General features: G+C 45.1%; 1 protein-coding gene and 1 pseudogene across 1 annotated transcript; one reads left to right on the forward strand and one right to left on the reverse strand.

The window, feature by feature from the left end:
* The first annotated feature begins 4,963 nt into the window (after positions 1-4,963).
* LOC139256573 (protein phosphatase 1F-like) lies at positions 4,964-29,388 on the forward strand. Its single transcript, XM_070874241.1, has 5 exons — positions 4,964-5,167; positions 15,065-15,253; positions 17,241-17,384; positions 18,957-19,050; positions 21,083-29,388. The coding sequence occupies exons 1-5, from the start codon at positions 5,033-5,035 to the stop codon at positions 21,499-21,501; spliced, it is 981 nt and encodes a 326-aa protein (XP_070730342.1). The 5' UTR covers positions 4,964-5,032; the 3' UTR covers positions 21,502-29,388.
* A 32,022-nt stretch (positions 29,389-61,410) lies between these two features.
* Positions 61,411-61,611, reverse strand: LOC139256574 (U2 spliceosomal RNA; annotated as a pseudogene).
* Positions 61,612-72,089: the final 10,478 nt, after the last annotated feature.

Genomic DNA, 72,089 nt, shown 5'->3' on the forward strand with positions numbered 1-72,089 from the left:
CTAGGGATTGTGTAATACAGTGGACATGGTGGTCTAACAGCAGAGCTGCAGTATTTCTCGCCCAACAATGATTCATTCTTTATAGTACCACTGTATCATACTGGACTTGAGAATATAAATGACATGGGCAAGAAAAAGTTGCTCATTCCTCTACTATCCCAATGCTGCTATTTCAATAATACTAATAGATCTCCCATGACTTGCTCATGATGTCAGTGGATATTGGAGGGAGTACTGGCTGGGGTATGGGGGTGGGTGAGTGGTGCAGGTACTCGCTAAAAGGATTTGGAAAGAAGTGTGAGAGATGTGCTTGGACAAAACTAAGTAAGGATTTTCTGATTGGTTCCTTGAAAATAAATAAATATTGTGCCCCTCAACCACTTAAAGTAGAGGAATAGATTTGATCCCCCTCACCGATTTATTTAATTCTATAATTGGATTGTGTTATTTTCCACGTGGTGAGATTTTCCACTTTTCACTGAAATTGAGTATTTGGTGTTCCACACGGGCACTCTGTGTTTCAGTAGTGGGTTTTTTTAATGCATGGGCAACTCGATCACACCCAGTTCAACATGGTAATTGGAGTGTGATTCAAACAACTTCTTTTATTCAGCTACACTGTTGGTTTGTCACAACCAGGCATCACTTCCAGCTGCAATATCAAATGGACATTTTATTAGTATCTTGATTTTAGATTCACTATGATATAGATCTATATTTAACTGAGTTATATTACATAAAAGTTACAGCTCCCTATTTTAACTAACAATTACATTTCTTGCAATATGAAGTATTATTTTGCATTTACAGTTCCTTCTGTTTCCTTAATAAGTTATAGATATGAGATCCAATGTTTTGGGCCAAAAACTAGAAATTATGGCCCCAAGTTTCCACATGATTTGCTCCTGATTTTTAGAAGCAACTGGTGTAGAACGGAGTATCTTAGAAATCGGAATTCTCGTCATTTAGTTTGCTCCAGTTCTAGTCAGTTAGAACAGTTTCACTTTGGAACAGAATTTTTTTTTCAAAAGGGAGCGCGTCTGGCCACTTACGCCTGATTTCAAAGTTTCGTGAGTGAAAACTTACTCCAAACTAACTTGGAATGGAGTAAGTGAAGATTTTTGTACGCTCTCAAAACCCTTTCTACACTTTAGAAAATCAGGCGTAGGTTACAAATCAGGCGTAGGGAATGTTGGGGGGGGGGAGGGGGGGTTTAAAGGGAAGTTTACAAACATTAAACACTTCAGTTTTACAAATAAAGAGCCATCATCAATAATAAATGATAAATACATCAATAAATCAACCAATAAATCAATCAAAAAAATTAATAAGAAATAATTTTTTTTAAATCAATAAATAAAACATTTTCTACTTACCGACTGCATCACCGGGAGCCCCCCCCCCAGTGTGTCTCCGTCAGTGTCTCTATCTCTCTGTCTGTGTGTGTCTCTCATTCTCTGTCTGTCAGTGTCTGTGTTTCTGGGGGGGGAGAAGGAGATTTGGCGGGGGGGGGGGGGGAAGGAGATGAGGTGGGGGGGGGGAGAAAGAGAAGGGGGAGGGAGGCTGAACGGGCCTGGCCCGAGACTTCGGGCAGGGCCCGTCCCCAGCACCAGATTTTACAGGTAGGTGGCGTTGGCTTGGGTCGGGGGGAGCGCGGGTCAGGGGGGGGCTGGTGGGAGGGAGGTCGGTTCGGGTCAGGGGGGAGGTCGGTCAGGTCGGGGGGAGGGAGGTCAGGTCGGATCCAGTCCGGGGGGTGGGGGGGGGGGAGGGAGAAGCGGGAGTTGGGTCGGTGTCCGGTGCGGGGGAGCGGGAGTCAGGTCGGTGTCGGGCGGGGGAGGAGCGGGAGTCAGGTTGGTGTCGGGTCTGGTCCGGTGGGGTGGGGGGAAGAGAACGGGAGTCGGGTCGGGTCCGGGGGGGTGGGGGGAAGAGAACTGGAGTCGGGTTGGGTCTGGGGGGGGGGTGGTGTGTCAGGTCGGTGTCGGGTCCGGTCCAGAAGCGGGAGTCGAGTCGGATCAGGAGGAAGCAGGAGCTGGGCGTGGGAGAGGAGCCTTATGCACGCAGCCCCAGTGAGGCCATTCGGCCAGGGCTAGGGGCTGCATGCTTCGGCCCCTCCCACACAGTTTTGGGCGCCTGGAGCTACTGAACATGCGCGCCCATTGTAGCGCACATGTGCAGAGGTCCCAGCACTGTTTTCAGTGCAGGGACCTGGCTCCTCCCCCTACAGCTCCTGCTGCGCTGCGCCGAGGGCCAGAGGACCAGCACTTTGTGGCGCGAAAAACGGGCGTCCAGGTCGGGACTGCGCCGTTCTAGGCGTGGCTCGAAACTTGGGCCCATAAGTTCCCTGCAAAGGTTCCTTGCATATAATATTAAATAGGGAAATGTTACTTTGACTTCATGGTAGCATTCACACCTCTAAGTCAGAAGGTTGTAGGTTCAAGGCCCATTCAGGACTTGTATACATAATCTAGCCTGACACTTCAGTGCCATCTCATTGACACAGATGCTGTCTTTCAGATCAGGCCTGTATAGGAACATTCGACCCCTCTAGCCCGTTCCACCATTCAGTTGGATCATGGCTGATCTGCTTCCTGTTCAGCTGCATATAAAAGATCAAGGCGGTGCAGACCGTCCATCATATGAGGAACTGAGATGTTAGCTGAAAGGATTTTCATAAGTATTTGGTTTCTAGTCTTGCTGAAGCTAGTTTAAGCAATTACTGACGACACACTTTTGATCTCTTGAAGGGGTCCTTGGTATATGATTTATTATTTAATTGGTACATATCCCGTATACACTGCATGTAAGGGGTTGTGCTTTATTATCTCACTGACTTGATTTAATAAAGTAGTATTAACCAGAGTTTGTATGTGCTTGAATCTGTATTCGAGGTAAAGGACGTATAATAATATTCTATAATAACTCCACACAAGGGCAATAGGGATATATGACAAGCATCATGCTGTATGAGCACCAGAGGCACTAAGATGGTAGCTGAAAGTATTTACATTAAGCATTTGGAGCAATTATATTGATTCCTTGTTTGCTGTTTAATTGCCCAGTTTTTTGAAATTTGTGGTTTGTGTTCTTACTTGTTCAATGCTCATTGGTACATTTGGTACCTGTTGTGATCACATGGTATCAACTTCATTGTCGGGATGAAATACTCACATACCCCCTATGGTGTCTCAGAGGTACTCATGGGATTATTGGCACAATTACATAACCTTAATGAGGTTAGTTAGCTGCCTGATTAAAAGACTAATTTTAAATGGGATATATAAAAGTAAAGGAAAAACGGACTCAATCCACTTTCTCCGACTTGGTCATCGCTGGGTAAATGTCATGCTTTAAATATAAGTTCAGAGGATGGGAGGATTCTCTTTCTCCCCCCACCGCCCCGCCCCGCCCCACTCCCCACCTCCCTCAAGTGGATCTAATCCCTGGCATAACATTGTAATCTACAGCCATTGCCTCCAATGAGGGAATAATATAGCCATGATCTTCAAACCTCTCCAAATGTAAACTTGCCTCTAAAACATATGCCAAGCTGTTGTGTATCTTTTAAAAAAAAAATCTGTCCGAGATGATATATCTTAAATAAAAGATAAGATCTTCATCAGCTGCTTCTCTCACTGCATGTTTTCCTTATTCACAAACTACGGCTGGAATTTGCGGTTGGAGTCGTACCTCTGGAGTACACCTGCAACCTGGAAAAAATACAAACCTACCTGCTGGCTTCCAGGCTTCGGGTCTGGGGCCCCACAGCCTGCGTTAATGGCCCACCGATCCCAGGGACGCAGGCGCTTCAGAAGTGTCTCTGGGATCACATAGGCCAGGTCCTCCCATCAGAAAGGAGAATTCCATTGCTGTCATTTCTGAACGGAATCCCCTAATGACAAGCAATGGAATCCCCAAATAAATAATTTACATAATTCTAATATAAAAAATATGTTCTCATTTTCACCTTTAATTAAAAGTCCCTTTAGTTAAGCATTTACAATAAAAATTTAATTCTTCGAAAAATAATTTTAAATATTTTCATCTGGGCTGAAATTTACATAAACTAATTTTAAATGTTTGTGGATGATTTTTAAAAAAACTTAAATGAACATTTATATTAATCCTTACGCTGGTGAATGCAGGACCTGCACCTGCTTTTACCAGGTGTAAGGGTTTTGTGGGCAGTAGTTGGGCAAATAGTCCAACTCCATCAGTGAAAGTGATTTTACTTTTGCTTCGGAGGATCTGTCGAGACAAACTTGACGGCTCGCAAGTTCTTGGTTTCTGCGCATGCGTAGCGCAAGCAGAAACATGGGACTCGCAGGGTCTTTTACAAGCATACGCCGTTATCGGTCCCGCAAAATTTGAACCTACATGTTTATCCTCACTGGAGGCTTTGAATCCTGCACATTTCAAACAGCAGTGCAATTAGAGAGTTGCCGAGGTTTAACGCGTGAGCATTTCTAAAGCAATTTCTAATAATTGTGTTTAGGAACCAATCAAAACATCAGACTTGACTTATAAACCTGAGGATCCAATTTATCCACTCGCATGCATGGCACCAAATGAAGAGTGAGCGATGGGAACTTCTATCTAAGTTACAGCAGTACTTGTCTTAAATTCTAATTCTTAGCATAGTCCATTGAGAAGTTTTTTGTTGCAGTGGATGGGAAGTTTTGGGGTTTGTAATCTGCTGACCTATGCTTTTTTTGTCTCAACTCTTGTTGATCACTGAGTAAGTTTGTGTAAGAGAAAAGTCAGTAAGATATGTAGAAAATGGTTGCTTTCAATCCGTTAAGTTTCTTAAACTCAACCTGTTAACACTTTTCTTCTCACCAACTCCCTGTACAAAGAGGGAGTTCCTCCAGTCCTTATAGCTAATTTGTCTTTACTGCATTTTATGCCTCTTTGGTTAATTGACTTATTTGTTAGATTTGATCTAATTTGATGATTGTTCCCCCTCTCAGTGTTGGAAGGAGAACCAGTGGCTCGATCAGTCTTCAACAAATTGCTGGGAGTTTGCTGTGAGTGGATGAAAGAACCACAGTTGCTACATGTACCAAAGCAGTACTTAAAAATTTCCAGTCACGCTATCCGTAACACACGGCGGAAGATGGAGGACAGACATGTAGCACTGCCTGAGTTTAACGCTTTCTTTGGCATTAAGGTAAGTCTGTCCTGTTAAACAAGACATTTTCTTTCTCCTCTGGGACCTGATATAAATATAGCCCATGCTGATTAGGTGAAAGTATCTAGATTCTGATAGCTGTAAGGGTTGAGTGACTATATGTATGGTTTCAGACTATTTCCTAGTGGACACAGGTTCACACCATAAAAGTGGAACATTCCCGATTTATAATTGGCAAATTTAAGTCAGTGGTGCTGCACGTTGATGTGCCAGCATCTTGCATGTAGGATGTAAGCTTGCTTCTGCAATTCCAATATGTGAGAATTCTCTTTTTACTTTGAGGGCACATGAGGCCATCCAGATGGGAGAGGAAACATTTAAGAGAAGTACCCCAATAGTTGGATCAAGCATAATTATCTCTCCGATCTTCAAGCAGGTTGCCTGCTTGGTCTTCCAGTTGGGGTACATGGGGCTAATGGACCAAAAAGGAGAGAGACTTTAAAAAAAAAAAAAAATGACAATCCGATTATTAGGGTTTAGAAATGCATGAAGTTTGTTAGTCAAGCCTCTGCTGATTTGATTAGTCTTGGACGTTACTGGTGCTTGATTTTGAAATGTGTACATATTGCTGCAGATGTTTTCCAATAACTGTCCTCTACCTTTAAACAATAGGGGGCCCAAATTGCCCCTCTAAGGTCTGTTACCATCGCAAATCGGAAGCCATGCCCCACCGACGGCAACGTTCCCCTCTGAAAATCTCCGGCCCGCCCGGTGGTGCCAAAACCTGTTTTTTAACGGTGGTCTTCTGCAATGGCGGTGCGGCTTCCCTTAAAGGGGAGGATGCACTGCTACGGCTGTTATGTTTTGTTTTGTCGGCCGACTGCCATGTCAGTCCGACAATTATGCCCCCTGGTTTGCTTGGCAGCCTGGCACCCCCTCTTGGGTGCCAGGCCGCTGGCCCGGCTGAAACCCTCCCTGGTGGTCCAGTCGGCCAAAGTTTCAAAGTCACGAAGGCTCTCTCCTTTAAGTGAAGGGCGCGCCGTGATGATGTCACTGCGGCGGTCACTCCACACTGCCCTCAACTTCTGCCCATCTAGTGTTGTCAGCGCCCCCATTAAGAGCGACTTTCGGATCCGAACTTTAAAAAAACAAAGAGCAGAATTTCGCTCAGTGACCAACTACAGCTGCGGTAAAAACCATTGAAACGGGGGGCGTGTGCCCCGTTTCGGGTGGAGGGGGGCAGTAGATATCCCGTGATGTATTTATTTTATTTTGTATAATTATGTAGCATAACAAAGTGCATTGAGGTCAGATGTGTCTCAAAGTTTACCCTAGTTGTTGCTGGGAGGGAGAGAATTAAGAAAAGCTGTTTGTTTGAGTATTATAATATGCATGTCATACATTTTTTATCACCGACTGCTTGCTCCAGAGCCCCTGGAAATGTATTGTCTCAATTGTCCAGTTTCTAAGGGTATATAACCTGGTCCAGACAATCCACAGAACTCTGCAAATGTTGGGAGATAGGATAACATTACCAAGTACTCCATTTCATAGAAAGACCTTGAAGACTAACTTGAAGGAAAGAACACCAGTTGCAGTCTAGTCACCAAATGAAGTGCAGGTCATGGAGATAAAAAGCTAGCAACTAATCAAAATCTAAATAACAAAATGTGCTGGAAATGTGCAGCCATTTGGTTGGTCTGAGAGAAAGGTAGGCTAACATTTCATCAGAACTAGCAGAGTCAAATTGGAGATGCCACGTTACAGGAATAACTGAAGCGAGGGGAGGAGAAAGCAGTTATGGGGTTAAGAGTTTAAATGTGCAAACTACTTTTAACAGAGTACATCTTTTACAACAGGGTAAGTGAATCCCATGCAAATACTGTTCTGGGTAAACCACAAAGAAACAAACTAACACATATATATAGTGCTTTTCACAAGCTCAAATTGTCCCAAAGCACTTCAGTCAATAAAGTACTTTTGAAGTGTAGGCATTGTTATCATGTAGGGAAATATGGCAGCCAAAATGTACACATCAAGGCCCCACAAACAGCATTGAAATAAATGACCAGATATCTGTTTTTGGTGATGCTGATTGAGGGACAAGTGTTGGCCAGGACACTGGGATAACTCTCCTGCACTTTGAAATAGTGCTGTGGGATCTTTTATGTCCACCTGGGGGCAGATGGGGCTTCGATTTAACGTTTCATCTGAAAGCACCAACAACAGTTCAGCAGTACTGTATTGGAGTGTCAGCCTGGATTATGTGCTCCAGTGTCTGGAGTGTGGCTTGAACCCATGACCTTCTGACTTGGAAACTGGAGTGCTACCTCTCAGCCAAGGCAGCCACACTCGTACAAATGTCACACATTTAGCCTAGTATCCACATCCAGGCAGTTCATACAATACTCATTCTCGTAGGCAGTCCTTTGAATCGAGGATGACTTGCTTCGACGTCAAAAAGTTCACAGATGTTTCAATGAAGGAGCTAAAATTCCAGGTCCGAACTAAATCTTGAAGGGCGGAAGATGCCTGTGCTTGAATTTTTTTTTTAAACGTGTGGTGACCGTTGCACACCAGCCACCACACGGGCTTGACAGAGCTAGGTCTTGGTCCAGTAGCAAAGATTAACCAAGACGACTGGAGACCTGGTCTGCTGCACGGACCTAGTGCGCGCATACACATTGCAGTGGGCTGGGCCCCGAACTCTCGCTTCTCCTGGGCCCTGAACTCTCGCTTCTCCTGGGCCCCGATCACGTTCCTCTACAATCTCTCGCCGCTCCTTCGCCCCGACCTCGCCGCTCCTGTGGTACCTGCCCACGTTCCAATCACCGACCTGGACCTTGGTGATGTCCCTTTTCACTGCCATTGCTCTCCTGCTCCAGCACGTGCTGTTCCCTGCGAGGAGCCGGGGAGGCTTCATAAACAACTGGTGCCCGCTACAAGCCCGCAAAAATAACAGGAATATCGGCGGTTGCAGCTTCGGGGCTTTCTCCCAGTCACAGGCCCAGGCTAACAGTGGCCATCTTGGTGCAGGTTCGGCTCTCCACCATCTTGATTCAATTCACGGCCTAATTTTATTTCTTTCTCTGAGCCCCTCAACTTTATCTGGCAGCGTAATGTTGCCGAGTGGTGATTGATTGCCCTGGGAACCAACAGGAAGAGAGCTCAGAGGCCGGAGGGCCCAGGGAGCAGCGTGTTCTGCAATCAATTGCAGTGCTTGAGGGGTGGATCCTGAGTCGGCCTGTCAGGCTATTATTCAGTTTCTGAGCAGGCCTGGGAGTGAAAGGAACAGCGTGGCAGCCTGGCCCAGCAATCTGTGTGGCCTCCGGCCTGCGAGCGCCATCGGAGCAGGCCGGGGAGCGGGCGGAGCAGCGTGGAGGCGTACCACTCATACAATAGTGGCCATGGTGGCAGTATTCAAGTCAAGATAATTAGTTTGACTAAGCTTCCTTTTTCAATTGGTGTGCAGACAGCAGTCTAACAGGTCTTAAGGTTTTCCTTGATCAAGAAGAATCCCTGCATGTGAACTGTTTATCTATTGGAAGCGAGACACACCCTATCATAGAATATTGCAGCACAGACATTCGACCTTTCGAGTCTGTGCCATCTCTTTCGAAGAGCAATCCAGTTAGTCCCATTCCCCCACTCTCCCCAAAACCCTAAATGTAATTTTTATCTCCTTCAAATATTTATCCAATTCCCTTTTGAAGGCTACTATTGAATCTGTATCCAGCGCACGATCAGGCAGTGCATTCCAAATCCTAACCACTCGTTAAGTAAATAAGTTTTTCCCTTCTGTTGCCTCTGGTTCTTTTGCCAATCACCTTAAATCTATGCCCTCTCGTTATTGACCTTTCAGCCATTGGAGACAATTTCTCCTTATTTACTCTTATCAAAACCCTTCATGATTTTGAAAATTTCTATCAAATCTCCTCATAACCTTCTCTGCTCCAAGAAGAACAATCCTAGCTTCTCCAGTCTCTCCACATAACTGAAGTCCCTCTACCGTGGTTGACATGGCCCTCAACCATATCCATCCCATTTCCTGCACTTCTGCTCTCACCCCTTCACCTCCCTCCCAGAACCACAATAGGGTTCTTCTTGTCCTCAGCTTCCACCCCACCAACCTCCACGTTCAACGTATCATCCTCCACTATTTCCGCCACCTCCAGCGTGATCCCACCACCAAACACATCTTCCCCTCCCCTCATCTTTCAGCACTTCGAAGGGACTGCTCCCTCCATGACACCCTCAATCACCCCCAACACCCCTTTCCTTTCCCGTGCAAGCGCAAGAGATGCAACACCTGCCCTTTTACCTCCTCCCTTCTCACTGTCCAGGGCCCCAAACATTCCTTCCAGTTGAAACAGCGATTTACTTGCACTGATTGTACTTTAGTATGTTGTATTCGCTGCTTACGTGCGGTCTTCTCCGCATTGGGGAAACCGAAGGAAGATTGGATGACCGCTTTACGCAACACCTCCGTTCAGACCGTAAGCATGACCCCGAGCTTTCGGTCACCTGTCACTATAATTCTCTGCTCCGTTCCCACTGTAATCTCTCCGTCCTCTGCCTCTTGCACTGTTAGGCAGGAAATTGTGTTAGGGAAATTGATGGGATTGAAGGCCGATAAATCCCCGGGGTCTGATAGTCTGCATCCCAGAGTACTTAAGGAAGTAGCCCGAGAAATAGTGGATGCATTGGTGATCATTTTCCAACAGTCTATCGACTCTGGATCAGTTCCTATGGATTGGAGGGTAGCTAATGTAACACCACTTTTTAAGAAAGGAGGGAGAGAGAAAACGGGTAATTATAGACCGGTTAGCCTGACATCAGTAGTGGGGAAAATGTTGGAATCAATTATTAAAGATGAAATAACAGCACATTTGGAAAGCAGTGACCGGATCGGTCCAAGTCAGCATGGATTTATGAAAGGGAAGTCATGCTTGACATATCTTCTGGAATGTTTTGAGGATGTAACTGGTAGAGTGGACAGGGGAGAACCAGTGGATGTGGTGTATTTGGACTTTCAAAAGGCTTTTGACAAGGTCCCACACACGAGATTGGTGTGCAAAATAAAAGCACATGGTATTGGGGTAATGTACTGACGTAGATAGAGAACTGGTTGGCAGACAGGAAGCAGAGATTCGGGATAAGCGGGTCCTTATCAGAATGGCAGGTAGTGACTAGTGGGGTGCCGCAGGGCTCAGTGCTGGGACCCCAGCTATTTACAATATCCATTAATGATTTGGATGAAGGAATTGAGTGTAATATCTCCAAGTTTGCAGATGACACTAAACTGGGTGGCGGTGTGAACTGTGAGGAGGACGCTAAAAGGCTGCAGGGTGACTTGGACAGGTTAGGTGAATGGGCAAATGCATGGCAGATGCAGTATAATGTGGATAAATGTGAGGTTATCCACTTTGGGGGCAAAAACAGGAAGGCAGAATATTATCTGAATGGCGGCAGATTAGGAAAAGGGGAGGTGCAACGAGACCTCGGTGTCATGGTACATCAGTCATTGAAAGCTGGCATGCAGGTTCAGCAGGCGGTGAAGGCAAATGGTATGTTGGCCTTCATAGCGACGGGTTTTGAGTATAGGAGCAGGGAGGTCTTACTGCAGTTGTACTGGGCCTTGGTGAGGCCTCACCTGGAGTATTGTGTTCAGTTTTGGTCTCCGAATCTGAGGAAGGACGTTTGTGCTATTGAGGGAGTGCAGCGAAGGTTCACCAGACTGATTCCCGAGATGGCTGGACTTACATATGAGGAGAGATTGGTTCGACTGGGCCTTTATTCACTGGAGTTTAGAAGGATGAGAGGGGATCTCATAGAAACATATAAAATTCTGACTGGACTGGACAGGTTAGATGCAACAAGAATGTTCCTGATGTTGGGGAAGTCCAGAACCAGGGGACACAGTCTAAGGATAAGAGGTAAGCCATTTAGGACTGAGATGAGGAGAAACTTCTTCACTCAGAGTTGTTAACCTGTGGAATTCCCTGTCGCAGAGTTGTTGATGCCAGTTCATTGGATATATTCAAGAAGAAGTTCGATATGGCCCTTACGGCTGAAGGGATCAAGGGGTATGGAGAGAAAGGGGTACTGAGGTGAATGATCAGCCATGATCTTATTGAGTGGTGGTGCAGGCTCGAAGGGCCGAATGGCCTACTCCTGCACCTATTTTTTATGTTTCTATGTTCCAATGAAGCTCAACGCAAGCACGAGGAACAGCACCTCATCTTTCCATTAGGCACTTTACAGCCTCTGGACTCAACATCGAGTTCATCATCAATTTCAGACCATAACCTCTGTCCCTACAAGGCAGCTGTTGATGATTTTGCCATTCCTATTTACACCTCATCTAGACTCATCTATTGTTTCTTAACTTGTCCCATTATCATCCCCCTTTGCCTTTCACCATCATCCCTTTTGTCTCTTAATCTCTCCTGCCTTCCACCCTATCACAGACCTTCCCTTTTGTTCTTTCCTCCCTCCCCCCTTTCCCTGCCCCTACACTTGCTTAAAATCTGTTACATCTCTAACTTTTTCCAGTTCTGACAAAGGGTCATTGACCTGAAACGTTAACTCTGTTTTTTTTTTTCTCTCCATAGATGCAGCCTGACCTGCTGAGTATTTCCAGCATTTTCATGTTTTTATTTTTGAAGCCCCTCATTCCTGGTACCATTCCAGTAAATCTCCCTTTAACCTAACGAGAGGGCACAGATTTAAGGTGATTGACAAAAGAACCAGAGGCGACAGAAGGAAAAACTTTTACTTGTTCAACGAGTGTTGGGATTTGGAATGCGCTGCCTGATCGTGTGGTGGATACAGATTCAGTAGTAGCCTTCAAAAGGGAATTGGACAACAACCCCAGTTTCTCCAGTAACTTTACATAACTTTACCGCTCACGGATAATACTTATCGGAAGCTAACCTCATGGCAGAACCAAAAGCTTCTGAGATTTTTGATGGAGGAGACAGGAATGTTCAGCCAAAGTCAGAAGATTTTGTTTGATGCTTCCACCTTCCCCCCCACCCCCCCTTTTTTTTTTTCCTGCCATTTTTCTTCCCTGTCCACCCCCCTCCCCCCCCTGCCATTTCTCCTGAAGACGTTGATTGCTTGCTGGGATACAGTTGTACAATGCCAGTCACCCTCTGTCATCTTGAAGCAAGTGCCATTCTTTACAGGGAAGCTAGACAAGAAGTATTGGCTGGCTATTTGACAGCAAGGGGTATCACTGCTGAGCCCACACCTCACTTCCACACACTCTCTTCCAGTGACAGCATAGATAATAGGAGAAAGAATCCAGACAAATTTTTCTCTCAATCCCAGAGGGAAAGAGGCCATTTGAAGCACTCCCACCACTGCCTCTGTTGAGGTCAACTCACTCAGCACAGATTAAGGATTGCATTTGAGATTTTTCTGATCTATATGATTCAGCTGCTTGCCACCTTTTATCAGTGCCCTATGGGGGAGCTTGCAGTACTGTCTAACGAGATCATGAATTGTTACTTTCTTGTCTGTCATAGGTATGTGAAATGTAAATACTGAATGCAAATGAACTTTTTTTGCTTAAAGCCAATGATTTCATCCTGGCAACAATGAGGGTCCACACTTGTGCATACATGACGGAGGAGGGAATAGAGAGACTTGGGGGCAGAGGTTGAAGAGGTTAGTGAGAATGGGTTTTGAGTATAAACATGAACATAGACCAGTTGGGTTGATTGCTAGATCCTGTTCTGTAGCTTCTATGTAATTTGCTTACTGCTGCTGTACCAAAACTCCACTTCCTTTTTAATTTTTCTGTAAATCTTGTTTAGGTTAGATCAGGGCCTGGAGGAATTCACCTACTCCGACCATACTAAAGTTTTCAGATCAATTAAGCCAAAATTGCAACTACTGAAAATAAGAAATTTCAATGTGGACTTTGACCTATTTCAACTAGGAGTTGCATGCAGCTCTATTTAATTATCTTGTGTCCAATTGTCCATTTTTTCTTATTGACATCGTTTGGACTTGAATTATGGTTTCAAGTAAGACAAGACCATGAGTAACCTGTAGTGATGCAGCAAATGGTGCTACATTTTGCTCCAAGTGTGCGACGATTTTGAGAAGGGTGACTGGGTGATGTCATCAAAACCCTGGTCACCGGTTTGGAGTGTGGGCAGGAACATCAGCAGGGCCCAGGTGCAGAGGAATGGGAAGGTTGGGACGAATGAGCGGCGAGTGTTTGTGGCGAGATATGGTGAATGTTTATGGCGGAGGAGTAGTGAGAGATCGTGGTGGAGGTGCAACAGATGAGGGTAAGGGCCCAGTGACGGCACGAGCCAGCTCACACTGCAATATGTGCGCGCACTAGGTCCGTGCAGCAGAGCAGGTCTCCAGTCGTCCTGGTTAATCCTTGCCACTGGACCAAGACCTAACTCTGTCAAGCCCATGTGGTGGCTGGTGTGGTCACCAGACGTTAAAAAAATTCACAGGCATCTTCCACCCTCTCAATTGGAGTTCAGGACTGGAACATTGGGTCCTTCATTGAAACATCTGTGGACTCGTGGAAGCAAGTCATCCTCGTTCGAGGGACCGCCTGTGATGATGATGATGATGATGATGATTTAATTTCTAGAGGATGGGACGACCTTGGATCTAGCCTGGAGGCAACGAAGGTTGAACAGGTTCCCATTGGTTCTATAGTTTAGTTCCACTCCAGCGGGGAGCTTGTTGAGCATGAGATGGAGCATTGCAGCGAGGAAGATCGAGAAGAGCGTTGACGCGATGACGCAGCCCTGCTTGACCCCGGTCCGGACGTGGATTGGGTCTGTGATGGATCCGTTGGTCAGGATCACGTCGTGGAGCAGGCAGAGGATGGTGACAGACTTTTGGGGGCAGCCAAAATGGAGGACGCTCCATAGAACCTCGTGGTTGACCGTAATACCCGCCCTCCTATATGGCTCAGAGCCTTGGACCATATACAGTAGGCACCTCAAAGCGTTTAAGAAATACCACCAACGCTGCCTCCGCAAGATCGTGCAAATCCACTGGGAGGAGAGACTCACCAACATCTGTGGTATCGATCAGGCCAACATTCCCAGCATCAAAGCACTGACCACACTCTAGCAGCTCCTTTGGGCAGGCCACATTGTCCGCATGCCCGACACCGAGACTCCCAAAGCAAGAGCTCTATTCAGAACTCCTACAGGGCAGATGAGCCCCAGGTGTACAGAGGAAACATTTCAAGGACACCCTCAAAGCGTTCTTGATAAAGTGCAACATCCCCACTGACATCTGGGAATCCCTGGCCCAAGACCGCCCTAAGCATCCGGGAGGGCGCTGAGCACCTAGAGTCTCGTCGCCAAGAGCATGCCGAAAACAAGCACAGGTAGTGAAAGGAGCGTGCGGCAATACAGACTCCCCCACCTACCATTTCCTTCAATAACGGTCTGTCCCACCTGTGACGGAGACTAATTCCCATATTCGACTGTACAGTCACCTAAGAACTCGCTTTTAGAGTAGAAGCAAATCTTCCTCGATTTTGAGGGACTGCCTATGATGATCATGATGATTTTTAATTTCTACCACTAGAGGTCACTGCAATGTATGCCAAGTACTTGCAGCTATAGCTTTGAAAATAATTACTGTATTGATACAGTAGTCAGCAGAGTCGCATACTGTGGTTCAGGACCTACCTGTTTGCTTACTATCACATCTCGGATCAGTCAGTTTGCCAAACTATTTAAGCCCCTGAAAATTGATTACACTTTTGGGGGTTGGGGGGTTGACAATGCAACAAGCAGTATTCTAGTCCTGGGCAAGAAATACATTAGTGCGATAGGGCTCTAGGCTTGTTTTTCTAAGCTAAAGGAACATGTTGGTAAAGCCATGAAATACAGATGAGACTGCAGTGAATGACGCATGATGTTTTGTTTTCCACCCTAGGATGAGCAAGAGAGGGCATATTTTGCTGTGTTTGATGGCCATGGTGGCGTGGATGCTGCTGTCTATGCTGCGACACACCTTCATGTCAATCTTGCGCATCAGGAAGTGTTTTCGACTCAGCCAGATGAAGCATTAAGGAGGGCCTTCAAACGGACAGATGAGATGTTTCTTCAGAGAGCCAAGAGAAAGGTGAGTGCAATGAGGCTGAACAGAGCTTGGCAGGGCCAGTGACAACTGGCTTAGCACCAGCAACCATCCTTTCAGAGGGAACTCTTTTCCATAATGTAGTTTGTGCTCATTATAGCAGCAGTAGCACAAAAATTAGGTTGTCCCTTCAGATTGAAGCTGGTAGACCAGTGCCACTGAGCCAATGAACTGTCGGACACAACGGCTGTGCTCCACTACTGTTTTTTTTATCAATGTGAAGATGGTACTGTAATAGATTTAGATTGGTGATCTGACTGAAGACAGTACTAAAGGGGTAGAAGACCATCTCCTAGAGCTGGGCACTCACTGCTTGGGTTTCACATCAGCTGCACTGGTGCAAAGCTTAGTTTAAAAAGTTCACAACTGGTCCATTGGACTCTAAGGGAACTTTAAAACTTTCTTTTTAATGTTAGCAGACAGCAGATGCTCTTATCTTTTCTCTCCGAACATTGAAATTTAATTAGCATTCAGAAGAACGAGCAGAGCTCTTGTCATTGGACAAGTACAATCATTTGTTGAACAACACAATGGATTTGCATCACCAATGACTGTAGCACTTCAACTTTTTATCATTTTTTTAATGAAAAGTAAGATTAAAAGCCTGCAAGCTGTTAAAGTAGTCACTGAAACCACAAATGTGTCTTCTGTCTATATATTTTGTATTCATTGTTGCACACTTACTCAAACAGCCCAAGCTGTTATATAGAAACATAGAAAATAGGTTCAGGAGTAGGCCATTCGGCCCTTCGAGCCTGCATCACCATTCAATATGATCATGGCTGATCATGCAACTTCAGTACCCCATTCCTGCCTTCTCTCCATACCCCTTGATCCCTTTAGCCGTAAGGGCCACATCTAACTCCCATTTGAATATATCTAACGAACTAGACTCAACAACTTTCTATGGTAGAGAATTCCATAGGTTCACAATTCTCTGGGTGAAAAAGTTTCTCCTCATCTTGGTCCTAAATGGCTTACCCCTTATCCTTAGACCGTGACCCCTAGTTCTAGACTTCCCCAACATTGGGAACATTCTTCCTGCATCTAACCTGTCCAATCTGGTCAGAATTTTATATACTTCAATGAGATCCCCTCTTATTCTTCTAAATTCCAGTGAATATAAGCCTAGTCGATCCAGTCTTTCTTCATATGTCAGTCCTGCCATCCCGGGAATTAGTCTGGTTAACCTTCGCTGCACTCCCTCAATAGCAAGAAGGGGAGAATCGATTTTTTAACATTCTTGTCTTCATCTTCAAATCCTTTCATGTCCTGGACCTTCCCTACCTCTGATCCTTCAGTTCTATGTCCCTGCAGTTCTACAACATCAACCTACTTCTCCTCACTACCATCTGTGGCAGCTCTTTTAGCCACCTTGCCCCTGCCCTCTGAAACTCTACTCACGACCTTTCTACCTTCAAAAACCTTTTTAAGGCTTTTTTTTAACCATAATTTTGCTTTGTCTGATTTCCCCTTGCTCTCTTTCCCCTTTCCCTCTACCTCGGCTCAGTGTGCTCTGGAATATGCTGTGAGGCATCTCTTTGTATGTGATGAGCACTACAGAAATATAAGTTAGTGTGTGAGAGACTTACAAAAATAAGGCACATTTTCAATGTCACCCTGTAGTGAGGCAAATGAAAAGTAACTTTTTCAACTCCGCAGTATTTGATTGTTTTTTAAAAATGTATTGGCAGTAACAAGATTATATAACGAGCTCCAGGAGCTTGGTCTGCTGGTGAAAGTAGTTGGATGGCAATGTGTTGAACTAGTTCACCTTTTATGATGTAGTTTGATGTTCAATTAACAATGACTGGTTGGATAAGGGGTGAAAAAAAAAAGAGACTGGATTCTGTTGGGAGCAGGGGGCACGGCTCAATAAGAGTTGGGTGAGATTGAGGAGGGGGGCTGGGCTGAATATGTGACTCTTGATATAGAATAGATGCAACTAACTGAGTTGTCATCTGCGTTGCAGAAGCTCCGGAGTGGTACCACTGGTGTGGCAGCCTTGATTGCTGGCGATACACTGCATGTTGCGTGGCTTGGGGACTCGCAGGTGATGATGGTGCGACAGGGCCTGGTTGTGACCCTTATGGACCCACACAAGCCTGAGAAAGAGGTGAGTGAGCCATCAAGTATAGGCATTTTATAAAGACAAGGGAGGCAGTGCAGCTATATCATGATTTCTGGCTTGACCATTGTATGCAGATGAAACGACAGTTGACCTGGATTTTAAATGCACATATAGATTATCAGCTAAGTGAAAGTTGGGCATTAATGTATTTAACTGACCTGTTTATTACTCATATGCATGAGCATTATAAAAAACCATTAACAGCATGATGTACAGGTTGGACCTCTGTGGTCCGACAATCTCGGGACCTGACCGGTGTCGAAACAGAGAATTGTCCGAACCACGGGAGGTCACGCCTAACCTAGGCTTAACAGTACCTGTCGACAGTGCTCAGGCTCCTGTGTGCGTGTGTGTGTGTGTGTGTGTGTGCGCGCATGCGTGCTCGTGTGGGCAACTCCCTCCGCACCCGCGCACGCACTCACGAATTGACACCCACTCCCAGCCAATCGCGCACACACACTGCAACAGCAACCGAGCCCGCTTTCTGAAACACTAACGTTAGACCGATTGCTCAGCACCTTGCACACTCAGATTGCACAGATAACACATTGCAACACTCACTGAGATGGCACAGATAACTTCAGACTGCAAAACTCACAGATTGCATTTCAAACTCAGGCTGCGCTCTCTCTCTCTAGAAATCTTCCAGCCGCATTTATTAACTAACGTGCTGGTTTGGTGCTTTTTTTTTATAAACCCTCCTCTCAGGCCCAACTAATGCCGAACCATGGATGTTTCCAGACCAGAGAGGTCCAACCTGTACTTAGTATTCAAAATATGAAAGGTTGTTAGGAAATTTAGTCGCAGGCTAGGTTAGTTTGCAAACTCTGAGTCTGTGTACTCCAGGTCACAGATAAGGTGCTGTTTGATTAATTGCCATGCTAGTGCCTCCAGCTTTCGATGCAAAAATCTCAAGCAGCTAGCAGCAACACCAAAGTCACTTACTGGATTCACTAAGACCAGCGGCTAGAGGATCTGCTTTTTTTATTGGGTCTTTCCAGCAACTGACCTTAGCAAATCCAGCAAGTTATTTTGTTGTTGCTGCTATATGTCTTGATCTTGTGGCATTAGCACAGCACTACAGCAATGTCAAAACAGCTGTAACCTTGAATCAGAGACTGAGCCGTGCTGTTTGGCAAGAAGGCCTGGTGTGGAGATGAAGAAGCCCCTTTATCCCTGGTTTCAGGTTGGTTTGATACAATTTCTGAAGAATTTTTTTATTCTTTCCCTGTGTAAAACAATAAATATTACGCTGAGTGCTTTCCTACCCACAATGTTAAATCTGCTGCATCACTGTAGGCCTGTCTGAGAATCTGCAGGAATTCGTGTTCAGAGAAATGGTTGGGCTATTTTGGCAAGTTGTATCTTGTCCTGTATTTTCTTTTAAAGTGATTCTTGTGAATGCATAGCCTGTCGATGGTGCAATCAGTAGTTTAATAAAAAGCAGACGTATTAGAGCCATATTACTCTGCCCTGTAAATGTTGCTAACTGCACTTTGGTTAATCTTTGCTTTGACAAAATTATTGGTTATCCCTGTCCAAATTATTCTATGTTAGGATGAGAAGCAGAGGATTGAAGAGCTTGGTGGATGTGTGGTATTTCTGGGATGTTGGCGTGTAAATGGAACCCTTGCAGTCTCTAGAGCAATTGGTGAGTATGTGTCTGATCTCTCAGCAGGAAATATGCAGAATCTAGCAGCTGGCCATCTTAGAGTATCAAACAGTATTAGCGAACCTAGTACTGATTAAAATCTAACCCCATGTTTCCACCTTAAACTGTTGTACCCTGTATTTCAAATTTTTTACAAACTGCAAAAAGAAAACAAATTCCAACATCCAATAATCAAAAGTTTCTATTAACCATCTTTTAAATGATATGCTCTTTCCTCCATGAGCTTAACCTTTGTGTCTTCACTCATGCTGGAATGAATTTTTTAACATTGGGAGTGCGGTAAGCACTAACATAAATGTTAATTGCCAGAAAATTGCTGAAGTGAAGTGAAAACAGATTAGTTGCATCAAATTATTACGCATTACTCCAATTCTAAAATACATTTATACAGTGGACTGGATAGCACGTTGTCCTTTCATGCCTGGATTCAGATTTTGAATCCTGCTCACACTGTTGGCAGGAAGGTTTCTTCTCATTCCCAAATACAAGGGGCCTGAGTTCTGGGTTTTCCAACTATGTTCTATGTACAACAACAATAACTTGCATTTAGATAGCACCTTTAACACAGTAAAACATCCCAAGGCACTTCACAGGAGTGTTAGAAAACAAAATTTGACAACGAGCCACATAAAGAAATATTAGGGCGTATGACCAAACGCTAGATCAAAGAGGTAGGTTTTAAGGAGCGTCTTAATGGAGAAAAGAGAGGCGGAGAGGTTTAGGGAGGGAATTCCAGAGCTTAAGGCCTTGGCAACTGAAGGCATGGCCACCAATAGTGGAGCGACTAAAGGAGTGCAAATATCTCGGAGGGTTGTGGGGTTGGAGGAGATTAGAGGTAGGCAGGGGCGAGGCCATGGAGGGATTTGAAAACAAGGATGAGAATGTTAAAATCGAGGCATTGCTTAACCGAGAGCTAATATAGGTCAGTGAGCACAGGGATGATGGGTGAGCAGGATTTGGTGCGAGTTTGGACACGGGCAGCCGAGTTTTGGATGACCTCATATTTGTGGAAGGTAGATTGTGGGAGGCCAGTCATGAGTGCATTGGAGTAGTCAAGTCTAGAGGTAACAAATGCATGGATGAGGGTTTCAGCAGCGGAAGAGCTGAGGCAGGGGCGGAGTCCAATGGCTTTGGTCTTCCCAATATTTAGTTGAAGGAAATTTCTGCTCATTCGGTACTGGATGTTGGACAAACAGCGTGACAAATCAGAGGCGGTGGGGGTGTCAAGAGGCGGTGGTGAGATAATGAGGCACCCGTAGCATAAAGCCCTTATAGTTTGAAGTGTCTGAGCAAAGACACAAACATGGCTGGTGTGAGAAATGGAAAAACGTACTCTGGTACATTGGGAAGTGCTGTTGAGATTGGGATTAAAATGCATTGTCATAGATTTCCTCTCCATCTTGTTATGCTATAAACTGATTTTAGAATGCTTAATGCTGACAGTGGTGAATAAAGTGTTTTGTTTCCCAGCACTAATACTAGTTTGATACTATTGAAAAGAATGAAATAGTGAGACATTTGATATCATTTACTATCCAGTTACCAGTGCTGTTTTTGTGCAATATGTCTTGTTCACTTCATATAGTGCAAACCAAATGCAGCAAGAGTCCTCTTGCCCTTCCCATTAAGAACACTTAGGCAAGATATAACACACGTGGGAGGATCAAGTAAGTGCCCCAAAAATGTCTTTGTGGTAACTTCAGAAATGTACATACATAGACATCGGGTTTTGTTTCAGTTTCCCATTCTACATGAGTTCATAAACTTTGAGACTTTTTGTATAAGTTGGTTCTGAATAACATGAGTCCGTCTTCTGGATGTCGGAGAATGTCTGAGTTCTCTTCATTCGGGGGCTTTGGTAACTATTAAGAAGAAACTTTCATCTTTGTGCGTTGAATAAATCCACATTACCAAAGGTAAAGTGGCGTATGTAGACATTCTGTACTGTACCTAGTCATAATATGTTGATTTGTCTTGCCTGATATCAAGATGATTTTTGTGAATTTTTTAGGGGACATTGACCAAAAACCTTACATTTCGGGGGATGCTGATAATGCTTCATTCAAACTGGATGGCACAGAGGACTACGTTGTTCTAGCCTGCGATGGCTTCTTTGATGGAGTTGAACCCTCCAAGGTTGTGGGCCTTGTGCAAGAACACTTGCAAGAGAATGCAGGCGATGGCAGTACAGTTGCAGAGACACTTGTAGCAGCTGCAAAAGAAGGTGGCTCCAGTGACAACATCACTGTGGTGCTGGTCTTTCTACGGGATCCACAGGCCATTCTGAAAGACAGCAGCTTGCACGTGGGCAGTGAGAGCACTGACCAGAACAGTGGGTGCCCTCGAGCCAGAGGCGACTCTGAAACATCTCCGTCACAGTTGACCTTCTCAATGGATAAAGACAACCAAGGAAAGGGTCAGACAGGCTGACTCCTGCCTACTGCAGATCAGACATCAGTGTTACATTCAGGGAGTATGCTTTAATCAGTGATGCCAAAGAACTGGGGAAAGGAGGGTTTTGGTGTTGAAATGCCAGCACACTGTAAAGTGATGGCACTACTTTGGCAAGGTTATGCTTGCATCTGCCAAACCAGTCAATTGAATCCAAAGTCTCCTGTGTAAACTTCAATCAAAATAGTGGCAACAATCAGTAACCGAGGGTGCAAGAAACTTCGATTGGAAATAGTAGAGGTGACTGAGGGAATGTCGAAATCTGTTATGACATTGCAACTTCCCTTAAATCCCAAGTTTAAAGATCTAACTCCCAGAATCAAGTAGCACATTGCCTTGCTACAACTTTCTACCTTGGAATGGAGAATTAATGATTTGAACATATTCCCTAACCATGGGGCAAAGCTTTGTAGGTTGAGTAATAGGATATTACAAGGCCTCAGATATGTTCTACAGGTTGAATTGATGTTTTTCACTTCCTCCAACTTAACAAAATTGTGTCGTTCACACTGCAGCTGATTGACTTGCTGTTCTGATGCAAGCTTTCCTCAGCAACTAACCGTATGGAATTTTGGGAGCAGGCAGTTTCATGGGCTCCATCTGCCTGAAAACTGAGATGGGGATATTCAGAACTGACACCAGTGAGTGCAAGTGATTCTGTGCCAGCCTAGTTAGGTGACCAGTGGGGTGGTATTGCAGGATTATTTTTACAGTAAATGAAATACTCTTGTTGTTTACACCATTGTATGTATTCTAAAACACTCCATTTCCATTTTCTTCGACCTGGCCCAAATGAAATATCAATGATTGCTGGAAAATCCATAATGGGGCTGAATGGTTATTGGGTTAACCCATTGGTGAACTGATCCCTCTGCCACCATGTTGGCAAGGTTGCCTATCGTAAAATTGCAAACTTGTGTAATGTTTGTAAATTTTTCCAAATTATTTTTCTCTCAAGTATGTGAAAATTTCAAGCACCCTTGTGAACTGACTTGCTGCCAGCAGAAAATGCAGGCTGACTATTTAGTGCCTTATTCCGCTCTGTGCATGCAGTGCAGACTATGTAATAATTTGTACTGCTCTATGAATACAATGCAGACTAACTGTTTAGTGCCTTATACCTCTAAGCAGCTACAGTAATGTCACGTACTGCACAGTGTAACATGGCTTCATTCCCTTCTATTGTCAGGAGAGGAAAAATAAGTGTCAAATAACCACAAAACCTTGCCTTAGGTCTTCGATTTGGTGCTGAGTTTAGAGAATTAATTGTATTGCTTGTCGAAGAGTTTGGATAGATGAATGTATTGTGGTTTTGAGTACAGTTGGCAACTGGAGTTATTCTGTGTAAAATTTATTAGGATTTTGTCCGTTGTTTAGTAACGACTGAATTAAGTGATAGTAAATATTAAAATCTCTGATGTTGTGCATCCCAGGACATGTGTAGAATTCTACCTCCATCTTTCCTGAATTTTTAGAACCTAATAAGTAATTTTGTCCTCAAAGTCCAGCACCCTCAAATGTGTTGATTTTATGAAAGCTAAAGTGCAAAGCAGCCAAATACTCCCAACAAGCTGAATGGTCAGCATGTTTTTTTTTGAAACTGGGAAAATCATTAGTGAGGCTATTTTTAACCAAGTTTTTGGTGAGGACCCATTGGGCTTCTATTATGCCCTGCTGCACCCCCTTAATTTCTCTCCTGAAGAAAATTTGCAGTGACATGGCTCAATGGATGCCGGTAACCTCTAATACCGCCCCCAGGTAGCCATTGTCTGTGTTACAGAATAGAATTGGGCAATTGCAGCTGAGCCCAATTCTATTCTCACATGCCATACACTTTCCAACAAGGGTCTCGAGGTAGTGATCAGGAGGAACTCTGGATGATTATTATTTCTTCTTTTACCCCGATCTCCAAGTGTAGCACCCAACTCTCCTGACTCGGCATAGCCCAGGGGTGACACCTTTGGGACTTTCCAGTTGCATGACACTGGGTGTGTTTTTGCCCATCAAGCCACTGGGGCAACTCTTTTTTTTTTGTCATTTCATTTGGTTAATTTCTGTTATCTTGATCTTTTTTTTTAGCAGAATTTTAGCAAGATGAGTTACCTTCAATCTGTGGCAATGGCTTGAGATGCTTTTGCAGAATTCTAGTTATGATGTTGCCCGAGAAAATATGACCTTGAGTGGGGAAGGGGAATCCATCATCCCTAAGAAATGAAAGGCCTTCTTATGTCAAGAAACTTGACAACATAGATTTGTGTTCCTATGTTTTGACGTCCAATTATAGAAGATATTGACTGAAAACTCTCCAGTTCCAGCAGCTCATCTTGCCTGAACTTGTTTTTGATATGCTGCTGAGAGATATTTGGATGTCTAGAAGTGTAGATGTAACTCATTGTCACTTATTCCAACTTGGTATCTTTCTTATTGGGCTCAACAATTGATGTCTACCACAGGTGGTCCTTAACCTTTTTTCCTTTAATTGTATGCATTCTGAAATTATTTTCCACTTTCACAACCTTGGAAGGAAACTGCTAGAGTACATTAAAGCACATTAACAAAAGAAAAACTCAAGAATGACAAATGGCCATTTGGCCCATTTGAAGCTTGTCCCTACGGTACTCTGACTCATTCATCCTAGCACCCAACTACATTTGGAACGTCCCTAATGTATTTTACCTTACCTGGTCGAGCATTCCAAATTTTTCAGTGGTGAAACTTTTTCTAACCTGTTTTAAAGTTACTTTCCTCTAATCTGTCCTCTGATCCCACTGGACAGTCTCCTCTTGAACAGTATTCTGTGTTCATCTTGCCAGTACTCTTCCAATACTTTATATACTCCAGTCAGATATTCTCCAATACCATCTCCAACTTCTCTAGACTGTAGAGATTTAGCTTCTCTAATCTTTCCTCATAGCTCCTCATCTTACACGAGAACATTTCTATTGCTCTTCTCTGTCTCCAGTTTATTGCATATATCCCCTTTGGAGCATAGTGACTAAAAATGCCTACTATACTTCAAAGGAAGTCTACTTTGAATCTGACTGAGTTATAAAACGTTAGTATAACCTTTATAGATTAATAGTTCACTTTTGTCACCATGTATCTCAACATTGTTTTTCTAAATGCTTCTCACATTGAAACTTACTGTTCTAGCTCAGTCCCTTTGTGTCTCCATGTGCTGATTCTCTTCACTTAATCGCACATCTATGTTGCTCTTTTTTGCCTAATATGCAATCGTTTGTTTTCATTTGTTTGCCGTTACATAACTGATCTAAATCCTCCTGCAAATTCTTACCTGCATCCCCTATACCTACTACTCCTGTTTTAGTGACTAAGTTTTATGAGTTTAGAATTGGTTTGTGTCTCCTGCATTATTTTTGTACGTAAGAAGCAGGGGTCAAGGCACCGATCTCTGCGGTCCTCCTCTCAATACCTCTCTCCAATCTGATTACAATTTGTATGCAGATTCTTGCCCAGTTCCGTTTCCTTTCTATCAGTGTTTCTTGCTGAATTGATTGGATTTACCCCAGTCTGGATGAGATGTATATTAACTGTTTCAGGATTCCTTACACAACAGAGACCAGTTGGATTGTACTCATTATCGGGTTGGGCAGTTGATAGAAAATCGCAGGCATAGAGAAAAGGTTGAAACTAAATGGTATACTAGACAGTATGATGTGCAGCTGTGAGAGCAGTGTCTTTGTTACTCAGCTCTAGACTATCTGACTCCCATTGCAGGAGGATGCTGCTGGGCATCTGAGAGAACACCATTGTGTAAACTTGTGCACAGCGTCTATGTAATGAGAGGCTGGGGAAGAGTCATGATGGCAGGATCTGGATGTTTTTATTTCCACCTGATTATGGAGTCTTTTGTTACAATTATAGTGTTCTTCCCTCTGCTAAGCATACTCTGAATATGCTACAATACAGTAGTGCTCTCTTGTGCTTGTCAGATCATTTGGTCATCAAACCTGTTTCCAGTGATGAAATAATTTTGTATTAGAACAAAACCATATCCTTGTTGAATGTGTTATACATGATACTGGTGAGTTGCTGATGACCCAGTCTCGGAGAGGATAATCATTCTTCATTCTTAACTTTTACAATTTATAATGGTATCTGAGCATCCTGATTTTTGTGAGGGTCCCTTACTGAACCCCTAACAATGTTTGTTGGGAATGTGGAGCTGGTAATATTCTGGTGCCTGTGTATATGTACTTGTATCTGTTTTATTTTACTTGCATTTATAATTGTATTTTTGGATGCATTTGATGTAACCATAAGACTTTATAACCTGATATTATTTATTCACATTGCATGATATGAACATATGTATTTTTTGAGCAAGCCTGAAACTTGCTACATTGGGAGGTGATGTCTGGTGTGGTTTTGTGCATGTTGAAGTGTTGTGCAGTCACTGCAGAGACCGTGTAATGGGATGTCCTCTTGTGTACCACCATGAGCATTCCTTGTACTTACCAGCAAAACAGTTTGTGGTCGTCCACACATTACATAGTCACCTACTAAAGGTCTCAAATGTTTAAGCCAGAAGGCAATGGAAGCACTTATCTTTCTTTCTCTAAATGTTTGTCATGTGTATGGTGCTTTTAGTGACCAGATACTTCTGTCAGGTTTCCACAGCAGTTTAGGCTTTGTTACTGTGAGGTATTTTCTCCCAAAGTGCTTTTGATCATTATTCGATCCTACTGGGCATCAGACATGGATACTGATTTTGTAATCTCCAATTTAATATCCATATGAGGGCAAATATTGGTGGAAATAGCTGTCATGGAATGTATTTATCAAGTTCCCAAAGGAGTGTGATTTCTTATTTTGGTTTTCACAAACTTTGTGAACATGCCTGCTGTGCGGTCATACCCAATATCCCTTTGGCCTATGCAGGGTTTATACCTGTATCTGGCAAGCTGTAAATTGCTGGTTGTTGGCCCAGGTGTTCAGTCACATGGTTATGGAATAATGACATGCAATTGATTGGCAGCTTTCAGTGAAACCGATTAGTTTATTTGTTCTTGGGATGTGGGTAACACTGGCAAGGCTGCATTTATTGTCCACCCTGAATTACTGCCCACTGGGAAGGTTGAACCACTGCAATCCTTGTTGTGATGCTCCCACAATCATGATGGATAGGGAATTCCAGGATATTGACCCAGCGACATGAAGCAACGGCAATATACATCCAAGTTAGGATACTGTGTGACTTGGAGGGAAACTTGGAGGTGATGGTGTTCCCATGACATTGCTGCTCTTGTCCCTCTTGGTGGTAGAAGTCACAAGAGAGGGAAGAGCTGTCGGAGTCGCCTTAGTGAGTTGCTGCAGTGCATCCTGCAGATCGTAAATACTGCAGCCACCAGTGCCCTGCTGGTGGAATGGATAGATACTGAGTTCAGTGGCAGGGGTGCTCATTAAACAAACTACTGTCCTGGATGGTGTTGAGCTTCTTGAATATTGCTGGTGCTGCACCTGGCAAGTGGTGAGTATTTCATCTATTCTACACAAGCTTCAAAAGTCCCACATTAATGTGGTTGGTGTTATCTGTTGTTAGACCACACAGACGTTCACTTTCAGGAAATATTTATTATGTTTGACCACTTCAAAGTGAGATCAGATGCACCTTGAAGAAAACGTTTCACATGTTGCAAAAACAACTCTAACCCACGTCAATATGGTTTCTATTTAAAGTTTAAAATGTATATCTTTTACCACTTTCAAAATACCTAATTCTCTACATATGTGATGTGCCATGGGATAAAATGTATACTCCACTGGTAGCACTGACCCGACTTGTGATGTTTTCAGGCCACCCCACTCTTGCAATATTAGATCAGAGCCCACCACGCCTTGTTGTGAATCTTGCGTCTGCAATCTAAAGCACACCCAGATAGTCCCAGGGTTTGGCTTGCACTCAGCAACATGTCCTCGCTTGTAAAGCACTTTTTAGTTTTAAAAAAAGACAGTGATCAAGAGTGCACACAGTATTGCAATAAACAATACCACTACAGTTCTAGTTAAAAACATTTGGAACAGTCGCACTGTAACTATATGTTAACAATATTATCCATCTATCCTACCACATCCAACTTCCCATAAGATGCATTTTTAAATCTAATAATCTATATTTAATGTCCATCTAACTGCTGCTATTATTAATTTATACAAAGCAATTTCTGATGGCAGGTTCAAGGGCATGACCCCCAAAACTAGTTTGCTGAATATTTCATGATGTGCAGAGAACTGCAATTCCAGCTTGTATAAAAACAGATGTGTTTCCCTTGAATGATGGAAATTTTTCAGCACTTGGCAGTCATCAGCACACCCACATCTGCATTGAGTGACAGCACAGTATAGAGCATTTTACTGCTCTCTATCAAAGAATCAACTCTGCCACCATTTTGTGCTGTTGCAAATAAGCTGGTTTCAGTTTTTCTAAGTTGTGTACGGTCAACTTTATATTACACCATTAATTGAATTTAAGGGTGGGCTGTTAAATGGTATGGACCAAAGCTCAAATGATGATGGTCTTTGATTTGTTCCCACCCTGTTAATCTTCTAGAATAATTATGATAGTAACTGTAAACTAGATTGAGCACAAACTCATCAGGTGGTAGAAATGATTGAGTAGGACTGGGAAGAGGAAGTAAATCAGTAATACCCATGTGGCTAGTTTATGGGGTCAAAGATAGATTTACAGCAGATATGTTGTTTTTCCTGCCAAATCTTTGGGGTGTTGTGGGGGGGTGGTGGGAAAGAGATTTGCCCCCTTTTAAGACTCGTTACCGTCTCTTAACAGGCAGCAATGGGAGAAGGTAAGGCCTTTCTGACCAGGGTCAGGCGGCAGGCCTGATCCATGTGCACTGGCGCTCTGACCCATTGTTGGCCGAGCGCTGACCCCTTACTGCCCGGCGGCGACCCCTTTTCTGCCCCACAGGAGCACAGCCATTGCCGGTCGGTGCCAGTGCCCCCAACAACTTTGTGTGGCGGGAAGCTGCCAGTGGCTGGGCAGTATGGCAGCCCTTAAAGGGCTGGCCCGGCCAAACCCCTCCCTGGTGGCCCAGTGGGCTCCACGTAGGCCTCGCAGCGTCCCTTCCCTTTAAGTGAAGGGGAGGGACGTTGTGACACGTCAGCACAACATCAACAACGCCCCGATACCGCCTTCAACAGCGCCCCAAAGCGCTGGGAAGTGGTGTCCGAGTTAAAGAGCCGAATTTTCGGGCTCTTCCCTCTAACTCCCGCCGGGTGCTAAATTTTCGGATAAATCGAAGTGCCTTCCCCAATTTACCGCCGAGGGCAATTTCCTCCCCCTTGTCTTTTGTGGTTAATGTTAAAATTCAACAATTTGTAGCAAAAGTACAGATACCCTGTATAACTAAATGAGCTGCGGGTTCTACTTGAATCGGATGATGTATCCTGCCTGGATGGTGCTGCCAATGATGTGCCCCATTGGGCTAGCTGCTCCTATTGATGTCTGTCTCTCTCTTTTCCCTCCCCCTCCTGTGCTGTTTGATGCTGGTGACTTGTTCCACTCCATGTGCAAACCTATTTTTATTTCATTGGCCAGTAGTTGACTTGGGGCTATAGCCAGGACTCCAGTGAACTGTTTATCTTCATAACAACACTGCACAAAACCAACAGGAAGCAACTTAGTGTCAAAGATTTATCTCCAAAGTATTTATTTATCTGCAAAATTGAATCCTTTTGTCACTACTGTGACAGAAGGATGACTTACTAAGCTGAGTTTGAAACATGAGTTATCTCTATTTGCCTTATTGTGGATGGGTTACTAACTATCCTGAAATGCTGTTTCTATGTACACAGTATTAATCTCCTAATAAAACAAAATTTATGCAACTTTCTTATGTTTTTATTACCAGTTTACCTATTTAGCTGTGCAGACTGTACTTCATATGGATATTTATTTTCTTTCATCCGGGAAGAGTATAAGGGTACACAAGATTTAGCTCACTATTTAATAGTGCACCAATGGAGACAGCTTTGTGTCCAACAGGACCACTCTAAGACAATGAGAGTCAGCAGGTGCTAAGCAGAGCTCAAGTTCCTCAACACAAGAGGAGGTGGAAGAATGCACACCTTGGGACCTTCTTTGACCTAGAGGTGAATTATAGACCAGTGTCACTTTCTCGTGGTCAGGATAATTTGGGGACAGTGAATGGAAAAATGAAATGTAACCCTTTTTATATTGTTTGCCTCCATTCTTGTATTGGATATTTCCAGAAAGAAATGCCACTGCTCCAAAAACACCAACTTGCATTTATATAGCGCCTTTGTCCCAAGGCACTTCAGAGGAGCGCTATCAAAGAAAGTTTGACACGAGCCTCATTGAGATATTGGGACAGGTGAGCAAAAGCTTTGTTAAAGAGGGAGGTTTTAACAACAGCAACTTGTATTTAAATAGCACCTTTTACTACACAACTTTTGTTCACTAGATGGAGCAGTTTTCTCGTGTAGAACAACAGCAAGCTCCATTTGAACAACGTAACTCCTACTTTCAGTGCTACATTGAAGGGAGTACACACAAGATAAATACAGATGAAGAGGGCCATTTAGCCTATCTTAGCTCAGCCATCCATAAAATCTGTACCATAACCTCCCCGTTACAGCATTTGATTCTCTCTTGCCCAAACTGAATGTCCATTCCAAATGTTAAATATTCTGCGTCATTGTTTCTCTTAAAGGAGGAAAAATGGGTAAAGAGGTGGAGAGGTTTAGGGAAGGAATTCCAGAGCTTGGAGCCCAGGCTGCTGTGGTGGAGCGATTTAAAATCTAGGATGCACAAGGCTAGAATTGGAGGAGTGCAAAGATCTCCTAAGGTTGTAGGGTGTAGGTCAGAGATTAGGTGAGGCAAGGCTATGGAGAGATTTGAAAACTACGTTGAGGATTTTAAAATCGAGGTATTGCCGGACTGGGAGCTAATGCATGTCAGTGAGCACAGTGGTGATGGGTGACTGGGATTTGATGCGAGTGACTTAATGTTTGTGTTGACATTCCATTGTCAGTACCTTGAAATGTGATGTGAGTTCACCTTAAGAATACCAACTAGTTTTTCAACTCTTGCAACATGTTGTTTATGGACCATTAATAAAGAATTCTTAAAATCTCACTCTGGCAACTTGATCCAACATGGTTTATTTAAGGTATTACAGAAATAATTTAAAACAAGACATCCTCTTGCACTCCACATTGAACTATACCATTACTGCTGATAAAACCTTGTTTTTGGCTCATTAATTTGGAGAGCGTGTGTTGTATACTCTCTAGTGTAACCCCACACTTAAAGCCCCCAAACAAAGAACCCAGGAAACTTGAGTCCTCAGCTTCACTTCATATATATCTGATTTACTACACAATTTTTGTTCAGCACGAGATGGAACAGCTTTCCCATGTAGGAGAACGGCAAACTCCAGTTGAACAACGTAACTCCTACTTTCAAGCCAACACTGAAGGGAGTACGCACAAGCTAAATACAATAAATGCAGCCTACCTTGGCACATACAAACATAGAAAATAGGTGCAGGAGTAAGCCATTCGGCCCTTCGAGCCTGCACCACCATTCAATAAGATCATGGCTGATCATTCACCTCAGTACCCCTTTCCTGCTTTCTCTCCATACCCCTTGATCCCTTTAGCCGTAAGGGCCATATCTAACTCCCTTTTGAATAGATCCAATGAACTAGTATCAACAACTCTCTGCGGCAGGGAATTCCACAGGTTAACAACTGAGTGAAGATGTTTCTCCTCATCTCAGTCCTAAATGGCTTACCCCTTATCCTTAGACTATGTCCCCTGGTTCTGGACTTCCCCAACATTGGGAACATTCTTCCTGCATCTAACCTGTCCAGTCCTGTCAGAATTTTATATGTTTCTATGAGAGCCCCTCTCCTCCTTCTAAACTCCAGTGAATATAGGCCCAGTCGATCCAGTCTCCTCATATGTCAGTCCTGCCATCCCAGGAATCAGTCTGGTGAACCTTCGCTGCACTCCTTCAAAAGCAAGAATGTCCTTCCTCAGATTAGGAGACTAAACCTGAACACAATATTCCAGGTGAGGCCTCACCAAGGCCCAGTACAACTGCAGTAAGACCTCCCTGCTCCTATACTCAAATCCCCTAGCTATGAAGGCCAACATACCATTTGCCGCCTTCATTGCCTGCTGTATCTACATGCCAACTTTCAATGACTGATGAACCATGACACCCAGGTCTCGTTGCACCTCCCCTTTTCCTAATCTGCCACCATTCAAATATTCTGCCTTCGTGCTTTTGTCACCAAAGTGGATAACCTCACATTTATTCACATTATACTGCATCCGCCACTTGTTTGCCCACTCACCTAACCTGTCCAAGTCACCCTGCAGCCTTTTAGCGTCCTCCTCACAGTTCACGCCACCCAGCTTAGTGTCATCTGCAAACTTGGAGATATTGCACTCAATTCACTCATCCAAATCATTCATGTATATTGTAAATAGCTGGGGTCCCAACACTGAGCCCTGCGGCACCCCACTAGTCACTGCCTGCCATTCTGAAAAGGACCCGTTTATCCTGACTCTCTGCTTCCTGTCTGCCAACCAGTTCTCTATCACGTCAGTACATTACCCCCAATATCATGTGCTTTAATTTTGCACACCAATCTCTTGTGTGGGACCTTGTCAAAAGCCTTTTGAAAGTCCAAATACACCACATCCACTGGTTCTCCCCTGTCCACTCTACCAGTTACATCCTCAAAAAATTCCAGAAGATTTGTCAAGCAGGATTTCCCTTTCATAAATCCATGCTGACTTGGTCCGATCCTGTCACTGCTTTCCAAATGCGCTGCTATTTCATCTTTAATAATTGATTCCAACATTTTCCCCACTACTGATGTCAGGCTAACCGGTCTATAATTACCCGCCTTTTCTCTCCCTCCCTTCTTAAAAAGTGGTGTTACATTAGCTACCCTCCAGTCCATAGGAACCGATCCAGAGTCGATAGACTGTTGGAAAATGATCATCAATGCATCCACTATTTCTCGGGCTACTTCCTTAAGTACTCTGGGATGCAGACTATCAGGCCCCAGCGATTTATTGGCCTTCAATCCCATCAAATACCCTAACACAATTTCCTGCCTAATAAGGATTTCCTTCAGTTCCTCCTTCTCACTAGACCCTCTGTCCCTTAGTTTTTCCGGAAGGTTATTTGTGTCTTCCTTCGTGAAGACAGAACCAAAGTATTTCGTTAACTGGTCCGCCATTTCTTTGTTCCCCATTATAAATTCACCTGAATCTGACTGCAAGGGATCTACGTTTGTCTTCACTAATCTTTTTCTCTTCACATATCTATAGAAGCTTTTGCAGTCAGTTTTTATGTTCCCAGCAAGCTTCCTCTCATATTCTATTTTCCCCCTCCTAATTAAACCCTTTGTCGTCCTCTGCTGTATTATAAAATTCTCCCAATCCTCAGGTTTGCTGCTTTTTCCGGCCAATTTATATGCGTCGTCCTTGGATTTAACACTATCCTTAATTTCCCTTCTTAGCCACGGTTAAGCCACCTTCCCAGTTTTATTTTTACTCCAGACAGGGATGTACAATTATTGAAGTTCATCCATGTGATCTTTAAATGTTTGCCATTGCCTATCCACCGTCAACCCTTTAAGTATCATTTGCCAGTCTATTCTAGCCAATTCACACCTCAAACCATCGAAGTTACCCTTCCTTAAGTTCAGGACCCTAGTCTCTGAATTAACTGTGTCACTCTCCATCTTAATAAAGAATTCTACCATATTATGGTCACTCTTCCCCAAGGGGCCTCGCACAACAAGATTGCTAATTAGTCCTTTCTCATTACACATCACCCAGTCTAGGATGGCCAGCCCTCTAGTTGGCTCCTCGACATATTGCTCTAGAAAGCCATCCCTAATACACTCCAGGAAATCCTCCTCCACCGCATTGCTACCAGTTTGGTTAGCCCAATCAATATGTAGATTAAAGTCTCCCATGATAACTGCTGTATCTTTATTGCACGCATCCCTAATTTCTTGTTTGATGCTGTCCCGAACCTCACTACTACTGTTTGGTGGTCTGTACACAACTCCCACTAGCGTTTTCTGTCCTTTGGTATTCCGTAGCTCCACCCATACTGATTCCACATCATCCAAGCTAATGTCCTTTCTTACTATTGCGTTAATTTCCTCTTTAATCATCCATCCAGAAAATCTGTCCTACAATCTCCCCACCACAGCATCTGACTCTGTTTTACCCTACCTGGATGTCCATTCCAAATGTTAAATATTCTGCGTCATTGTTCGTAAACCAGCCTCTCACCAGTTTAAACCCCCACCCCAGTAGCCTACTCTTGCTCCATGTGTCAAAGTAGCATATTACATTTACTGGACTGCTACATAACTTATTTTATTGTGAGTGATTGCTTTGACTGAAGCTTGGCTCACAGGTGGAGAGCACCTCGCCCCTTACTGAAGCCTCCCTACCTGGCTATAATTTCAACCATCTGCCCTGCCCAAAACCACTGCAGTGATTTGGCCCTCATCACCAAATCACACTCAATCTTTTCTCTCGATTCCTCTGGCACCTTTTTCTCCATCAAGCAATCTCTTCTTGTTCCACCCCACTCACCTCATATTTAAAATCCTTCCTTACTCAGCTTCTGCACGGATTTCAATCTTCATCTCAGTTTTCCATGCTTTCTCATCTTTGAATTCATTGTCCTTCTCTTCACTCCATAACTTTCTCTCCTACTCATACTCGTAACCACCCCCTCGACCTTGCCATCGCTTGCGGTCTCTCTCCTACTTCTTTGTCATGGACAGGGCCATCTCCGACCACTGTATCCCTCACCACCGTTTTCAACCCCATTTTCTTCTTTGTCCATCCCTGGAAAAAAACCTTCCCAAATCTCTTACACCTGCACTGTCTATATACCAACTGCCAAGTCTTTGGCCCTCCATTTGCCACAATACTTTTGCAGTTGTCGATCTTAACCGCTCCCTCAAATCAATCTTTGGTACCCCTGTCCCCAGCAAAATCTTTACTCTCCCTCTTCTTCCAACCCCCCCCCCCCCCCCCCCCAACCCAGTTAATTCTCCTGGTATAGCTCCTCAAGTCCAAGGGACACATACTTGAGTGTAACTGGCGCAGAACTGGTTTAGCCATCCATCAGCAGATCTGGTTCGTCCACAACAAGCACTATTGGGCCATCCAAAACCGCTCACTACTTCAGAGTAAACTTTATTACATACAATTTGCAGCACAGAAACAAGCCAGTTGGCTCAACTGGTATATGCTAAGTTTATACTCCACACACGCCTCCAACTCCAACCGACATCCAGCCAACATGCCCCCCTGCCCCCATACTTCTCCATCACTTATGCATCTAGCCTTCTTTCAAATGTATCTGTCATGTATTCAACTGTCATTGTAATCCATGTATTAACTGACCTAAGCTGTTCACCGTGAGATCACTGACCACTAGGTAGTGAACTTGTGGGAGACACACCTAACCTGGACTTTCAGTTTAAAAGGGGAAGCTCCACCCACCTTCATCACTTCAGTGCTGGCTAATAAAGGACTGGTCACAGAGTGACCTTCTCTCTAGTATGGGCCTCGTGTGCATTTGTACTGTACAGTAAGGACATATCATTGGTGACGAGAAACTGGGATTTAAACCACGCGAGCATGGCCACTAGCAGCACAGACGAGAGGTACTGTGTTGGTGATGATTGGGACGATTTTATTGGGAGATTACAGCAAAGTTTCGTCACTAAGGAATGGCTGGGACAGGATTCGTCCGACAAACACAGGGCTCATCTCCTGACGGTTTGTGGATCCAGGACGTATTCCCTGATGAAGGACCTTCTAGCGCCAGAGAAGCCGGTGTACAAGACTTTTGAAGAGCTCAGTAAGTTGATCGGGAAACACTTTAAACTGGCGAGCAGCATGCACATGGCGAGACACCGGTTTTACACGCACCGGCGGCGAGAAGGGCAAAGCGTTCCAGACTTCGTGGCAGACCTCCGGCGACTGGCGAGCCTATATAAGTTCCCAGATGCATGCAGAGCGGAGATGCTGCGAGACTTTTTTTATTGAGGGCATCGGGCATGCTGGGGTTTTCAGGAAACTGATTGAGACCAAAGACTTGACCCTGGAAACGGCAGCTTTGATGGCCCAGACATTTATCTCTGGGGAGGAAGAGACCAGAATGATGTTTGACAAAAATCTTGGTTTAAATGCAGCAAGTGGACAGTGAGTCAACATTGTTAACGCGGCACACAGTTCTCCAGGCAGACGGAGGCAATCGGACATGCCCGAGCATGTAGTCGAACCCAAAGGGGGAACTCAACAGAGACAATGGCTAGCTGAACGGCGAGTCATGCCATCGCAAGGGACAATGGGGCCAGTAATGGGGCTATCAACACCTGTCAATGGTGCATTTAAGGACAGTTACAGGGACAGTTACAGAGACAGTCAGATGATCGACTGGTAATGGACCTTTTGTTTCCAACAACGGCTCATGTTGGAGGCAAACACACAGCCAGAACTTGCAGGTATCAGCAATATACCCGCAGAAATTGCAATGTCGGCGGTCACTTGGTGCATATGTGCAGGAAGCCTGCAGCCAGGTTGATGCACGAGGAGGATGGGCCCGATGTAAGCCCTACGAGGCCAAATGGACGCTGGGGGAAATCGCTGGAAGCTGAAGTTCAGCGCATTCATGTGGAGCACATATACAGTTCATACACCAGGACGCCACCGATAATTATGAAAGTGCTCCTCAATGGCATCCCTGTATCAATGGAGCTAGACACGGGGGGCCAGCCAGTCCCTGATGAGTATCAAACAGTTCGACAAGTTGTGGGCGTCCAAGGCCAGGAGGCCAAAATTATTGCCAAATGACACACAGCTACGGACATATACAAAGGAGATCATTCCGGCGCTAGGCAGCACCACGGTAGTCGCGACACACAAAGATTCGGAGAACAGGTTGCCACTCTGGATTGTCCTGGGAGACGGTCCCGCACTGCTGGGGAGGTGTTGGCTTGCTGTCATGAACTGGAAATGGGGCGATGTCAATGCAATTTCTTCTGTGGAGCGAATATCATGCTCACAGGTCCTGGACAAATTTGACTCACTAATTCAACCCGGCATTGGCACTTTCATGGGGACCAAGGTAGTGATTCACAGGCCAGTACACCACAAGGCCAGAGCGGTGCCGTACATGATACGGGAAAAGATAGGTGAATTGGACGGCCTGCTGAGGGAAAGCATCATCTCGCCAGTCGAATTCAGTGACTGGGCGAGCCCGATTGTGCCGGTGCTCAAGGCAGATGGGTCGGTCAGGATATGTGGTGATTACAAGGCCACCATCACTCCAAGACCAGTACCCGCTACCGAGAGCAGAGGACCTCTTTGCAACGTTATCCGGTGGGAAACTTTTTTCAAAATTGGACCTGACCTCAGCTTACATGACCCAGGAGCTGGCGAGTGAGTTAAAGAAGCTGACCACCATCGCGACACACAAGGGGTTGTTTGAGTACAACAGATGTCCATTCATGATTCGCTTGGCCGCCGCGATCTTTCAACGAAACATGGAAAGTCTCCAAGTCGATTCCAAGGACGGTAGTTTTTCAAGACGACATCATCATCACGGGTTGCGATACTGAAGAGCACCTCCACAACCTGGAGGAGGTGCTACGCAGACTGGACCAAGTAGGGCTGCCATTGAAAAAGGCGAAGTGCGTCTTCCTAGCTCTAGAGGTAGAATTCCTGGGGATGAGGGTAGCATCAGACGGGATCAGACCTCCTGCGTCCAAAACGGAAGCGATCCAGAGAGCACCCAGACCCCGTAACACGACGGAGCTGCGTTCGTTCCTAGGGCTCCTGAACTATTTTGGTAACTTTCTTCCCAAATTGAGCACACTGTTAGAGCCACTACACATGCTTCTACGCAAAGGTCGTGAATGGGTCTGGGGGGACAGCCAGGAAAGGGCTTTTGATAGAGCATGCAATTTGTTATGCTCCAACAATCTGTTAACGCTATATGACCCATGTAGGAAACTTGTTTTAACGTGCGATGCGTCGTCCTTCGGGGTCGGGTGTGTGTTGCAGCATGTTAATGCCAAGGGTCAGTTACAGCCGGTAGCTTATGCCTCCAGAAGTCTGTCCCAGGCAGAAAGGGGCTATGGGATGGTAGAAAAGGAAGCGCATGCATGTGTATATGCAGTAAAAAAAAAATGCACCAGTACCTGTTTGGCAGGAAATTTGAGCTGTAGACAGATCACAAATCCCTAACGTCCCTTTTGGCCGACAACAAGGCCATAAATGCAAATGCGTCGGCCCGCATACAGAGGTGGGCACTCATGTTAGCCGCCTATGACTACACAACTCGGCACAGACCGGGCACTAAAAACTGCGCCGATGCACTCAGCAGGCTCCCACTAGCCACCACAGAGGGGGCAACCGAGCATGCTGCTGAGATGGTCATGGCTGTTGAATCTTTCGAAAGCGAAGGCTCACCCGTGACAGCCCGTCAGATCAAAGTCTGGATAAATAGAGACCCGCTACTGTCTTTAGTCAAGAAATGTGTCCTGAATGGGTACTGGACAGCCACGTACGGGGCATGCCCTGAGGAATCTCAACCATTTCACAGGCGCAAGGATGAACTCTCGATTCAGGCCGATTGCCTACTATGGGGAAACCGGGTAGATGGGCAGAGAGGCGTTCACCTGAGAACTCCACAATGAGCACCTGGGCACTGTCATGATGAAGGCAATTGCCAGGTGTCACGTTTGGTGGCCAGGGATAGATGCCAACCTGGAACTTTGTGTTTGCAGGTGCAATCCGTGTGCCCAGTTGGGCAATGCGCCCAGGAAAGCCCCACTTAGCCCCTGGTCCTGGCCCGCCAAACCATGGTCATGCATCTATGTGGACTACACAGGTCCTTTCATGGGAAAAATGTTTTTGGTTGTAGTAGACGCCTACTCCAAATAGATCGAGTGTGACATTCTCAATTTAAGCACATCCTCTGCCACAGTCGAAAGTCTACGGGCAATGTTCGCCGCCATGGTGTACCGGACGTCTTGGTCAGCGACAATGGCCCATGCTTTACAAGCATTGAATTCCAGGACTTCATGGCAGGAAATGGTATCAACCATGTCAGAACGGCACCGTTCACGCCGGCCTCAAATGGCCAGGCGGAACGAGCAGTGCAGATAATCAAACAGGGGATGCTCAGAATCCAGGGGGGGTTCCCTACAAAGCCGCTTATCACGCCTCCTGTTGGCCAATAGATCCCGACCACACTCGCTCACAGGGGTTCCACCCGCAGAGCTGCTAATGAAAAGGACGCTCAAAACCAGGTTATCCCTTATACACCCCACCATGAAAGAAATTGTTGAGAGCAGGCACCGGTCACAATGTGACTACCATGACGGGAATGCGAGGGCGCGATGTATTGATGTCAATGACCCTGTCTTTGTCCTCAACTACACTGCAGGGCCCAAATGGCTCGCAGGCACCGTGATTGCCAAAGAGGGGAATAGGATTCTGGTAGTTAAACTTACCAATGGACAAATCTGCCGCAAATACGTGGATCAAACAAAAAGGAGGTTCAGCAACCCCATAGAAGAAGCAGAGGAAGAACACGATGTAGAGTTTACTCCACCACAGGTGAACGAACACTGGAACCAAGTGGAGGAGAGCCCAGTCATTGTGGGCAATCCGGACAGGCCTGAGGCACCACAAACAGCAGACACTCAGTGCCCATCTTTCCTGGAACTCCATGTTTGCATCCCTTCGATCTGATTTCTGCCCCTGCAGTACCGAAATGGCTCACATCAAAGTCACAAATGACACCATTTGTGACTGACGAAGATAAACTACCCCTCCTCATCCTTCGGTACCTGTCTGCAGCCTTTGACATGGTTGACCACTCCATCCTCCTCCAACGCCTTTCCACCATCGTCCAGCTGGATGGGACTGGACTTGTCTGGTTCCATTCGTATCTCTCTCATCGTAGCCAGAAAATCACCAGAAAAGGATCTATCCTTGGTCCCCTCCTATTTCTCCTCGATATGCTGCCTCTTGGCAACATCATCCAAAACACGGAGTCAGTTTCCACATGTACGCTGACAGCACCCAGCTCTACCTCACCACTTCTCTCGATCCCTCTAGGGGCTCTAAATTGTCAGACTGCTTGTCTGACATCCAGTATTGGATGAGCAGAAATGTTCCCCAGTTAAATTTTGGGAAGACTGAAGCCATTGTCTTTGGTCTCCGCCACAAACTGCGTTCCCTAGCCACCGACTCCATCCCTCTCCCTAGTATCTGTCGGAGGCTGAACCAGACTGTTCGCAACCTAGGTGTCATATTTGACCCTGAAAATAGCTTCCAGCCACATATCCATGGCATAACTAAAACCGCCTATTTCCACCTCCGTAACATTGGCCTAAGCTCATTTGTTGCTGAAACCCTCATCTATGCCTTTGTTACCTCTAGACTTGACTACACCAATGCACTCTTGGCTGGCCTCTCGCATTCTACCCTTCATAAATTTAAGCTGATCCAAAACTCAGCAGCCCGTGTCCTAACTTGCACCAAGTCCTGTTTACCCATCAGCCCTGTGCTTGCTGACTTACATTATCTCCTGGTTAAGCAATGCCTCGATTTCAAAATTCTCATCCTTGTTTACAAATCCCTTCATGGCCCCACCCCTCCCTATCTCTGTAATTTCCTTCAGCCTCACAACCCCGAAATGTCTGCGCTCCTCAAATTCTGCCCTCTTGAGCATCCCTGATTATAACTGTTCAACCATCAGTGGCTGTGCTTTCAGTTGCCTGGGCCCTAATCTCTGAAACTCAGTCCCTAAACCTCTCCACCTCTCTACCTCTTTCCTCCTTCAAGATGCTCCTTAAAACCTGCTACTTTGAGCAAGTTTTTGATCATTTCTTGTGCGGCTTGGTGTAAAATTTCTTTGTCTTATGACACTCCTGTGAAGCGCCTTGGGAACGTTTTACTATGTTAAAAATGTTATATAAATACAAGTTGTTCCTTTTAGAAATCCATGGTACTTTCCATTTCTAGGTGTTTTGTTATCTGATCTTTTCGCAAAGATTCTATGGGCTAGACTTTCCACTAAGAGTGCTATCGCCCCAAAAATGGGCGATGTTCCGGTGTTCGTGATTTTTTAAATTTTTCAGGATCGCTGGAAAATCACCCATAGCCTTAGTGATGTGGAATGGGCCTTAGCGATGTGAAATGGGCCGTAGCAATGTGGAAGGCTGGTGTCCATAGCAACAGCCGTTCTGTGCATGCGGAGTTTTTTTTGCAAACATAGAAACCTAGAAAATAGGTGCAGGAGTAGGCCATTCGGCCCTTCGAGCCTGCACTACCATTCAATAAGATCATGGCTGATCATTCCTTCAGTACCACTTTCCTGCTTTTTCGCCATACCCCTTGATCCCCTTAACCGTAAGAGCCATATATAACTCCCTCTTGAATATATCCAGTGAACTGGCATCAACAACTTTCTGCAGCAGGGAATTCCACAGGTTAACAACTCCCCAGTTCGCAAATATAGATTGTAAATAGTTGGGGTCCCAGCACTGATCCCTGCAGCACACCACTAGTTACTGATTGCCAACCCAAGAATGAACCATTTATCCCGACTCTCTGTTTTCTGTTCGTTAGCCAATCCTCTATCCATGCTAATATATTACCCCCAACCCCCTGAACTTTTATCTTGTGCAGTAAACTTTTTATGTGGCACCTTGTCAATGTCTTCTGGAAGTGCAAATACACCACGTCCACTGGTTCCCCTTTATCCACCCTTTTCATCACATCCTCAAAGAATTCCAGCAAATTTGTCAAACATGACTTCCCCTTCATCAATCCATGCTGACTCTGCCTGACTGAATTATGCTTTTCCAAATGTCTTGCTACTACTTCTTTCATAATGGACTCCAACATTTTTCCAACCACAGATGTTAGGCAAACTGGTGTATAGTTTCCCGCTTTTTGTCTGCCTCCTTTTTTAAATAGGGGAGTTACATTTTCAGTTTTCCAATCTGCTGGGACCTCCTCAGAATCCAGGGAATTTTGGTAAATTACAACCTATGCATCCACTATCCCTGCTGCTACTTCTCAAGACCCTAGGATGCAAGCCATCAGGTCCAGGGGATTTATCAGTCTTTAGTCCCATTATCTTACTGAGTACCACCTCCTTAGTGATTGTGATTGTGTTAAGTTCCTCTTCGCGCCCCCACCCCTATAGCCCCTTGACTATCCACTGTTGGGATATTATTAGTGTCCTCTACTGTAAAGACTGATACAAAATATTTGTTCAGAGTTTCTGCCAACTCCATGTTCCCCATTACTAATTCCCTGGTCTTGTCCTCTAAGGGACCAACATTTACTTTAGCCACTCTTCCTTTTTATTATACCTACAGAAACTCTTGCTATCTGTTTTTATATTTTGTGCTAATTTACTTTTATAATCTATCTATGCATGCAGCTCTGTACTACTCTCAGCTTAACAACATAAGAACATAAGAAATAGGAGCAGAAGTAGGCCATTTGGCCCCTCGAGCCTGCTCTGCCATTTAATAAGATCATGGCTGATCTGATCATGGACTCAGCTCCACTTCCCTGCCCGCTCCCCATAACCCTTGACTCCTTTATCATTCAAAAATCTATCTCCACCTTAAATATATTTAATGACCCAGCGTCCACTGGTTTCTGGGGCAGTGAATTCCATAGATGTACAATCATATGATGTAATCATATATATAAAGTCTCTCATTCACATTTATTGCAGTAGTGTTGCTCCTCCTACTACGCCAGCGCTATGCAAGTATTCTCATGTCAACCCTTCTGTTCTAATAACCTCAATTATGTTTTCCCAGACTCCTGAGGCGCAAAGAGAGGCCGCTTCTCTTCCATTTGTAAGGGAGTGGTCTCTATGAGGGGGATCAGGTTCCCTTCTGACCAACTTGAGCGGTTCGAATCGCTCCCACTCCCTTGGGTTCTGTACTCTGGATTTATTTGGGGGGTGTGACAAAAGTGCAAAGGACACTGGTTTGATGCAAAGGAACTTTGTTTTTATTACAGTCAAAGTAATACAAGCTTATTACTCTAGTAAGAAAATACAAGGCCAAACTTACAATCACTAATAAAGGACAATACAAGGAAAGGTACAAGGTCAAACTTAAAATCACTCTAATAAAGAACCATGCACTACACATTCAAAGGAGGTTACAGTAAATTATACCTCCCACCTCCCAATACCTAATTCTAGCTAGGTTAGACTCCGGGGCAGGCAGGGACTAGGCTTACCAATCCTTTTGATAGTTAACGATCGATCGCGGTTGTTTTTCTCTTGATACCATGTTGACTGTGGTCGGTCGCTGCTGCGATGGTGAGGTTCTTCCTTCCTTCAGAACTTCGAGGCTGGAGAAATTAGTTTACAATTGCCGCATTGGTTTCTCTCCTTGTCGTGATGACATACTCGCAGTATAGCACCGGGTGTAGTATGGCATACCCTCTGTTGAAACAGGGGGCCAGTTATACGATTTCAGTGTTCTAATCTTGGTGCCAAATCTGTTCAAAATCCTTTGTATAATTTTGGCGGGCTTGATTCTTCTTTGTAATATTTTGGTGGTAAGTTGATATGTTTTGGGTGATTTGATGTTCGAAAACTGTTTCCTGATGGAAATATTAGTTTGGTAATTGCAATGTCCTTTTGTGCTTAGTCTTTCGCATACAGGCTGGATTGGGCCTCTTTGTGATGTATCTGCTGAAATGGTTGTCCAGACCCATGTTGATTGGTAGCTACCTCTGGGTGATTTTGTGATGTTAATGTCTCTTGTGGGGGAAGGATTTTCGAATACTCATCCCTCCAGAAAGGTTAACTTAGTTCTCACACCCAGGTAGCTTCACTTAATTAGACTGTCTCCTGCTAGTTCCGTAGGTCCGCCCACAGCCTTGAGTTTGTCTTTTAAAATCCAAAATTCTATTAAAGTTCGTAGTTTATTTCATAAGCACTTTAGAGTTCCAAACTTTTCGGTAGATAGTCCCAAATTAAATTTTCTTTCGAATGAGCCCAAACACACGGTGGAGGTGGGTGGGGGGCGGGGGGGGGGTTCTTGTGACTTTTGCACCTGCTTCACATTGCAGGTAGTCATCACCATGGGTGCAGAGGACACTACTGAAGGGAAGGAGGAGGAGAAAGATGAGCCAATGTCATCTGTTGTACCTGCGGCCACGTTTTCATCAATGAATGAAGTAGCAGGACCAAGCGGCTTGCAGCAGATGACTCAAAGGCGTACAGTGCCTACGCCGACCCCACAGAAGTTGAGTCGGCAAGGTAGGTATGTGCTGCGATGGGCAGATCTTCATGAGGACATGGTCGCACTGTCGAGGGCGAGCGTCGACATCGGTCAAGAGCTCCTCCAGGCGATTGGTGGGTTGACTGGAAACATTGCCGCAATGTCCGCTCAAATAATGGAGGGCGTGGAGCCCATAGTTGTGGCAATGGGCCAAACGACTGATGCTGTCCATGCCTTGCGGCATGCAATAATGTTGGGAGATAGCACTGCACCCCAAGGGGCCATCCCACCAACCATCTGGACAGATGCAAGTCAGGAGGAAGAACTTCTGAAACCTCTCCTCCTCCAGCCACCGAGGGGATTCTGCTGACGTCACTGCCCCCACTCTCCACCCCCCCACCACAGGAGCAGGCCTTGAGGTCCCCTGCTGCAAGACGTATTGGTCCCATTACTCGGGGATTAAAATGGGGGGTTACAACAAGGGGTGGGGTCAAGGGTCAGGAGAGAAGTGTGGCCATAGATGGGGAGGCGGTTTATATTCTTAATAAATGTTCACATGTTATTGTTTTGTGTTAAAAATATTGTCAAATGTTCAGGGTGGGAGTGTTGTATATGTTTCACTTAAAAAATTTCAAATTTGTCTTTCATTAATAAATTATTTTCTTTAACTTAACAATTGTCGTGAAGTGTCTTTTAATAACGTAAGGTTAAAACATGAATACAATGGTTGGAAGCCATGGCCAGGCTAGGCAATGATGAAACTTAACGCAACTGTAACTGTTACCAATGTAAGTTCATGCAAAGCGTTCATTTATGAGTTGCTGACGCAAGAGTTTTGCAGCTGCGTAACTACCGCGGGGCTTTTCCAGTCTTGCGGGGGAGCGTGGGGGCATGGGTTCATTGCCAGGCTAATTGTCCTCCCCGAGGTCCTCGTCCTCGTCTTCCTCTTCCGCCTCCCCTCACTCCTGAGGTGGACCGGCGGTCCCATCTGGAAATTGTTGCCCTCTCCTCATAGCTAAGTTATGCAACATGCAGCACACCACAATGAATTCCACAACCTGCTCAGGGTGTTATTTTTGGTTGCCTCCTGAATGGTCCAGGCATCTGAAGCGCTGCTTAGGAAATCGAACTGTCTTTTCCATGACATTGCATGTAGCTATATGGCTTTCATTGTCGTGCTTATCCACTTCCATTTGGGGATTACGCAGGGGGGTCATGAGACAGCTGGCAAGGCCATATCTTTATCACCCAACATCCAACCATGACCTTGTGGCTGACTCTTAAACAGGTCAGATACAGTGCTCTCACGCAAGATGTGTGCATCATGGATGCTGCCTGGAAAGTTTGCATTTACTGCCATGATTATTTGGTTGTGGTCGACAAGGAGCTGCACATTCAGGGAGTGGAATCCCTTTCGGTTCCGAAACACCTTCGCATCCTGTAAAGGTGCTCGCAGGGCGATGTGTGTACAGTCTATTGCTCCCTGCACCTTGCGGAAGTTTGCTATTCACGAGAAATCCAAAGCCCTCTCACTCTGTGCCTCCCTGGTCAAAGAGAAGCTTATAAAATCCATCCTGCATGCGTAAAGGGCTTCAGTCACTTGTCGAATGGAGCAATGTGTGGCATGCTGAGGGATATCACAAATGTCGCCAGCTGAGGCCTGAAAGGAGCCCGATGAGTAGAAGGAAAGTGCCGCAGTAACCTTAACCTCAATGGGCAGTGTGGTCCTGATGGTGCTGGTAGGCTGCAGATCTCCCTTAATTAGCTGGCATATCTCAGTGATGACCTCCTTTCGGAAGCGCAGCCTCCTAACACGTGTTATCAGACAAGTTCAGATATGATTGCTTTTCCCTGTAAATGCGCTGGGTGTAAGGTCTCCTCCCTTGCAGCAGTCTGCCATCTCTTTGGGCACATAATGCTCTTCAATATATCTTCTCCCATATTCAGTCTGCAGCATGTGATTAGTGACCAATACTGGTAGAGAAATTACAGACCCCATCACTATAAATCGCTATAAATGCCCTTAATTTGTTGTCAATAGATACAAATGTGATTACATGATTGGCAAGAGTCAAACATGCCCTTAAAATCACTCAAATTGATTCTTCTCATAAGCACCTGAAGCAGCCTTTCAGTACAGATTCTCCGATGTTCAAAATAGCGTCCGTAGTGCCCAGTACTGCCGACTTAAGGTCAGGTGTGTGCAGCTTTTCTCCAGCGATTTTTTTCTTTTTTTTTTCTTTTCCGGCGACCAATCAGCTCGGTGAAGTGTGGACAATATGGCGAAAGTTGCAGTCGGCGATCATCTGGGCGATCGCCTTAGGCTGGGTGATGCAGCACATTCGTGTGCCGAAAGTTGGGCTGACGATGAGTTGGGCCTACTTTCCACTTTTCAGCAAAAATGGGCGATAGCCTGCTTATATGGACGATGATGTGCCGAAAGTCTAACCCTTTATCTTTCCTACTACTAACTTTAAGCTAATTGGTCTATCGATCTCTGGGTTAATTCTGAATTCCTTTTTGAAGAGGAATTACAATTGGAAAAAGTTCCTCCTAATGCAAGAGTAAAGGATTTAATCCTTTAAATTTAGCAGGGGCTCAAGAACATTATTGTTCAATTAATGAATGAGTGGCTTAAACTGAGCTTCATGAAGCTCTTTCTGTTACGCTCATAATAAAGGATGAAACTGAGTACTGTAAGCAATGAGCAAGTGTGACCTTAGCTCCTTTAATTAGACTCCAGAGTGCAGGTACCGTGTGGGTGGCCTGCTTATATACAGTGCTCCCAAGGGATGCTGGGATCCCTTGGGACTCCAACAGGTAGGCCCTCTGGTGGTGATGTGATACAGATTGCCAAGGGTTAAATACATAACATCACTCCCTCGTAAAGTCAATAGTACTTATTTACAAGGTGAGACGATCTGGGGCTTTTTGTTCCCTTGTCGATCGTCTCAGTAAAAATGCAGGTGTGGGTGAGTTGATTGGTTCTTCATTGGGCAGCTGGGCTGCTGGGGATAGTGAGTTCGGCTTCGTGGTCAACCATAATTTCGGTGCCACTTGTGTGTGTTGGAGGGTCGAAGTTAGTGGTATCCTCTTCGGGTTGCTCGTAGCTGTTAGTGAACCATTTTGACCTGAAACACTCTACTCCCTTCTTTGGCTATGACTGTGCCAGTGAGCCATTTGGGACCATGTCCATACTTGAGTACAAACACAGGATCATTGACCTCAATATCGCGTGACAAGTTTGCGCGATCATGGTACATACGTTGTTGATGCTGCCTGCCCTCCATGTGATCATGGAGATCAGGGTGGACAAGAGAGAGCCTTGTTTTGAGCGCCCTTTTCATGAGCAGCTCAGCTGGGGAAACCCCGGTGAGCGAATGAGGTCAGGTACGGTAGCTGAGCAGCACTCGGGACAGTCAGGTCTGTAGGGAGCCTTCCGACATGCGTTTCAAGCTTTGCTTGATGGTCTGAACTGCCTGCTCTGCCTGGCCGTTGGATGCAGGCTTGAACGGGGCAGATGTGATGTGCTTGATCCCATTGCGGGTCATGAATTCCTTGAATTCAGCACTGGTGAAACACGGCCCATTGTCGCTGACAATGCTGACATCCTCTTGTGGCAAACATGGCTCGTAGGCTTTCGCTGGTGGTGGTGGACGTGATTACACATTCAATCCATTTTGAATAAGCATCCATGCCAACCAAGAACATTTTGCCTAGAAATGGGCCCGCATAGTCAACATGGATCCTCGAACACTGTTTGGAGGGCCACGACCACAAACTTAGCGGTGCCTCTCTGGGTGCATTGCTCAGTTGAGAGCAAGTGTTGCACTGGCGCACGCATGACTCTAAATCTGAGTCGATGCCAGGCCACCACACATGGGATCTGGCTATGGCTTTCATCATTACAATGCCTGGGTGGGTGCTGTGTAGGTCACGTATGAACGTTTCTCTGCCTTTCTTGAGCAAGACCATGTGATTACCCCACATAAGACCGTCTGCCTGCAAGAACTTTGCATCTGTGGAACAGCTTAATCTCTTCCTGCATCTCTGCTGGGACGCTGGACCAGCTCCCATGGAGGACACAATTTTTTTTTACCAGGGACAGTAAAGAATCCTGGCTGGTCCAGGTCATGATCTGGCGGGCCGTAACAGGTGACTTTTCGTTTTCGAATACATCTATCACCATGAGCAAGTCTGCAGGCTGTGCCATTTCCACCCCGGTGGTGGGCAATGGTAGCCGACTGAGAGTATCAGCGCAGTTCTCTGTGCCCGGTCTGTGGCTTACATAGTTGTATGCCGACAGCATGAGCGCCCATCTTTGGATGTGGGCAGAGGCATTGGTGTTAATTCCTTTGCTCTCTGAGAATAGCGATATGAGCAGCTTATGGTCAATTTCAAGTTCCAACTTGAGACCAAACAAATATTAGTGCATTTTTTTCACCCCATAAACGCACGCCAGAGCTGCTTTTTCAATCGTGCTGTAGGCCCTCTCGGCCCTGGGCAGACTCCTGGACGCATAAGCGACTGGTTGCAAAATCCCCGATTCATTAGCCTGTTGTAACACACACCCGACCCCGTATGACAACGCATCGCAAGTTAGCAATAATCGTTTACAGTTATACAGAACAAACAGTTTGTTTGAACATAACAGATTTCTGGCTTTCTCAAAAGCAGCCTCTTGTGAATTTCCCCACACCCAGTCGTCTCCCTTGTGCAGTAGCACATGTAGGGGTTCTAGCAAGCTGCTTAACCCGGGTAGGAAATTACCAAAATAGTTGAGGAGTCCCAGGAACGACCGCAGCTCCGTCACGTTCTGTGGTCTCGGCGCGTTCTTGATGGCCTCCGTCTTGGCGTCGGTGGGTCTGATACCATTTGCTGCGATTCTTCTTCCCAAGAACTCGACCTCTGGCACCAGGAAAACACACTTCGAGCGTTTCAACCTGAGTCCCACACGATATAGCCGACTTAGAACCTCTTCCAGATTCTTCAAGTGTTCGATGTTGTCCTGACCTGTGACCAGTATGTCATTCTGGAAAACCACAATGCAAGGAACCGACTTTAGCAGGCTCTCCATGTTCCGTTGGAAAATTGCCGCGGCTGACCTTATATACAGTGCTCCCAAGGGATGCTGGGATCCCTTGGGACTCCAACAGGTAGGCCCTCTGGTGGTGCTGTGATACAGGTTGCCAAGGGTTAAATACATAACACTTTCCATAATTCAATGAGTAGGTGAGCCATACACAAGCCACAGGCTTCATCCTTAGTTAGATAATTTAGCTGATTTCAGTTTGCGTAGCATTATAGGCACTATAATGGCTTCAGCACCCATAGATTGAGGTGAAAAGCAATTCTAACCTCTATGTAACATATTAAAGTTGGATGAGGCTGATCTGGGATTGGTTATGATGGCTCTTGTGATTGGATAGTCTGACCCTTTCGTGAAAATATGCGAGGAACCTGGTCCATTGGAAGGTGGAAGTAGCCACGACATCCCCGCGGAGTTCAGTTTTTGTTGCTTTTTCTCAGCGATTCTCCCCTGCCCTCCTATTGTGTTGGGGGGGGGGGGGTTTAGACAAGATAATTCACAGAATTACATAGTTTACAGCACCAAAACAGGCCATTTGGCTCAACAAGTCTATGTATGTGTCTATGTCCACACGAGCCTCCTCCCACTCTACTCCATCTGACCCTATCAGCATATCCTTCTATTCCTTTCTCCCTCATACCTATCTAGCTTCCCCTTAAGGTAGCAAGTTCCACATTCTCAACACTCTGGAGAAAGAAGTTTCTCCTGAATTCCTTATTGGATTGATTAGTGCCCTCTTATATTATGGCCACTAGTTTTGGACACCCCACAAAGTGGAAATATCTTCTCTACATCTACCTTAACAAACCCTGTCATAATTTTAAGGACCTCTATTAGGTCACCCACAGCCTTCTATTTCTTGTTCTGGTATCATCCTTGTAAAACAAATTGCATCTTCTCAAGTGCCTCCATATCCTTTTTGTAATATTGAGACCAGAATTGTGCACGGTACTCCAAGTGTCATCTATCCAAGGCTTTATATAAGTTTAACATAACTTACCTGGTTTTCAATTCTATCTCTCTAGAAATTAACCCCAGTGCTTTGTTTGCATTTGTTATGGCCTTATTAACCTGCTTTTAGTTGCCATTTTGTGATTTGTGTATTTGTATCCCCAGATCCCTTTGCTCCTCTACCTCATTTAGACACTTATTTTCCAAGGGGTGTGTGGCCTCCTTATTCTTCCTACCAAAATGCACCACTTCATACTTAGCTATATTGAAATTCATTTGCCATTTATATGCCTATTCTGCAAGTTTATTAATGTATTTTGTTTTGTCGCAGTGTTGCTCAGTATTAACAACAACCCCCCCCCCCACAATTTGGTGGTGTCCGCAAATTTTACAATTGTACTTCTGATTCCAGAGTCCAAATCGTTTATGCAAATGGTGAACAGCAGTTGTCCCAGCACTGATTCCAGTCAGCTGGAGAAGAGTGAGAAGACAGCTTGTCTTGCCCCTGGGTTTCGCTACATATACCTCGATATTGTGTCCCTGTGAAACACCACTTCTTACATTCCACCAGTCTGAGTAAATATCTTCAACCTTCTGTTTTCTGTTTTGTAGCCAGCTTGCTATCCATTCTGCGACTTGCTCCCTGACTCCATGTGCTCTGATGTTAGTCATGAGTCTACTATGTAGTACCTTATCAAAGGCCTTTATAAAATCCAATGATATTACATCTACTACTTTACCCTTATCTACTGGGTTCCGGGTCATTGGCCATTCAGATCTCCTGCAAACCACAGTGTGTCCGACGAAAGGTCATCAACCTGAAACGTTAACTCTGTTTCTCTCTCCACAGACGCTGCCTGACTTGCTGAGTATTTCCAGCATTTTATGGTTTTATCACAGTATGTCTTTACCTCCCCAAAATCTAGGTATATATCGTGAAACCCAGAGGCAAGACAGAGCTGCCTTCTCCGGCTTACTGGAATATATCATGTCAGCTTGTGATCATCTTCTTGGTACAAGAATTAATGTACACTATCAGATCACTGATTAGGCTATTGACAACTTTATTGAAAATTAAACAGGTAAATGAACAGTTCTTAGTATATTTACAGTAATTACAAACTTTAATATTCTCCTTGAAATGTCAAAAACAACAAAGGTTCATCATCTGCACCAACTCTCAAGCTGACCCTTGAAATACCAAATCTTTATTTTCTGAAGTGGCTGTATGTGGCCTGCCCCTTTCTTCTGCTGACTTCAGATTGATTATTGACAAGAGGTAGGTTTTAAGTAACGTCTTAGAGGAGTAGAGGTGGACAGACCTAGGCAGCTGAAGGCATGGCTGCTAATGGAAGGGTAAAGGAAATCTGAGATGAACAAAAGGCCAGCGATCCCGGAGGGTTGTGGGGATGGGGGAGGTTACAAAGATAGGGAGGGGTGAGGCCATGGAGGGATTTGAAAACTAGGTTGAGAATTTTTAATTTGAGGCGTTGTTGTACCAGAAGCCAATGTAGGTCAGCGAGCACAGGGATGATCATAGAATCAGAGAAATTTACAGCATGGAAGGGAGGCCATTTCGGCCCATCGTGTCCTCGCCGGCCGACCAAGAGCTATCCAGCCTAATCCAGCTCTTGGTCCATAGCCCTGTAGGTTACAGCACTTCAAGTGCACATCCAAGTACTTTTTTTAATGTGGTGAGGGTTTCTGCCTCTACCACCCTTTCAGGCAATGAGTTCCAGACCCCCACAACCCTCTGGGTGAAGAAATTTCCCCTCATATCTCCTCTAAACCTCCCCCCAATTACTTCAAATCTATGTCCCCTGGTTGTTGATCCTTCTGCCAAGGGAAACGGGTCCTTCCTATCCACTCTATCCAGGCCCCTCATAATTTTATACACATCAATCAGGTCTCCCCTCTGCCTCCTCTGTTCCAAAGAAAACAGACCCAGCATCTCCAATCTTTCTTCATAGCCACAATTCTCCAGTCCAGGCAACATTCTTGTAAATCTCCTCTGCACCCTTGCCAGTGCAATCACATCTTTCCTGTAATGTGGTGACCAGAACTGCACACAATACTCCAGCTATGGCCTAACTAGTGTTTTATACAGTTCAAGCATAACCTTGCTCTTGTATTCCATGCCTCGCCTAATAAAGGCAAGAATTTCATATTCCTTCTAAACCAACTTATCTACCTGACCTACCTTTAGGGATCTGTGGACCTACACTCCAAGGTCCCTTTGTTCCTCTAAACTTTTCAGTGTCGTACCATTTATTGTATATTCCCTTGCCTTGTTAGACCTCCCCAAATGCATTACCTTACACTTATCCGGATTGAATTCCATTTGCCACTGTTCCACCCACCTGACCAGTACATTGATATCTTCCTGCAGTCAGCAGCTTTCTTCTTCATTACCAACCACACAGCCTATTTTAGTGTCATCTGCCAACTTCTTAATCATATCCCCAACATTCAAGTCCAAGTCATTGATATATACCACAAAAAGCAAGGGACCCAGCACTGAGCCCTGTGGAACCCCACTGGATACAGTCTTCCAGTCGCAAAAACACCCATCAACCATTACCCTTTGCTTCCTGTCTCTGAGCCAATTTTGGATCCAACTTGCCACTTTGCCCTGGATCCCATGGGCTTTTACTTTCATGATCACTCTGCCATGTGGGACCTTATCATATACACTACATCATACACACTGCCCTCATTGATCCTCCTGGTTACCTCCTCAAAACATTCAATCAAGTGAGTCAGACATGACTTTCCCTTAACAAATCCATGCTGACTGTCCTTGATTAATCCATATCTTTCCAAATGAAGATTTATCCTGTCCCTCAGGAATTTTTTCAATAATTTTCCCACCACTCAGGTTAGGCTGACTGTTTAAAAAATGAGAAAGGGATAGACCGAGTAATTACAGGTCAAAGGTACAACATTAGCAATCCTCCAGTCCTCTGGAAAATGATGGTCAGAGCCTCTGCTATTTCCTCTTTTGCTTCTCTTAACAGCCTGGGATACATTTCATCTGGGCCTGGGGATTTATCTACTTCAAAGCTGCTAAACCCCTTAATACTTCCTCTCTCACTATGTTTATCTCATCTAATATTTCACACTCCTCCTCCCTCATTGCAAAGTCTGCATTGTCCCTCTCTTTTGTGAAAACAGATGCAAAGTATTCATTAAGAACCATACCCACATCTTCTGCCTCCACACACAAATTTTGTTTGTGGTCTCTAATAGGCCCCATTCTTTCTCTAGTTATCCTCTTGCTCTTAATGCAGAAAACAAGCACAGGCAGTGGAAGGAGCGTGCGGCAAACCAGTCCCACCCACCTTTTCCTTCAACGATTGTCTGCCCCACCTGTTACAGAGACTGTAATTTCCGTATTGGACTGTACAGTCACCTAAGAATTCACTTTTAGAGTGAAAGCAAGTCTTCCTCGATTTCGATGATGATGATGAAACTTGAAAAAATAATCAGGTTAGAGAATAAGGAAAGGTTGAAGTGTCAGGAATGTGAGATGTGGTAGTTAGGGAGGAGATACAGGAATTTGTATGTGTCAAATCCAAGCAGTTGGAGCAGAATGTGGCTAAGCTGAAGGCAGAGACTCAGACTGGAAAACTTCAGGCTTTGATTAATCACCATGGTGGGTTAGTGGGTATAGCATCTGGAGTTAACAAGTAAGTGCAATCATCTGATAGATTTTGGTTTTGGAGTCCTGTGTTGAGGATGGAATCAGTAATAAGAATCTAGAGAATGACATAGCAGTAATAGAAGTGAAAGTAAGGGATAAAGTGAAGAAATAAATGAAGGGATAGAGGTAAAGGAAGAAAATCGATGAAGACGGATGAGTGATAGGTGATTCAATAATAAGATGTGGATCATAAATTGTGCAATACTAGATGATTATTGTATTATTGTTTTCATGGGGCAAGAAGAAAGGGGAGACACAATGTAATTCCAGATACAGGCAAACATCCTGGAATCATTGAAGAAGCAGCTGGATACCATGATGGGGAGACAATGGAGTTGTTCTAGATTTACAAGCTAAAATGGGCTGAATGACCTTTCTCATCTGTATATATTGTGCAATATAGAAATTAAGGCAGTGGGGAACTGGATGGTTCAGTGTGCCTTTCACTTTTTGGATCTGGGTTCAAATTTTGCTCAGACAGAGGAGATCTTTGCTGGCTGTAATGGTCTGATGGAAAATTGGATTGAAAAGTCTCAATCCAGTTCAGAAAAGCATAGGTCTACAGTGCATAAACTGGCAGTCTCACATCATAGGCCACCACATGTCTGGTTTGGAAAATACAAAAAATGTTCCACTGGCGCAGTACTGGGAGCTCGGAGTTGAGACACTTATTTGGGTGGAAAAGTAGTGGGAACTTTCTTTTACCTCTGGTTGTGCATACCTGACCTGGAAGCACTTGATGCTGAAATGGGAAACAGTCCAATCCCAAACACTAACATTCCTTATCTCGATGGGTACAAATCGGTGTTAGTATTGCACGTTGGTAGCATTGGCGGAGGGATAAACGTTGGCTAGGAGACTGGGACAACTCCCCTGCTCATCATCAAATACTGCCATGGGATCTTTTACATCTATCTGCACAGGTAGATGGGGCCTGGGTTCAACGTCTCATCCAACAGACTGCACCTCGACAATCTAGCACTCCAACCAGTTCTCCATCCACATCAGTACATTACCCCCAATACCATGTGCTTTGATTTTGCACACCAATCTTTTGTGTGGGACCTTGTCAAAAGCCTTTTGAAAGTCCAAATACACCACATCCACTGGTTCTCTCTTGTCCACTCTACTAGTTACATCCTCAAAAAATTCCAGAAATTGTCAAGCATGATTTCTCCTTCATAAATCCATGCTGACTTGGACCGATCCTGTCACTGCTTTCCAAATGCGCTGCTATTTCATCCTTAATAATTGATTCCAACATTTTCCCCAGTTGTTTAGGCAAATAAAACAGACTGTAGGAAATCATAATGAAATAATCATTGGGGGAGTCCAATTTTCCACAGGTAAAATGGACAGAACAACGCAAGGGAGTGCGGGAGGCAATAACAATTTCACGGAGATAAGTAACGGTTTATTCTTAACACAACATTTGAAGCAGGTACTAGAAGAGATGCTACACTAGATTTAGTAGTTAGCAATCCTTCAGAATTTTTAGTAACCTTGAAATGAAGGCACATTTGGGAAAGAGTGATTATTACACTCAGAATACTGGCCTATAGTCACTAGTCAAGACAGTCAAACCTTATGTGAGGCTAGAGATTATTAGGATTTTTTTTTTTACAGTGATTGCTGTTTGGGGTCAACCCTATCATATGAACATATGAAAAAGGCCTACAGGTCCATACAGCCTGCCCCATACAGTTGTGATGCCTTAGGTATCATAAAACATACAATCCAGGAAATGTACTGGGAGACAAACCAGATTAAAAAAAACCAGGCCAATTAAGGAATCAATCTGGAAAATTCCTCTCTGACCCCCTTAGACTTCTGAAACTCTTCCAGAAGATCAGTCTGGCTGTGATTAATGTTACAAGGTTACCTTTGTAAGAGGTGATCTCCGCTCCAGCCAGAAACTGATCCAGCTCTCGCTTGAAGGAATGCAGTCAATCAGCGTTCATGGCACGAGCCAGAAGCCTGTCCACTGTTCCACTATTCCCTGGGAAAAGAACCAGTGCCTAACATCCAACCTAGTTCTGCCTTTACGTAATTGAGAGTGTGGCCCCTAGTCCTCCCTAACCTATCCAGTTGAGACAATTTGTCTACACAAATACAAGCTAATCCCTTCATCATCTTATGAATCTCAAATCAAATCACCCCTAAGCAATGTTCCCTCTAATATTGTTTGGCCCTACGCGGCATCTTTAAGGGTCTGAGCAGGCCATTCAAAATACCGTGCATGTGTGGTTTATGTATTGAAAAGACGGCAAGCCGGCTGTGCGGGTTCCCTAGAGCGCTGCGCGGCCACACCGCTTACAGGAACATCGCCCCAAGTCTACACTTCTCTAACGTATTGAGACCCAGGCCTTTGAGCCTATCGAAGGGACCGCCCATTTAAAACGGAGGTGAGAAGAAATTTCTTCTCTGAGGGTTGTGGACCTGTGGAATTCGCTGCCTCAGAGCTGTGGAAGCTGGCACATTGAATAAATTTAAGACAGAAATAGACATAGAAACATAGAAAATAGGTGCAAGAGTAGGCCATTCAGCCCTTCTAGCCTGCACCGCCATTCAATGAGTTCATGGCTGAACATGCAACTTCAGTACCCCCTTCCTGCTTTCTCGCCATACCCCTTGATCCCCCGAGTAGTAAGGACTTCATCTAACTCCCTTTTGAATATATTTAGTGAATTGGCCTCAACTACTTTCTGTGGTAGAGAATTCCACAGGTTCACCACTCTCTGGGTGAAGAAGTTTCTCCTCATCTCGGTCCTAAATGGCTTACCCCTTATCCTTAGACTGTGACCCCTGGTTCTGGACTTCCCCAACATTGGGAACATTCTTCCTGCATCTAACCTGTCTAAACCCGTCAGAATTTTAAACGTTTCTATGAGGTCCCCTCTCATTCTTCTGAACTCCAGTGAATACAAGCCCAGTTGATCCAGTCTTTCTTGATAGGTCAGTCCCACCATCACGGGAATCAGTCTGGTGAATCTTCGCTGCACTCCCTCAATAGCAAGAATGTCCTTCCTCAAGTTAGGAGACCAAAACTGTACACAATACTCCAGGTGTGGCCTCACCAAGGCCCTGTACAACTGTAGCAACACCTCTCTGCCCCTGTACTCAAATCCCCTCGCTATGAAGGCCAACATGCCATTTCTTTCTTAACCGCCTGCTGTACCTGCATGCCAACCTTCAATGACTGATGTACCATGACACCCAGGTCTCGTTGCACCTCCCCTTTTCCTAATCTGTCACCATTCAGATAATAGTCTGTCTCTCTGTTTTTACCACCAAAGTGGATAACCTCACATTTATCCACATTATACTTCATCTGCCATGCATTTGCCCACTCACCTAACCTATCCAAGTCACTCTGCAGCCTCATAGCATCCTCCTTGCAGCTCACACTGCCACCCAACTTAGTGTCATCCGCAAATTTGGAGATACTACATTTAATCCCCTCGTCTAAATCATTAATGTACAATGTAAACAGCTGGGCCCCAGTACAGAACCTTGCGGTACCCCACTAGTCACTGCCTGCCATTCTGAAAAGTACCCATTTACTCCTACTCTTTGCTTCCTGTCTGACAACCAGTTCTCAATCCACGTCAGCAGACTACCCCCAATCCCATGTGCTTTAACTTTTCACATTAATCTCTTGTGTGGGACCTTGTCGAAAGCCTTCTGAAAGTCCAAATATACCACATCAACTGGTTCTCCCTTGTCCACTTTACTGGAAACATCCTCAAAAAATTCCAGAAGGTTTGTCAAGCATGATTTCCCTTTCACAAATCCATGCTGACTTGGACCTATCATGTCACCATTTTCCAAATGCACTGCTATGACATCCTTAATAATTGATTCCATCATTTTACCCACTACTGTGGTCAGGCTGACCGGTCTATAATTCCGTTTTCTCTCTCCCTCCTTTTTTAAAAAGTGGGGTTACATTGGCTACCCTCCACTCGATAGGAACTGATCCAGAGTCAATGGAATGTTGGAAAATGACTGTCAATGCATCCGCTATTTCCAAGGCCACCTCCTTAAGTACTCTGGGATGCAGTCCATCAGGCCCTGGAGATTTATCGGCCTTCAATCCCATCAATTTCCCCAACACAATTTCCCGACTAATAAAGATTTCCCTCAGTTCCTCCTCCTTACTAGACCCTCTGACCCCTTTTATATCCGGAAGGTTGTTGGTGTCCTCCTTAGTGAATACCGAACCAAAGTACTTGTTCAATTGGTCTGCCATTTCTTTGTTCCCCGTTATGACTTCCCCTGATTCTGACTGTAGGGGATCTACGTTTGTCTTTACTAACCTTTTTCTCTTTACATATCTATAGAAACTTTTGCAATCCGCCTTAATGTTCCCTGCAAGCTTCTTCTTGTACTCCATTTTCCCTGCCCTAATCAAATCCTTTGTCCTCCTCTGCTGAGTTCTAAATTTCTCCCAGTCCCCGGGTTCGCTGCTATTTCTGGCCAATTTGTATGCCACTTCCTTGGCTTTAATACTATCCCTGATTTCCCTTGATAGCCACGGTTGAGCTACCTTCCCTTTTTTATTTTTACGCCAGACAGGAATGTACAATTGTTGTAGTTCATCCATTCGGTCTCTAAATGTCTGCCATTGCCCATCCACAGTCAACCCCTTAAGTATCATTCGCCAATCTATCCTAGCCAATTCACGCCTCATACCTTCAAAGTTACCCTTCTTTAAGTTCTGGACCATGGTCTCTGAATTAACTGTTTCATTCTCCATCCTAATGCAGAATTCCACCATATTATGGTCACTCTTTAAGACAGTTTCTTAAACGATAAGGGAATAAGGGGTTATGGAGAGCGGGCAGAGAAGTGGAGCTGAGTCCATGATCGGATCAGCCATGATCGTATTAAATGGCAGAGCAGGCTCGAGGGGCTGTATGGCCTACTCCTGCTCCTATTTCTTATGTTCTAACAGCACTAGCAAACTGCCCCCGCGAGGATATTAGTCTTGGCTCTGCTGAAGTGCAACCGGTCTAGCCTGTATAAGTCCCACCTCCCCCAGAACCGGTCCCAATGTCTCAGATGTCTAAAGCCCTCCCTCCTGCACCATCTTTCCATCCATGCTCTGTCCTGCTATTTCTATACTCACTAGCTCGAGGTACCGGGAGCAATTCAGAGATTACTACCTTCTGCGTACTGTTTATTAATCTCTTTCCTAGCTCCCTAAAATCTGCTTGAAGGACCTTATCCCTCTTTCTATCTGTGGTTGATACGGATATGGACCACTACCTCCCCCCTCAGAATGTTCTGCAGCCGTTCAATGACATCTTTGACCCTGGCATCAGGAGGCAACATACCATCCTGGAATCATATTTGCATCCACAGAAACGCCTGTCTGTTCCTCTAACTATTGAATCCCCTATCACTATTGCTTTCCCCATCTTCCTCTTCTCCCCCTGTACAGCTGAGCCACTCGTGGTGCCGTGGACTTGGCTCTGCCTGTACTCCCCAGAGGAACCATCGTCCTCACCAGTATTTAGAACTGAATACCTTTTAGAGTGAGATGCACTCGGGACTCCTGCACTACCTGTCTGATCCTCCTTGTCTGTCTGGCAGTCACCTACTCCCTCTCTGCCTGCACACCCTTAAGCTGCGGGGTGACCACATCCTGAAACATGCTATTCACGTAGCTCTCCGCCTCATGGATGCACCGCAGTGACGCCAGCTGCTCCGAAACCCGGAGCTTGAGCTCCTCCAGCTGACAACACTTCCTGCACATGTGGCTGTCCTGGAGTTCCCACATGGCAGAAGATATGTATTCCACGGGACTGAGTTGGCCTGCCATGCCTCTATTTAATGGACTATTAACTAACTTAACAAAAATAAACTCGAGACTTAAAAAAAAAAACAATCCCCAACTCCTCACCAATCCCCAACTCCTCATGCTTCTCTTGTGTGGTCTCGAGCCTACCTCTATCTCCAGCCGCTCGTCTCGGTATTGTTCTTAATTTTAATTTAACTATTTATAGTTAAACATTTTTTAAAGTGTATAGTAAATTAAATACTTGGCTCAATTTCCTCCAGATCCATCGCCGTTTATGATGTCCCTGATTTTTCTCTGGGTTTGTTTGACTGTCGCGGGCTCCTTTTAAACAGCAGCAGTTCCTGCTCTTTTACTTTTTCTAATGTTTTTAGTTAGCTGAGCTTATCTGCTACCTCTGTGTTTTCTTTATACTTCTATTGTGGTTCAGTGGGTAAATGTAGCACACAATAAGGCAGACAGACCAGGAAAGTTCCAGATTGATCACTGGTCCTTTGTGACTTCGCTGATCACAGCTGGGCTGGTAATGGGAATAACAACGATCCCAAGGATTAGTGTTTTTGGGGGCGAGGTGGGAAACTTTCGGGTTTTCTGCTCGTGTTCACTGTCCCGCTCATTGAGGGACATTCCATTGTGCAAACCCTCCTATTTAGTCAATGGTGGGAATATTGATACCAGTCTTGAAGAGTGCTCACCTAGCTGTCTGCTAATCAATCATGGTATTGTGTTGAAAGAAAAAGATAAAAGACTTGGATTTATATAGTGCCTTTCACGACCACCAGAGGTCTCAAAGCGCTTTTCAGACAATTAAGTACTTTTGGAGTGTAGTCACTATTGTAATGTAGGAAATGCGGTAGCCAATTTGCGCACCAGCAAGCTCCCACATCAGCAATGTGATTGTTATGTATGAATAAAGAGTCTGACTGGATACTGTGGGCTCAAAGTAAAGTGTGACCTTAGTTTTTTATTGCCGGTCTCCAGAGTGCCTCTCCAAGCTGTGAGGCCTCCTTAACTACCTGTGCTCCCAAGGGATTGTGGGATCCCTTGGGACTCTAGGGGATGAGCCCTCTGGTGGCTGTACAAGGTATATACAAGTTTACATACATAACAGTGATAATGATCAATAATCTGTTTTTTGTTATGTTGATTGAGGGTTAAATATTGGCCAGGACACCAGGTATAACTCCCCTGCTCTTCTTTGAAATAGTGCCATGGGATCTTTTACATTCACTTGAGAGAGCAGACGGGACCTTGGTTTAACATCTCATCCAAAAAACGGCACCTCCGACAGTGCAGCGCTTCCCTCAGCACTGCACCGTCAGCCTAGATATTTTTGTGCTCAAGTCCCGAGAGTGGGACTTGAACCCACAACCTTCTGACTCAGAGGTGAGTGTGCTACCCACTGAGCCATAGCTGACACATTTGGCAGAAAGAACGAAGAGATACTGGGCAAATTCTGAGGGAAAATGTTTACGTTTTTTAAAATGATTTCCTTTTAATCGTGATGAAGTATTTGCTAATCTTTTTCCGTGTGTCCACAAATAAGTGACAACGAGTCAAACCAAGTTAAGAGGCACCACTCCGTCACTTGGTATATGATGTAATGATACAATGGCTCTCCACTACTCCCTTCCCCCACCGCCCCCCGCCACACCCATAATTAAGCAAAGCATTTCCAGGAAGATGGTGTTTCTTCTTTAATGACACCACAACACTAGGCTTTAGTCTAAATGCTCTATGACTGCTGCAAATTGTACTCAGCCATCCTCCACCGGGCCAAACATGCAACAAAACATTCATTATTCAGCAGTCAAATGGAGGTAAGTGGTCCCTATGGGTTCAAAACATTCAAATTACTACTATGCAACTCTGCTCTTTACTAAATTTTTTTTTAATCGTAGCCAATCTTTCCAATTCTTTGTCAGATCACAAACGCCAGAGGTCACCTTGCACACATCAAGGATCACCCTGCGCTAATGCTCTTAGCCAAAAGGCCTAGAGCCCAAGCACCGTTCCTGGAAGTACTGCAATACCAGGTTCGTGCCATGGAGGTGGATGGGTCAGCAACCCCACACACCACCTATTTCCAAAAAGCATAGGAGAACCACCTTCCTGATCCAGGGAGAACCACGTTGGGGTCATGGTTACTCCCCTGTCAGGTCAGTTACGCATGATCTTAGCCAAGAGGCCGAGAAGCGATAATGCCTCAATGCTGGCACATATTCATCTCACTGCGGGGGAAAATACCTCAACTTGAATCTGGTAAATGGAAGATGACAAATCACTTCAGGCTTCGTTACTTCCAGGTTCCAGTTTATTGGTTTGGCATGAAAGTAAATGCTAATCCCCCAACAGCACAGAGACCTTACTTCATAGCCTCTGTCGTGCATTCACTAGGCTGAGCTCTTATGCTTCCCATTCCTAATTGGGTCTGAAATTCGGGGGAAGGGTTCTTGTACAGTGTAGCAAGCTAGGACACTAAATGAAGCCAATCCCATCACATCAGCTCAGATGGACTTGTTCTGCACAGTAAGATGTGAACCATTAGGATTGGAAGCCCACATACAAATATCGATTTCCAGGAACTTCTAAAGAAATCTAACAAGGGATGGCTTGAAATACAATTACACAAAGAAATGTAACTGCAGAATATTTGAAAGAGATAATATACCATGCACTGTAGCAATACTCCTAAGGAGTAATGGAAATGTTCTTGAGCAAGCTGTTCGAGCTCATGAACCTATAACACATATAAAACATATAGTATGGAGAAATTATTCAGAGGGTTTCTATCAGACTAGCCCATGCTACAGCATTTTATAGACAGTCATACAGCATTAAGTTCATATGTTTTGCTGTGAATGCCACATATTACGATACAGGGCAACTTAACCCAATGCCAGCTATACGACAGTCAGTCGTGACTAGTGGCTGAACATGTTCATCCAGTGAGTAGCTGAGCTATACCTGGCAGGCCCATGTTCGATCCCTGGTCTGTGCTTCATTGGCTGATCTCAGAGTAAGGGCAGCTACAAAGGGTCTTTTTAAAAAAAAAAACTATGTTAGGGAGTGGAAAACTGGCTAGGGTTCCTTTCCCAATCCCAGCCACTGGGTGAGGTACGGGAAGGTGACCACTGCTCCAAACTATATCCCAACATGTTTTCAGGAGAGATTGGAGGGTGAAAATAAGTGGTGGGAAAAGACAATCACACAGCTACAATACTCACCGAAATAAGTCATCGTGTGAGAATTTTACTAGCAGATCTAATCAGCAATTGTCACGGAGAGAGAGCCCAGATTTACGGTGCATGAGGTAAAGCAGATTGTGGAGCAATATTTGCAACTGGCCTTAACTTGAGAGAAGGCTGCATGAACAAAACAACGTGACAAGAGGTCGAGAAAGGAGTTCAATGGAAACCAGCAGAGAGAAGATTGCAATCAATTGCCAAGCCAAGGGGCAACATCATCATCATAGGCAGTCCCTCGGAAGCGAGGAAGACTTGCTTCCACTCTTAAAATAAGTCCTTAGGTGGCTGAACAGTCCAATACGAGAGCCACAGTTTCTGTCATAGGTGAGACATATAGTCATTGAGGGAAAGGGTAGGTGGGACTAGTTTGCCGCACGTTCTTTCCGCTGCCTGCGCTTGATTTCTGCATGCTCTCGGTGATGAAACTCGAGGTGCTCAGCGCCCTCCCGGATACACTTCCCCCACTTAGGGCGGTCTTTGGCCAGGAACTCTTGGGTGTCAGTGGGGATGTTGCACTTTATCAGGGAGGCTTTGAGGGTGTCTCTGTAACATTTCCTCTGCCCACCTTTGGCTCGTTTGCCATGAAGGAGTTCCGAGTAGAGCGCTTGCTTTGGGAGTCTCATGTCTGGCATACGAACAACGTGGATCAACAGAGAACTGCATCAACTGAGGTTACCCTGTGAGGCAATGATGGTCTGGAATATTTGTAACAGGTGCCATCACATACACATGCGGCAAAAAATTAATGATTGGCTGAAATGAATACTTCATCTATTGTCAAATATGATTGGTTAAATACGATTAAATGGAAAGCTGGAGAGGGCCCATATAAATAAAGCCAGGGAACCATTATTGGGGCTGCAAAGGTGCAAATATTGGTTGCAAATTGATTTTTTTGTACAAAAAACATCAAAAAGGACATAAAGCATGAACTCTGAAAGTCAGACTCGAATTCCACCATTCCCTTGAACATGTTGTTATGGAATTGGGGCTGAGCCCATGGTTCCTTGGAAGTTCCGTAGCCCGCAGCCTTCTCTTCTCACTGCCTGTTCCCAGGATCTACTCTTTCCCCAGGCAATCTCCGGGGGGTAGTGGTCATAGTCAGATTCCCACAAATGTTCCTCAGTTATAAGGAACGATGACTACCCCCCCCCCCACCACACACACACACAGTCTGTGGCTGTCGTGGAGCAGAGCTTTCTCCCGGGTTGCTCATGGCTGTGCCCAGGAGATCAATCATCAATTCCAGGAGATTTCCGGGCAATCCGTGAAGGTTGGCAACCCCAATTCAAGGGGTTGTTTATGTAAATATAGCTCACATTTATTTAACTGTGGTGTGTGAGGAGAACAAGTTTATTTCTTTGTTTACTTATAGTGGGTGATGAAAACACTTTGGTCCCAAAGTTCCAAGCAGGTTCTCCTGATATATCAGGAGGAGAGCAGAAGAACCCCTGCAGAATTTTAGTGACTACTTGTTTTCCAGGATCCAATTAAAAAATCAATTATTTCACTGTCTCTGAGCACAGCCCTCACAAACGTCTGTCCAAATCCTCTCAGTGGCAGTATGAACCCTTCCCCATCCCAGAATAGTGTCAATTCGAACTTGCCATAAGCTATGCCAAAGCAGATCTGCTAATGTTAATAGAGCATAAAATGTTGATGTCATGCTAATATGATGCCAATATCTACCCTTCACTCAGTGTAGATGAATTTGGACAAGCTGAGCCCACATCACAATACACCACAGCAAACGCAATCATTACTGTATCAGTCATCTCCTCAGCCACCTCTCCAACCCTTGGGCTTGGAGGCACCTGTACCTACATATGGTACTGGTTCACTCCTAACATTGCCGTTCCCTTGATCGAAAGTGAATTTGATTCCTCAGCTGTGAGTCAATGGGGTGCAGGTAACATCATCATCATAGGCAGTTCCTCGAGTCGAGGATGACTTGCTTCCACGCCAAAAAGTTCACAGGTGTTTCAATGAAGGACCTAGTATTCCAGGTCCCGAACTAAAGCTTGAAGGGTGGAAGATGCCTGTTCATGGATTTTTTTAACGTGAGGTGGCTGTTACACATCAGCCACCAAACGGGCTTGACAGAGCTAGGCCTTGGTCCAGTGGCAAGGGTTATCCAAGACGACTGGAGACCAGCTCTGCTGCACGGACCTAGTGCGCACACACATCGCAGTGTGGGCTGGCCCTTGCTGCCCTGGGCCCACGCCTCTTCTGCGCCCCGAACTCGCACCTCTCCTTGGCCCCGTTCATGTCCCGCTACACTCTCTCGCCGCTCCTTCGCTCCGACCTCGCCGCTCCTGCAGTACCTACCCATGCTCCAATCAGCGACCTGGATCTTGGTGACGTCCAATCCAGTCCAGCAGTCTGTGCAGCCCCGGCCTGTGAGCACCATCAGAGTTGGCCGGTGAGTGGAAGGAGCAGCGTGGCGGCATACCACTCCAGGGAGCAGCACGTGCTGGAGCAGGAGAGCAACAGCAGCAAAGAGGGTGACTGGATTGCAGGTTACACGAAGTAGCTGGCTGGGGTTCCACGTAGGAGTGTGGTGTGAGAGCAGGACATCCTTTGTGCGATTAATTAGGTGCATAGTATGATGGATCAAAGGTTGAGGAATGTGAGCAGCTCCCTCTCTGGCATGAATACTACGCTGTGCTAACATGTAGCTACACTGCAGTTTGCTTAGGAGGAACGTGACAGCCAACATGGAGCAGTGATCAAGCTTAGGAAGAGTTTTAGACACAGAGGTATCACTTCAAAGTGCTCTGTCTTGTGGCTTTATCTGACAGGGTGCCTACTTTCCAGGGAGCTCTGGCCAGGGCTGGCAGATGTTTTGGAGATCCCAAATGTGTGTTGTATAACCTCACCAATCAGAGGCAGCTGGTTGTGCCTTGTATTCCGTTATGATGGAAGGGTTGGTACAACTTCCAGATCTTCATCAATCTGTCAGTTAGATCAGCAGGTGCATGAAGCGGCAACAAGATGTTGTAGATTGAAGTTTAGGATTTCAGAGCCAGGATGTCATTTCAACAACCTAATCCATGAAGGCAGGGAGCCCAAGTGAGATACCAGCTTGTGCCCCACTCAAATACACTGAGCCCTCAACAGTGATGGTTCAAGGCTCTTTGATGTGATATACAACAGCAGGGGATGCTGATATTACAGATTGTACATCCAGTTCAGTAATGCTCCTTCAATGGCACTATCACCTCGAAAGGAGTCACAAACTGAAACCGCCAGCCATGCTTATCTCTTTCCCCATCCATCTTGCACTTAGCAACCTAGTTCTTTGCATAGTGAGACACATTCCATTTTTTCAATGTTCCGTTCTATTGACATCATGTAAAGGTTTCAATTGCACTCAGCGTTCCAGTGATGTTGTGGTTATCTTTGTTTCTGCATAAACATTCTCTACATATTTTTGGTATTAGGACATGTAAATGTAGGGGAAAAAATTGAGCAAAAGGCAAAACCAAACAAAAAACAGTCCTAAAAGACACTGAGAAAATGGAAATAAAAAAGTATCAGCTCTCTGTTTCAATCCTGCTCAGGATCCCTCCCTGGCATCTCCCTGATATTTCCTCCATTTCATTGATGACTGTGTTGTTACCATTTCCTGCTTTCACTCTGAACTTGAGAATTTCATTGACAACATTTTCAATTTCTACTCATTCCTCAGCTTTACTTGGTCCAGTTCTGAGACTTCCCTCTCTCCATCACTGGAAATAGATTCTCCTCAGAAATAGACTATAAATTATAAATGCTCTTCTCATCCTACTTCTCCCAGTTTCTTTGTTTCTATTGTATCTGCTCTGATGACACCACTTTCCACACCAGAGCTTCTGAAATTCCATCTTTATTTCCCTCAACCAAGATTTTCCACTGCCAGTGGTTAACAGGTTTCTTGAGTATATCTGCCTCATTTCCCATACCTCTATTCTCCTTCCTCTTACAATACAAGGTCTTCTGTGTTTTCACCTTCCACCACACAGGCATCGATGCTGCCAGATGATTTCCTGCTATTTCCGCCATCTACGTGATCTCACCACCAAGCACATCTTCCCCCTCTCCTCGTGTGCTTTTTGGAGTACTTTTTCATTCAGGATACCTTGCTTTATTCTTCCACCATTCTGATTTCAAGCTGGCATTCCACAGTCACTTTCCCATGAACTGTAACTGAAGACACTCGCAAACATTTTAAGCCCTGGGATCTTGCTTTGTTCCTTCTCTCTTGGGGTTTTTGGGTCTGTTTTTCTATTTTAGTTTCAAATTTCCTGCGTGTGCAGTTCTTTGCTTCCTTTTTATTCCTTCTAATATCATACTTTTTCTGTGTGAGTGTGTGTGCGTCTTTGGTGCCCTTTTTTATTTGTTCATGGGATGTGGGCATCGCTGGCAAGGCTGGCATTTATTGCCCATCCCTAATTGCCCTTGAGAAAGTGGTGGTGAACTGCCTTTTTGAACCGCTGCAGTCAGTGTGGTGAAGGCACTCCCACAGTGCTGTTAGGGAGGGAGTTCCAGGATTTTGACCCAGCGATGATGAAGGAACAGCGATATATTTCCCAGTCAGGATGGTGTGTGACTTGGAGGGGAACTTGGAGGTGGTAGAGGTCGTGGGTTTGGGAAGTGCTGCCAAAGAAGCCTTGGCGAGTTGCTGCCATGCATCTTGTAGATGGTACACACTACAGTCACGATGTGCCGGTGGTGGAGGAAATGACTGTTGAAAGTGGTGGATGGAGTGCTAATCAAGCGGGCTGCTTTGTCCTGCTTACTGAGTGTTGTTGGAGCTGTTCTCATCCAGGCAAGTGGAGAGTATTCCATTATACTCCTGGCTTGTGCCTTGTAAATGGTGGAAAGGCTTTGGGGAGTCAGGAGGTGAGACACTCGCTGCAGGATACCCAGCCTCTGACCTGCTCTTGTTGACACTGTATTTATGTGGCTGGTCCAGTTAAGTTTCTGGTCAATGATGACCCCCAGGATATTGATGGTGGGGGATTCGGCGATGGTAATGCCATTGAATGTCATGCGGCGGTGGTTAGGCTCTCTCTTGTTGGAGATAGTCATTGCCAGGCACTTGTGTATCGCGAATGTTACCACTTATTACCCCAAGCCTGAATGTCATCCGAGTCTTGCTGCATGCGGGTATGAACTGCTTCATTATCTGAGGAGTTGCGAATGGCACTGAGCATTGAAATCATCAACGAACATTCCCAGTTCTGACCTTTATGATGGAGAGAAGGTCATTGATGAAGCAGCTGAAAATGCTTGGGCCTAGGATACTGTCCTGAGGAACTCCTGCAGTGATGTTCTGGGGCTGAGATGATTGACCTCCAACCACCACAACCATATTCCTTTGTGCTAGGCATGACTCCAGCCAGTGGAAAGTTTTCCCAAAAGGAATTTCTTCTCCCAGAGGGTTGTGAATCTGTGGAATTCTCTGCCCAAGGAAGCAGTTGAGGCTAGCTCATTGAATGTATTCAAATCACAGATAGATAGATTTTTAACCAATAAGGGAATTAAGGGTTATGGGGAGCGGGCAGGTAAGTGGAGCTGAGTCCACGGCCAGATCAGCCATGATCTTGTTGAATGGCGGAGCAGGCTCGAGGGGCTAGATGACCTACTCCTGTTCCTAATTCTTATGTTCTTATTATGTTCCCCTGATTCCCATTGACCTTTGATGCCGTCCATAACATCCTAAGATGATCGTTGCAGATCATTCACCTGTTTTAACCTTTTCTCTAAACTCTGCTTGCTGTTCATTCGACTCATGAAGAGAATCAGCCTTCCTAATTCTTGACTTCTACCTGTTATAGTCTTCTCTTCTCCCTTTTGTTTTGTTCGATCCAATTAAGGTGTGCACTCCTCTTCTAGTTTCCAGTGCTTATAACCAAAATGTTAACCTCTTTTTTCTTTTAGATGCTGTCCACTTCCTGGTTCTATTTAATGTTATTACGTCAGTCGAGACTGGGGACTGGGACTCTGCTGTCCATCCACTTAGCTGGGCTATTTTTCAATATGCATTTCCTCCTTTCTTTGGAGAATGTATTAGGATTAATAGGCATGGAGTTAGGCTCTTACTGGTCCTGTATTTTTATTTGCAAGGTATGCCAACATCATATCTCATCACTTCATCACAGGAACTTACAGGACGCACTCAGTTTCAAAGCTCAGTTTAAAAAAAAAGGAAGTTTGCCCCATGCAGTCTGTGACTGCGGTTTTCAAGGATACCAAACGAAAAACAATTCATTGCCCAACATCCTGTCCTTAAAAAAAAGCTTGCTGTTTGTGCGGTGTTGCAATGCGTACGGTACATGGCTGTACACCGTAGGCTCTGTGGATGGAGAAGCTTGCCTCCTTTAGGTTGCTGCACATTGGGACAGATTTTCCTGTTCCTGCACCTGGAGCTACTGGATTGCCAGGGCACAGTAAATACAGGAAAATCAGGCGGGGAAGAATAAACACTCCTGAAGGAGCCATCAATTTAAATAGGAGGGGAAATCGGGTGGGCTTTTATTGTTGAGTGGCTCCTCCCACCTGGGCGATCCAATATGGTCAGATGCAGAACCAGGTAAACCTGCTTTTATATTGCCAGACAACTCTGGCTTTTTCCATGTTAAGACAGGTAAAGGGTGCATAGAATTATAGAATGGTTACAGCACTGTGCTGTAATAGTGGATGGTGTCAATTGTCCTTGCAACATCTCATCAGAGACTCAATTCAAAACTTAGCTAAATGGACTTCTAAGGACATTGCACCCTTCATTGTTCTGAAGCAGCAATGAAGTGTTGTGTTGCTCGTTTCTTGCTGTGTGTTTGTGCCTCTGTGTGATTAATCTTTTGTCAAATAAATTTACTTGTCATTTTAGCCCAAATACACAAGTCTGGCAGAGTAGTATAAGAACATTTGGACGATCGACCCTGCTCCGCCATTCAATAAGATCGTGGCTGATCTGATCTTGGCCTCAACTCAGTTTTCCTGCCCACTCTCCATAACCCTGGACTCCCTTATCGTTCAAAATTCTGCCTATTTCCACTTTAAATATATTCAATATTCAAAGAACCAGGCTCCACCACTCTCTGGGGTAGAGAATTCCAAAGATTCACGACTGTCTGAGAGAAGAAATTCCTCCTCATCTCAGTTTTAAATGGGCGACCCATTATTCTGAAACTAGTTCTAGATTCCCCCACGAGGGGAAACATCCTCTCTGCATCTCCAATGAGTATAGGCCCAACCTGCTCAACCTTTCTTCATAAGACAACGCCTTCATCTCAGGAATCAACCTAGTAAACCTTATCTGAACTTTTTTTAAATTTCAAAATATACTTTACTCATATAAAAATTTGCACAATACATTCGAAAGCAGTTCAGTACATTTGGATGCGGTCAGCAATTCCATACATTACATTTGGATGCTGACCGCAGTTCCGTTCAGTACATTTCTTTACTTTACATTTCAAGGTACGATTCATACAAACCAGGATACATTGTGGTACGTTCATCAAGTTACATTACATGTGTCACCATACGGTACACAGTGAGGGTACAGTTACATTTCTTTTCAACGTGCATTACGCAACAGAACTTGCATTATACATGGCACTACATAGGTGTTTGCAGATCATGGTGCTCTATGTATACAAAAGGTTTACCATTGCAGCCCGAGGGGAGTTTTATACTGATTCCATCCCCTGGGTTTACCGTGGCGGAAGGGCTTTAAACTGTGGCTCTTCCCCACCGTGCCTTTGCGGCGGCTGCACCAATTTTTAGTGCGTCCCACAACACGTAGTCCTGGATCTTGGATTGCGCCAGTCTGCAACACGCAGACGTGGACATCTCCTTACTCTGGAAGACCAGCAAGTTTCGGCAAGACCAAAGTGCGTCTTTCACCGAGTTGATGGCCCTCCAGCAGCAGGTGATGTCTGTCTCGGTGTGTGTCCCTGGGAATAGCCCGTAGAGCACAGAGTCCTGTGTTACGGAGCTGCTCGGGATGAACCTTGACAGCAACCACTGCATCTCTTTCCAGACCTGCCTTGCAAAGGCGCAATCTTAAAGGAGATGGGTGACAGTCTTGTCCGCCCTGCAGCCAACTCGGGGGGGCACCGTGCCGTGCTGCTGAGACGCCGGCTGTGCATGAATGCTCTGACCGGTAGGGCCCTCCTCACTGCCAACCAAGCTACATCTTGGTGCTTGTGTGAAAGCTCTGGCGATGAGATGTTCTGCCAAACGAGTTCGACAGTCTGCTCAGGGAACCACCCGACAGGGTCCACCCTCTCCTTCTTTCGTAGGGCGTCCAGGACCTTGCGTGCTGACCACTGTTTTATGGCTTTGTGGTCAAAATGGATTTTTTGTGAAAAACTTTTCCACGAAGGACAGGTGGACAGGCATGGTCCAGCTGGTGGGACCGTTTCGTGGCAGCAAGGCCAGGCCCATCCTTCGCAACACCAGGGACAGGTAAAACCTCAGCACGTAGTGACACTTGGTGTTTGTGTACCGGGGGTCTGTGCACAGCTTGATGCAGCCGCACACAAAGGTGGCCATCAGGATGAGGGCCATGTTTGGAACATCCTTTCCTCCACTATCCAGAGATTTGTACATTGTGAACCTTATCTGAACTGCCTCCAATGCAAGTATATCCCTCCTTAAATAAGGAGACTAAAACTGTATGCAGTACTCCAGGTGTGGTCTCACCAATATTCTGTACAGTTTTAGCAGGACTTCCCTACTTTTATACGACATCTCCCTTGCAATAAAGGCCAACATTCCATTTGCCTTCCTAATTACTTACTGTACTTGCATGCTAACTTTTTGTGTTTCATGTACAAGGACTCCCAGAGCCCACTGTACTGCGGCATTTTGTAATCTCTCCATTTAAATAATAATTTGCTTTTTTGTTTTTCCTACAAAAGTGGATAACCTCACATTTTCCCACATTATACACCATCTCCCAAATGTTTGCCCACTCACTTAGCCTGTCTTTCTCCCTTTGCAGACTTTTGGGGCCGAAATTGCCCCTTTCCTTAAGATCTGTTATCACCGCAAATCGGCGGCCACGCTGCAGAGTGGAGGCCGACTTTTCGTAGAATGGCTGCTGATAGCCCAATTGCCCTTCTGAGGTTTTCTGGCGGTGCCCCGATCCCCCCACCGCTCCGCTGCTACCGATCCATGTTAAGTGCATCAGCACCGTGTGCACCGCCGATCTACCCCCCCCCCCGACCGCGACATACCCCTCTGAAAATCTTCGGCCTACCCGGCGGTCCCAAAACCTATTTTTTTTCCGGTGGCCTTCTGCAATGGCGGTGTGGCTTCCCTTTTTTATTTTGTCGGCCGACTGCCATGAAGGCCCGACATTTATGCCCCCCGGGTTCAGCCAGGCCAATAGGCAGCCTGGCATCCTCTCTTGGGTGCCTGGCCGCTGGTCCAG

The sequence above is a fragment of the Pristiophorus japonicus genome, unplaced genomic scaffold, assembly GCF_044704955.1.
Source record: "Pristiophorus japonicus isolate sPriJap1 unplaced genomic scaffold, sPriJap1.hap1 HAP1_SCAFFOLD_733, whole genome shotgun sequence".
Classification (NCBI taxonomy): Eukaryota; Metazoa; Chordata; class Chondrichthyes; family Pristiophoridae; genus Pristiophorus; species Pristiophorus japonicus.

Excerpts from the sequence above, each read along its gene's own strand:
- LOC139256573 (XM_070874241.1), top strand. The coding sequence starts at position 5,033 with ATGAAAGAACCACAGTTGCTACATGTACCAAAGCAGTACTTAAAAATT. Across the intron at positions 17,385-18,956 it reads CACACAAGCCTGAGAAAGAG|GATGAGAAGCAGAGGATTGA; the intron begins GTGAGTGAGCCA and ends ATTCTATGTTAG. Across the intron at positions 19,051-21,082 it reads TGCAGTCTCTAGAGCAATTG|GGGACATTGACCAAAAACCT; the intron begins GTGAGTATGTGT and ends TGAATTTTTTAG.